We start from the raw sequence: 72,089 nt of genomic DNA, 5'->3' as shown, positions 1-72,089 counted from the left end.
AAGCACATATTACCGTGCACTGTTGGGTATGATTGATTATTCACAACCTGTGATCATTCCAAAACACCGGTTTGCACATTCCTTTCTAGGTGGAAAACCCTCTACAAAATAATTAATTAAAACAGCCCGTAGCGTGCACTCTAACTGGGCCATCTCTTTAATATTTCACTCATTTTAAATCATGCGTTCAAAAATAATTCTCCACACGTCTGTGGATGCATATTAAATAGCACATGTAAATGAACACTGCTCTCTCTCCATGCAAGATGTTACCATGCTGTCAGCAAGCTGACAAAGCACATAGGCAGAAACCAGCAACCAATGAAAGTGAAATCAAACCATCATTCATCTAAACAAACACTGACTTTTAGTGTCAGCTCACATAACTACGCATGTTAAACAGCATGTTAAAATAAATACTGCCGTCACAATTCAAGATATTAACCCTTTGGCAGCTCAAGCACAATCATTCCCCAATGACAGCAGTACATGGGAAATTCAAGAACTTATCACTCCACGTTTTCAAATAACACGTGCACATCTTCAAAACATTTTCTCCAAGCATTTGAAAGAGATCCAGCTCTCTCCTGCCTAACGCAACAATAACATGCACTGTACAAGCCATATCCACATGGCGCTATTCACAAGCCATATTTACAAGAAAGTCAACAAGTCCAAAAAATGACATGCTCCTCACAAAGAATGCATTCAAGGCGCAATTCACAAGGAACACAGCAAGTCAAAATGAAAACATGCACCTCACAAGCCATAATTATATGGCGCTATTTACAAGGCATATTTACAAGGAGCTATTTACAAGGAACTCCAGAAGTCATATTACATTGAACACATTTCACATTGCACAGCATAAGCAGACGCAGCAAGCAATTTAATGGGCAATTTAAAAGCATTTTTCACACACATTTGTACAATTGGACCATCACAAAGATAAAATTGGCTCCCTCATGTAATGTCACCATTCAAGCCTGACAGTTCAAACACCAAGATGAGAAGCATTTCTTCCACCCTGCATAAGTCAAATGCCATGATGTACTGCAATCTCCTTACACTGCAACTGTTCAAGCCCATAGGCCAATTTTCGTGCCGAGTGCAAACCATCAAGATAAAAACCAATACAGCGCACACAGGCTTCGTAAGCAGCCGACTACGCCAGATGTAACTGGCGATTAGGGCACTCCCCCACAACTTATGGGAAACTATCCAAACACATGGCCAGGGCACACAGGCTTCGTAAGCAGCCGACTACGCCAGATGTAACTGGCGATTGGGGCACTCCCCCACAACTTATGGGAAACTATCCAAACACATGGCCAGGGCACACAGGCTTCGTAAGCAGCCGACTACGCCAGATGTAACGACTGGATTTTCGGACCAGATGGGATCAGCTCCTGAGAGCCCCTCCAACCCAGCCGGAACGTAACCACCTCCCTCCTCAGGACCATCTATCCAGGCACCTGGGTACCTACCTGAGGATGGGGAACTCGCAATATACAAGCTCATATCATTAGCAACACCACTAAATCTATAGGGATTACTAGGAATACTCACTGATTACTAAGGACGTCCATGCCCTACACCACACTCATACCTCATAGTCTCGCGACCACATGGGTCCAGACTAATCTACCCTGGGGCAGTTCTGATTATCTACCATTACACACTGATCACCATCAATGCTCACTCGACACACAATCCGGCATGCCTTACACACTGAGCTGCAGCCTCAGTGCTCACTCTCTTTCTATTGTGTCCACAATCCGGCGGACCTAAATACCGTATCCCCCCGGTGCTCACTCACTTACAATCCGATCTGCAATCCGGCAGATCTACACACTGACTACCCTCAGTGCTCACTCAAGCCGCAATCTTGCGGGTATACACACTGACCACAATCAGTGCTCTCACTAACGCCACTTTCCAATGACGACCACTTTCCTATGAATACCTTTAGCTCTCTCTATGTTGGGAAGTCTCTCTCACTATCCACTAAAGGTTTGCTACTACAATAATATTATGGGATGGCCGAATTACTTAGTATATACTTTATCCCTCAGTTCCAGGGCTCCTCTCTCTCCCTAATTATTCAGTTATCACTTACCTGATCAGGGGTAGCATCTGTTCAAACAGTAATACCTGACTAGGAGACAAGGTTACCTCCACTGTGTGGGAACAAAAGATATACACACTATATGCAAGAGTTATTCCCTGATTTAAGCGCTCCTACTCCCTTTTGATCCATCAGTTGCTACACAGCATCTGGTTAGAAGAAAGGTTAGCTCTATCTTAAGAACAACACATACACACTGGTTCACTAAGAACTGGGGTATCTTTATTACAATAGAATAGAATACACATACATAAATCTGCGGGGTCTCTATAACTAACAGGAACTGTAACACACCGCTGAAAGAAAAGGGATTAAACATACAGTATAAGGACATGGTTATCTGCGGGGTCTCTGTAACTAACAGGAACTGTAACACACAAGGTTATCTATGGGGTCTCTGTAACTAACAGGAACTTTTAACACACCGCTGAAAGAAAAGGATTAGACATACAATAGCCTAGGGAATAAGGACAAGATTAAGGTGTAAGTGTAAAGTGGACTAGTTTAGACTACCTCACCTATTAGAAGGAAGATTTCTCTCTGACTCTGGTGGGATCAGGGCTCTCTCCGTCTCTCCCTCCGTCACCACAGCTCCACGCCTCTGGCTCAATTGCTCCAGCTGACAGCCTCAGCTCCTCCATCTGCTTTAATGCATTCTGATAGTCTCTCTCCAGCTTCAGCAATCATCTGCCTTCTTTCTCCATTCCAGAAAACCAATAGGACTGCACTGTATTCTGCAGCTCCAGCAGACATCCTACTCTCCACTCTTCAAGAACCAAACTGACCACTCCTCCTCTCCTGCAATTCGCTAATATGGAATCCTCTCCCCTCATGGAAATTTCCAACAGAGGGCTGCCTCCCACCGAATTCCTGTGCTAGCTCCAGAGCTCTTTGCGCAACCGCAGTGGCCAGCTGCATGTTACGTCTGGGCCCAAGAGACAAACACATTCCTCGGATAAGAACCAGTCCTGACTGGTTTTCCCCTAGCAGTCAACAGCCTTAACTATAAACATTAGCTTTCCCCTTGAAGCATCTCAGCTCTGCAGGGATAGAAAGCAAAATGGATTCTCTCTAGTTCTGGGCCTTGTAGGCCTGAGAAGGATGAAATAACCCTTTGCTCTGTCAGAGTACCTACACAAACCATACTAATGTGTAATATAAAGTCAGGACCACAGGATCCAACCTCTACTATAGGCAAAATAATGAAAGGCAAAGCCAATAGGCAATAGATGGATTAGAGTAAGGGATCTATCATCATATAAAGCAGCTATCCTCTTCTAGGTCTGGAAGAAAGGGCTTAAAAGAGCCAACACAAGCTAGGAATACATATCCTAGATGTGAGCAAGCTTAAAGTCTTTATCACTCCAAAATAGAGCCAAAAAGCCTGTCAAGACACATGTCTAGTTCCTAAAACTGAGAGAAGGGAATCTGCTTGACCCAGAAAGGATACATCAGCTAGGGCACACTGTCACAGTGAAAAGCTTAAGAAAGGCTTAGGCCAAACTTTCAAAAGAGAAAAGCTGGAAAAATATAAACATAGGAATAGAAGCATAATGCAAATGGTTAATCTAGCATTCAAACAGGTGGCCATACTACAAACCAACCATGGTAAGCTAGCTTTAAACTAACATTAAACATGGCTAGCTAACCACCGTATACCCAGTTACTTTTTATCTTATTTGCAGCCGTGGCTGGCTCTGTGTGTGTGCGGCTGGCTCTGTGTGTGTGTGCGGCTGGCTCTGTGTGTGTGTGTGTGTGCGGCTGGCTCTGTCTGTGTGTGTGCGGCTGGCTCTGTGTGTGCGGGTGGCTCTGTGTGTGTGTGTGTGCGGGTGGCTCTGTGTGTGTGTGTGCGGCTGGCTCTGTGTGTGTGTGTGCGGCTGGCTCTGTGTGTGTGTGCGGCTGGCTCTGTGTGTGTGTGCGGCTGGCTCTGTGTGTGTGTGTGTGTGCGGCTGGCTGGCTGTGTGTGTGTGTGTGTGTGTGTGTGTGCGGCTGGCTGTGTGTGTGTGTGTGCGGCTGGCTGTGTGTGTGTGTGTGCGGCTGGCTCTGTGTGTGCGGCTGGCTCTGTGTGTGTGTGTGTGCCTGTGTGTGTGTGTGTGTGTGTGTGTGTGTGTGTGTGTGTGTGTGTGGCTCTGTGTGTATGTGTGGGTGCAAATGCAATAGGTCTCACATTTGTGAGAGATTAAGCTAATGGCAATGTAAAGGACAATGCCATTTATTCATCTGTTTTCAAAACCAACACATGAATACAAATTTTGTCATTTACAATGCCAATAGCTCTAACTTTTCCAAAGGCGAAACCATTGCATTGTAAATGCTTGCTCGTTTGTGGGAGGAAAGCTACTCGAGATTAGGACCTTCCATACCTCATATTTATAAGATTGTGAATGATAGTGAGTATCTCCTCCTGGGAAATTTGAGTCTTTTCTTATTCTTTAATTCAATTAATTCTTCTAGGAGAATTATGAGTCATACTTTTCAAATGTAACTTTTTTTATTTTTTCGCCGAGAATATTCTTCATATTCAACATGTAAATCATGTATACCAGAGTAACAGGTTCTGAAACAGCAGACGCATGTTTCGCCCCCTTAGTTGGTAGTTAGCCTGGGGCTTTCTCATGGATTTAGCATTTAATTGAACATTATGATTAACATAGTTCCAGCAATCAGTTAATCTCTCTAGTCACATATTATGCAATATTTTTAGGTCGAAAATAAATTCTAATGATGGATCATTCGTGTCTCATCAGGTCCTAGGAATAATTCCCTATGATGCTGACAGAATTACTTATTTTCATTACAAATGGCCAACATCTGTCGCCTGTGGTCCAGCAGTTGAAATACCCTTAGCTCAGATCTTGAACTGTCCCCCATCCTACTGAAACAGCCAGTTATGTTACACGAGACTAGCGACCTGCGACCGTCATGGATATACATGCAGACTGCTGACAACAGCTATGGCACAGCCAGGCTCTGTATACTTTGCCGGTGGCACTCATAACAGCCAGACCCATGATTAGATATACAAAGTGGCCTCATACAATCACCTCATCTACATAATACAAGAAAACATATTGGCACTCATGAGTATTAGGTCTTCTTTCCTTGACACAGAAGCAAGTACCTCTGGATAATTTCCCTCACACTATGATTGAGGTAGTAGATATAATAACCTCTAAAGCCTATGACACACCAAAAAGGCCTGAGGAGGTTTAACGACCTGCAGGAGGGATTTCCCCTCGTAACAAATATGGCAATACAAACACGCCACCCTGAGTCGGACTAGTAACAGCGGAGTGCAAGTGGGGTCCCTTTTTTTATAACATTTTTTATTTTGAAACATGACAGCAATTAGGACGGGGGCGTGGCTAGGGCGCCGATGTAGGTGGACGCGGGACTCCGGAGCTCCTCCGTGCCCGCCTCGCACCACCACACATCCTGCACCCCGACTCACTCCTTGACCCCCCAACAGTGCCCAGGTGGACACCAGGGGCACGCAGGGAGATTTTGGAGGACCGGGGGCCCCTGTAACTGCCCCCGCCGGACTTCTATCGGTGAGCGCGGCACACGGGGACGGGAAAGCCCAAAATGGCGGCCGCCGTCCTGACGAGACGCGCCTGGTGACGGAGCCCGAGCGAAGGGGAGAAGCCCCCTGGAGCTGAGGTGGCGGGCCGCTGGTGAGAAGAGACCCTCCGGGAGCGGGCAGCGGTGAGGGGCAGAGGCTGCCACCCTCGCGGGCGGATTTGGGGGACCGGGGAAAATCGGCCTGCCTGACCCCAAAATGGCGCCGACAGAGACCCGGCGATCGCCTTAGCGGCCGGCTGGAGACCCACTGGACCCGCGTGGGGCACTGAGACAGCGTGGGGCACCTGACCTGCCCCCCTGGTGGTGATCTGAGGGGAGAGCCTGCACCACGGGGGATCTGGGGACACGCGAGTGCGGCAGGCGGCGAGAAGAGTGGGGGACGAGGTACGGGCTACCTTCCCCCACGCGCCTTTGACTTTGAAGGCGGGAAGAGGCACCTATCTGGCCTTGACGGTCGTTTGCTGGGCCGCGGTGGCCGCGTGGGGTGCTGGACCTGCGGAGAGCACCTCTCCTGCCCTCCTGGCGGTGGCAGTACCAGGGAGCCTGCGCCACAGGTGATCGGTGGCACATGCGTGAAGAGGGCGACGGGGGGAGCAGGGGACGAGTTGCTGGCGTCCCGCCCTCATTAGGCGCTGAAATAAAGGTCGGAAGAAAGCGCCTAACTGGCCGGGGACGCCCGAATACAGGGGGCCACACTGGGACTGGTGATCAGTGGCGCACACCCTGCCTGAGCCTTCCAGGTGCCCTGACCTGGGGCGCTGGTGCCCCACGACGCTGGTGGGACAGGACCTGGCCTTTGGACGATACCGCGGACCGGACCCCGCGAGGCGCAGGCCCAGAGATCGAAAGGGACGGCGGACCTGAGGAGGACGGGGAGCGGGAACATCGGCGGCCGCTGCGGAGGCATCGGACGAGCGTTGCCCGCAAGGATGGTACGTGGCAGCAGGAAGAAGGGCTTCGAGACCCTGAGGTTGGACGACCCGGGGCACCCTGACGACGACGTCCCGCCTGGGGGGGGAGCTGGGGGCTCGGCCCACCCGCGAGACCCCTCCCTGGGAGACATTATGCAGGCGATTGTGGCATCGCGGGAGGCTCTCGAGAAGCGCATAGACACCATTGGGTCGGACCTGACCCTACTGAAGGACGACCACAAGAAGCTGAAGGAGCGAGTGGCGACCTCTGAAGTCACCCTGAAAAGTCTCCCAGGGGACGTAGTGGAGCTGAAAAAGTCGCTGGCGGACATGGCACAGAAAGTACGGGTGCTGGAGCTCCGAGCGGAGGACAGTGAAGGGCGCTCTCGGCGCAATAACCTCCGCCTCGTTGGGGTCCCTGAAAACACAGAGGGGCGGGACGCGGTCACCTACCTGGAGGGCTGGCTGCGATCTGAGGTGGCCCCGGAGGGGCTCTCGCCGTTCTTTGCCATTGAACGGGCACACAGGGTCCCTGCGCGTCCCCCCAAACCGGGGGCGCCTCCGCGTCCGATTGTACTGCGCCTCCTGCACTTCAGGGACAGAGACCACATACTGCAGAAGGTGAGAGATGTCCCGGACCTGAGAATCGACAACAGCAGGGTCATGATCTTTCCGGACTTCACCAGAGATGTGCAAAAACAGCGGGCCTCCTTCCTGGCGGTCAAGCGAAAATTGAGGTCGCTACAACTGCCCTATGCTATGCTGTTCCCGGCGCGGCTGCGGGTGGTCGATAGAGAACGCACACACTTTTTTACAACGCCACAGGAGGCCTGGAGCTGGTTGGATGCGAGGGGGGAGCCGAACACGGACCCCACACCACAGACCCCCCCCAGGAGACACTCCACGGAAACGACACCACCGCGACGATCTGGCTCCCCTTCGGACTGGCAGCAGGAACGGGCCAAGGCAGTGCAGGCAGTGGTGGCCATCAGCCAGGGGGACGCCAGCCCCTCCAGCAGCGCGTCGGAGCAGTCGAAAGCCAGTGCTCCCAGCCCTGGCTCCAGCAGCGGGCACGAGCTGTCAGAGACAGACATGCCGGTGGTGACTCCCCAGACGGCGGATGGTATCCTTGGCTGAGGAGGCTCGTGGGACACTGGCCACATAAGTAAGGTATTGGGGCGTGCAGGCGGGGGGGCCACTACTGGACGCTATGCAGTGAGGTGCGAGTGCCCCCCGGGACTTCTTACTGAGACCTTGGGGACGGGGAGAGTCGGGAGACCTCTCCTGTTTGCTGTTAGGGGTGTGGGGCGGGGGCGGGGGGTTTCGGGCCTGTATGGAGCCGGCATCGCTGCCTCTCCAGCCCTATTTTGTAGTGACACGCTTTTTGATACTTGAGTTTGGATGGGGTTTCCACGTTGGTTGTCTGTCCGGGGGTGTGGGTGTTGGGGTAGTTTGACTATGCAAGTTGGGGGGGGATCGAGGGAGGGACCTAGGCGTGCCGGGGGGGTTGCTGAGAGGGCGAATGGGGCTTGGTGGACTCTGACATGGGATCCGACTTAGGCTACAAATGTCTCACATGGAACGTAAGGGGGATGCACTCGATGCATAGGCGCCATAAGATCCACTCCTATCTGGTCAGGCGGGGCATACACATAGCCTTCCTTCAGGAAACCCATCTGCTGGACAAAGAGGGGAAGGCGCTACAGAGGCGCTGGAGGGGACAGGTCTTTCACACAGGTTACTCTGCTTATGCTAGGGGGGTGGCCGTCTGGATACGGGCGGGGGTCCCCTTTCAATGCACACAACAGGTAATTGACCCGGAGGGGAGATATATAATGGTACGAGGCAAGCTGGACGGGAGGGACCTTAACCTGGGTTGCGTGTACGCCCCGAATGTGGACCAACCTGCATTCCTCTCCCTACTGTCCAATAAACTAGCCCAGTTCTTAGTGGAGCCCCTGCTACTGGGCGGCGACTTTAACAGTGTGGCTGACACCGCCATGGATAGATCCCACCCCCCCCCTTCCGAATGCACCAGCTGGTAGACTCGCACTCGCGCGCTCAGCCTGGCAACGCCAGTGGGGACTGGTCGACTCCTGGAGGGCTAACCACCCGGCGGACAGAGACTACTCATTCTTCTCCGCCCTTCACGAGTTACATGTCCGTATTGACGCCTTCCTGTGCTCACAGGACGTGCACGCGGAAGTGTGCCACAGTGAGTACCTCACGCGCTCGATCTCGGACCACAACCCGCTTCTCGTGCGGCTGCGCTGGTCGCAGATCCGCCCGAGAATACCGGCTTGGAAGCTCCGCCCTGAGGCACTGGAAGATCAGCTCTTCCGCGCCACGATCGCCTCGGGCATCGAGGAGTATTTCCAGGTGAACGCGGGCACGGCGGGTTCGGCCACAACGGAATGGGACGCTTTCAAATCCGTACTACGGGGCCAGTGCATTGCGACGTCATCGGGCGTGCGGAGAACACTACTGGCAGAAATTGAGAAGGAGGACGAGACCCTCCGGAGGATGGAGAGAGAGAGACCTGAACGGCCGGACATTCACGAGGCCCTGCTGGGGGCGCGGGAGGCGGTGGCGGCAACGGTGGAACGCCTCCGATGCTTTGATTACAAGGCCTACCTAACGCGGGCGCACTCGGACCGCGACACATCGGGGGCTCTTCTGGCCTGGTTGGCCAACCCGGCCCGCCGAAGCTCGGTCATCCTTGAGCTCAGAGACCGCGCGGGGGCGGCGAGGTTTGATCAGCAGGGGATCAACGCACTGTTTTACGACTACTATACAGAGCTCTACCGCAGCAGGGTCCTCCCTTCGGTGGAGGAGTTCCAGTCCTTTATGGAGGGTCTTGACCTGCCGGAAATGGAAGAGGCGGACGCGAAGCGGCTCGGGGACCGGATCATGGAGAGTGAGGTGCGGGTCGCCATCAAGAGCATGGCGAGGAACAAGACACCGGGCACCGATGGATTCCCTACGGAATTCTATCTCACCTACGTGGATCTCCTGGCGCCCCGGCTGACGTGGCTCTACAACGAGTCGAGGCGGCTGGGCTGTCTCCCTGCGACCACGAGGGAGGCGTTGATTGTCCCCCTACTGAAGCCGGGTAAGCAGCCATGGGACAGATCGGCGTACCGCCCCCTGTCCATGCTCAACCTGGATTACAAGATCCTGAGCAAGGTCTTGGCGACGCGTTTGCTCCCCTACATGCCCGTACTGGTGCATGCGGACCAGTCGGGTTTCATCCCGGCACGCAATACGGCGCTTAATGTGCGACGACTCCTGCACATCCTAGAGGCTGACACATACGATGGCGACGAGGCGGTGGTGTTTGCTGTCGACATGGAGAAGGCCTTCGACAGCCTGGAATGGCCTTATCTCTTCCATGTGCTACGAACGCTGGGCCTTGGCGAGGGCTTCGTCGATTGGACGAGACTGCTCTATACGAACGCGACGGCGAGAGTCAGAACAGGGAGGGTTATCTCTGAGATGTGTGGGGTGGGCAGGGGCACCCGCCAGGGATGCCCTCTTTCCCCCTTGCTGTTTGCCCTGGCTGTCGAGCCTCTCGCGGCGCGGGCCCGGCTGGGCCGGGCTTATCGGGGCCTGGACGTCTATGGCCAAATACACCACATCGCACTGTACGCTGATGACCTACTGATGTTCCTGGCGGACTCGGCGGACTCCCTGCGCGGAGCTAAGACTCTCCTGCAATCGCTGAGTACGGTATCTGGCCTCCGAGTGAACTGGGCGAAGTCCCATCTATTCCCGGCCCGCCCACGGAGAGAATGCCCGCAAATAACGGAAGGCGTGACTTGGGAAGAGAGATGCCTGCGATATCTTGGCACCTCGATCTTTCATGACAATGCTGATGTCCTTGAGGGGAATATCGGTACGGCGATCAGGCACGCTAAGGGGAGCTTCGACTTCTGGGGCACACTCCCATTGTCACTCATGGGGAGGGTGGCGCTTCTCAAGATGGTGACCCTGCCGCGGCTGCTTTACTTCTTCGGGACCCTACCGATCTGGATCCCAGCGAGCTACTTTCGACGGCTGCGGTCAATGGTCATCGGCTTTCTATGGGGGGCGGGCAGGCGTAGGGTGGCCCTTGCCACACTTCTCCGCCCTCGGGCGGACGGAGGTCTAGCTGTCCCAGACTATGAGCTCTACTACTTGGCGGCACAGCTGCAGTGGCTGACGCAGTGGGTGGCACGGGCTAGGAGAGAGGCGGACGGGTCGGGGGAGCCGGCGGGTCCGGTCCAGGTATTATCCCGGATTGTCTTGGGGCTTCCGATGGGGGACTTCCATCTCACGCAGGAGTTTGCAACGGCCAGAAAATGCTGGAACAGATACCGCCGGAGGTGCGGTGTCGCGGTCCCGTACGCACCTGAGATCCCACTTAGACTCTGCGAGACATTGCCGCACGGGGGCTCGTGGCACGGGCTGGACGGCTGGGATCAGCGGGGGCTCTCGTCCATGGGCGATCTGTATGAAAACGGGGCGATGTTGCCCTTCGACCTCCTGCAAGAGCGCTTTGAGCTGGCGGGGGGGGACTTCCTCCTGCATGCGGCTTGAACGGCGGCGATCCGCAGGCACTGGGGGGCGGGCATGTAGGAGCCGACGCTGTCGCTGGGCTGCCAGTACGTCGTGATGATGACGGGGACGGTCAGGGCGGTCACGTGCCTATCCCGACGCATGGTCTCGGAATCCACCGCTCCACTGTTGGCCTTGAAGGCAAAATGGGAGGCTGATCTGGCGACTGAGATCCCCGAGGAGGCCTGGAATGGCATACTGGAAAGGGCCCGGAATGGCACGCGCAACGCGAGATTCCAGCTGGTGCACTTTTATGTCCTACATAGGGCTTACCTAACCCCTGACAAACTACATAAGTACTTCCCGGCCCACCCGGCGTCCTGCCCGCGTTGCCCGGCGGACCCAGCAGACTTCCGGCACATGTTCTGGTCCTGTCCCGAGCTGGGACCCTTCTGGGAGGAAGTAGTGGAGGTTCTGAGGGAGGTGACGGAGAGGGTCCTGCAACTCACCATGGCACATTGCATGCTACACTGGTTCCCGCACACATCGAAGAACAAAGTCACTAGCAAGTTCCTGGACTTGGGGCTCCTCCTAGCGAAGCGGGCCATTACGTCCCAGTGGAAGGCGTCCCGGGGCCCCGTGGTTGAGCGCTGGAAGGCTGAGCTGCTTAAATGGGCTAGATGTGAGGGTGAGCTTCGCCTGCGGGCCGCACTCAGGATAGACAATGACATGGCACTGGAGAGAGCCAGGGCGTGGGAGGGGCTGGTCCTCGATCTCATGCGCCTGGACGAGGAAGAAGACTCCCCGGTGCATAGTCCGGCTCAGGCGGGGCACCCGCCCACCGAGGGGACGGCTTAGGCCCACCTTGCTGCTTCACTACCCTTGCGTTCCAATGTGATGAACTATGACTGTTCGCTGATAAATCCTGTTGCCATGTCTCGGATCTGGTCCTACGAGAGGAGATGAGAGCTCGGTTAGGTGACTCTCTGGCACGCCTGGGGGGGTGGGGGGACCGGAAGGGGGCGGGGGGTGGTCGGGGGGGCTCAGGTCGAGGGGGGCGGGGGAGTTGGGGACGAGGGTGTTACGGGGGGAGGGAGGGGGTTTTGTTAGAGGGGGGTGTACGTTGACTCCTGATTCCACTGGGCTTGAGACATGAGAGAGGGTGTGTTAGGACTGAAAAGCGGCTCTACCATCTCCCATCCAACTGGTGGCTTTAGATATACACGGATTGTCCCAGCGCAGTTTCTTTTGCCCGTGACTTTGCCGCTCGACCTCAGGGGTGTGAGCTGAATGGCTGTGTGATACAAGAGTAAGGGGACGGCGCTTCGCCTGAATATCAATGGGAATGGTTTGATTATACTGTATGACTCTCTGATTTTGCTGCAATAAAAAAATATTTACAAAAAAAAAAAAAAAAAAAAAAAAATGACAGCAATTAGGACAGAGCTGTATAGGATTATTACATCAGATATAGAAACATTATGGCGGGTCTCTCGCACTTACATTCAATTCGAAATTACTGGTACAAAGCATGACATTATGAACACGTGGGGTCCCCTTTTAAAGTACGAATTCCCTCACCCATCTGTAGGTGGCATGCTTCATCATCGGGAATCTCCTCGCACTGTGAACCTGGTCGCAGTGTGATCTACAACTCCCTCACTCTGAGGTAGGAGCTCAGGGATGTTTTGTTTGTGACGATAAGGAGGTATACTAAAATCTTCAGATGAGCTGGGCGAGGAGGGAATATGTGAAGAGAGTGACAGTGCAAATAAAACTGACTACCTGGAGTGTTAAAGATTACTTTTAATAGGGCACCCAGGGGTCAGGATTAAAAACGATGTATGTGGGCCATGGCAGGAAAATTCAACCTAATATGGTCTCAAAGTGGTCAATTGGTCGACATGTTTCAGCCTAAATGCCCTCCGTAGGGGTGCTGTGGCTTTCTTCAGTACCATGTGAGATGTGAGACAGTGTGAGTGTGTGAATCTAGCCACCAATCCAAGTGTGCTGGTGGGAAAAAGGATACAACTAACTGGTGGGGTGATGCATCAATCTTAAAGTTCTGTTGTTCAGCGTTGTCCCCATATTGTGGGGAGCGCAAATGGCTAACTCACCCGCGACGCACAACTCAAGGTGGCTTTCCAAATGTTCGTGCAGGAACCAGTGATGAGGATCTATTCAGAAAGTTTTGGAACCCACCTCAAGTGTGTGCCGAGGGTGAGCTAGCCATTTACGCTCCCAACAATACGAGGACGACGTTGAACAGGCCCTAGAACCCACTCAGTTCTGCTTGTTGCAGTACCACATGGTGGTAGTATTGTCTGTGAGAACCTATATCTGTTCTCTCTTGATTGACAGAAGGAAGGCTTTTAGTTCCAAGTGAATCACCTGCAACTCAAATAAAGGATTTGAAAGGGGTTTACACCAGAGACCTCTGATCTCTAGCATACCCAGATGACTTCCGCAGCCAGCAACAATATATCCGTCACAATTGTTAGTTCTGGGTGGGGCAGAGAGAGGGGTCTGCCACTATCACAATTGCGGACCAGAAACCACCACTTTAGATCATTTGCAGTATCCTCTGATGCCTGGAACGAATCCAAGAGGGATCTGTAGTGCTGAACCTAGCGAGACTTCAGGTCTCACTGCAGATGCCGCCTTTGCCATCTGGCATCCTCCACTAGCAGGATGTAGGACGCCAAGAATCCTCAGACCTACTCTCACTGAGACTCTTGAAACATGGGATCATCACACAAAAGCCCTGGTCTAGTTGAGGTGGGGAGGCTCAAAACAGCACGGTGTAAATGAAGGCTCCAATGAAAGGGGACCTGCATTAAGGAGGCAAGCGTGACTGGTGCATTGATGTAGAATCCCAGTAAGAGATCGGTCATAATCTGGTGTGGTCCATGACTGTTTGAGGCAAGCTCGCCTTCAGTAAACTGTCATCAACGACCACCACCGTTACTTCCAAGAACACAACCAAAGAGCACTGGTAGGGTCGAAAGGGAGCACCGAGAACCAATAGTGTTCGTGGCCTACTTGGAACAGCAGGCAGCAACTGTGGGAATGTGGGATAGTGGAATGGAAATAGGAGTCCTGCAGATCCTATGCCACCATTCAGTCGTCTGGATCCAGTGCAGACAGAACTTGGTCCAGAGTCAGAATGCTGATCTTGCCCTTCTGTGGAAGAAATTCAGTGGGTGGAGGTCTATAATAGGACGAAGTGCACTGTCTTTTGGCACTAGAAAGTAATAGGAGTAGCAACCAGTCCTTACGGCTGATGCTGGCAACCTCGCTGTAGCTTCCTTTTCCAAGAGAGCTTGAACTTCATGTAGGATAATGGACAAGTGAAGCCATTGTGATGTAGTTGACATGCTCGGAGGGGTGTAAGGAAGGGTAGAGTGCAGCCATGTTGAAGAACTCGAAGCACCCAATTGTCGCATCTATTGCTTTGCCACCTGTGGAGATAATAACTTATCTGCCTCCAACCAGGTGATAGCGTCCCACTGAGGGCAAACTAAAGGTTGATTTGCAGTGGCTGGTGGGGGGAAGGGAGGGAAAGGGTAACTGATTGGGTAGTTTGTTGTCCATGGGGACCTGGATGTTGTCGCCCCATCCTCAACCTCTGTCTCGAAAGGCTTGGAGGTCCATTGTTGCTGAGGGAAGGTCTGCTGAAAACCTTTCCAAAGCACCTTGAAAGGTGGTAGCCATACTGCTGGGGAAAGTGGAGGGCTATGCTGAGGGAGCGCGCTGTCACTTTCCTCTCTTTGAACTGCTTCAGTGCTGAATCTGCCTGTCTTCAAAGAGATGGTTGCTATCAAAGGGCATGCCCATGAGTGATTGTCGTACCTCACTTGAGAATCCTGTAGATCATATCTGGCATGGCGCAGAAGCACCACACTGGTACCGACTGCATTACATAGTCAGTCGGTAATGTTAAGCCCAACATATTTTGCTGCATCTTGGCCATCTTGAATGATTTGTTGAGGTTTGGCACAAAGGCTTTTGTCGGACTGCTGATAAAATATCGACTACCATGTACCACATTGCATTGGAATATTGCCATAGTAATCTGCTTGAATTGCCGGACCTCGGCACAATGCAGGCATATTAGAACAGGCATCTTCCAAATGCCTCTAAGTATTTCAACACTCTGTATGACAGAGTGAACAGGAATGCATTTAGGTTCAGCCTACTGATGGAAGCCTGAACTAAAAGACTATCAGGAGTTGGGTGCGGCTGGAGGAAAGGTGGGTCTCCTGGAGCTGGTCTGTGTCTCTTGGCTATTTGGCACAGATGCCTGACAGGAGGGAAAGATCCTTTCTACATCCAAGCGCCCAGGAGTGTGTCCGTGAGAGACTCATTTAAGGGTAGGAGTGGCTATGTTGAAGTCTTTCCTGGCTGCAAAACCTCTGTGAGAACACGAGGAAGTGTTTTTCCTTTTACTGAAGACAGCTGTATGTTAAGGGCTTCCGCTGCCCACACGATCAAAAGAAACAGATTTCTCTGTAGGGAACTAGGTTTAGCGTGGAGGTCAGTGCCAGGAGATGTGTCAAAACTACTGGCACCCAAGAGGTCCAAAAACAGGATTTTGTCATCATAAAATTAGGATTCATAATTCCCGTCATCATGTGGATTAGGATCTGAAAAATGAAAAATACTGTGTTAAAAGAAGCTTTCTATCTGAATCCAAGGAGGATACAACTTCTCTCTACTCTTCACTTCCCAGACTGATAGAGCTATTGAATTCTTCATCAGTCATCAATGTTCTGAGAACCAGTGTGGGTCTCTGTGCCATTTGAGGAGTCTGGGTAGGCGTCGGCCAGGAGTCGGGTGGACCCTAGATGGAGTCAGGAGGTGTCACAGAGATTCTTCTGGTATACAGTACCTTGCCTTGGGGCGACAGGATGTCTCTCTACAACATCATTACCTGGCAGCCCATATCTGGGATAGCTCACAGTACCTCACCTCAACTCCTAACCTTCCTAGGGTAGAAGGTGATTTTGGCAAACCTAGAACATGAACTTCTAGTTCCCAAGGGAACCATGGAAACAGATCATCACCTTTCGTATCTCACTCATGCATGCCCTTAGCAAACAAAGGGAAAGCACAATTAAAGTTTACAATACATTTCTTGAAAGAATATATGACATTAGAACGCGTACTTTTACAACGCAGTTTTTACAATGCGACTACCATTACAACACATATTTTTACAAAACAAGCCATTACAATGCATGTTCATAGAAATATATAGAAACTACTATTACAAGGCAAACCATCACTACGCATAATAAGTCTCCAGTGTTAAAGTATAACTAATGATACCTTTTTTTTAAGCCACCATCTGCGACGGGATGCAAGAAAAACACGGTATTGGGTGGGGAAGTATATGAATACCCATGTATAAATGTTAATACTTGTGTATTAATTTTAATACATGTGTATTAACTAAAATAGATTTTTTTCAAATTGTCTACTCTTTTTTAACCAAAATATATCTGACATTTATGTGTATATACAATACATAAAAAACACTGTACAGACCATGAAAAATGCAACAATTACATAAAACGCATACAAAGCAGAGAAAACAGGTGTCCTTTCACTATTTCCATTACAGCAGCCGAGCCATCATCTACTCAAAATGGCTGCCATTCTGAAACAGAACATTCAAACCGACATTTCACACACCACATAATAAATATACATTCTGTCCGGTTCTGATTCACACGAAAAAATAGTTTTCAAAACAGGTTTCCTTTTAAATTTTCATTTTCTTCTAAAAAATGTGTAAATGAAGCCGACCACTATTTTGTGCTCAGTGGTGCTCTGTCCTAACTTCCCTGGTGACCACAGGCAGTTTCAGTAGGTGGAGACAACTGAGACTTTGCAGTTCAAACACTGCCATATATTGACTGAAGTGTAAGTTCAAAACGAAACACCTTCATAACGAAAATAATTTAATGATATACCTAAAATATTTTTTTCATTTATTCACAGAACTTGAAAAACAGCCCCAGCACTACAAAACATATTTCCTATCAGCGGTAAGTGAATTTCAAACCACATCTGATTTTAATTTAAAACCCAAAGTCGGTAATAACAATTTAAATTGTTTTAACATTTTTGCAGAGATTGACCATACACATACAACAATCAAGTTTTGACAATACATTCCTTTGGATAATCATCTGTAAGTACACTGTAAAATGTATTTTGTACCTACAAATTAATGTTTACCTTTAAATAATTAAAAAGAAATTGTGCTGCTGCTGCTCAGTACTATAAAGCAAAATGTATATAGTAACTCTACTGGGTACTTGCCTCAGGGATGGTGCTGGGCAGTATAGGGGGTAAAAATTACTATTCTTACACCGCCTGAAACTTGCCTCAGGGAAGATGCAGGTCACTGGTAGGGGACAAAATTACTATTATAACTCCACAGTGCGCTTGACTCAGGGAAGGTGCTGGACAGTGTTGGTGGACTAAATTACTATCCTAACTCCCGGTTTTTGTCTCAGGGAAGGTTCTAGGCCTTGGTGGGAGGACAAAATTACAATCCTAACTCCGCCAGGTGTTTGTCTCAGAGAAGGTGCGGGACAGTGATGGGTGTCCAAATGACTATTCTAGCTCCACCAAGTTTTTGACTCAGGGAAAGTGCTGGACAGCAGGGGGGGGGCGGTCGAACTTTCTATTCTATCTATGCTGGAAGTTTGCCTTATGGAAGGTGTTGGACACTGGTGGGCAGGCAAAGTTCTATTCTTACTCTGCCGTGTGGTTGCCTCCAGGAAGGTGCTGGACAGTGTTGGGGCACCAACTAACTAATCTAATTCCAATGTCTGCTTACCTCAGAGAGGTTGCTGATTAATCCTGGGGGGGTCACAATTACTATTATAGCCACCGGATGCTTACCCCCAATAAAGGTGCTGGTCTGCTGTTAGTTTAAGGAAATGTAATTAATTTACAGTTAAACATACAGTAAGTATACGTTTTTCTCTCAATTATTAAAAAAACCTTCAAAAAAGCATACATGCCAAACCATCAGCTGGAATACAAAGCCTATTTAGCTGCACGTGCTCCTGAAGCAAAACACAATCTGAGGTAACATTTTTGCAAAACCTATTGGTAAAGTCAATAATAACCAAATCCTTTCTCTTCAGTATTCCAAATGCAAAAGAAACAACAATCAGTTTTTGATACTTCAGAAAATACAATTGATAAAAAAGCTTAAAGTAACAATCACTTCCAAAAACCTCAATTAATGCAAACGTTTCTTTTCATACCTACACAACAACAACCATAAACAACACTCACCTAGAAATAAACCAATAGCATCTAAAGGACAAGCAATCAGACAAAAGAACCTGATCAAGGTAAAGCTAAACATATTAAGAAACTGAAATTAGCTCTCTCTCTTTTCACAGGAGTCTGCAATAAACCATAGTACCAAATCATAGGTAGTATTTTCATAGTCAAAAAATAGATTAAACACCATATTCTTTAACACCTTGGCTGCTAGCGGTTTCCCCCCCCCGGTGCTGGATTCACAGAGTTCCCTTTATTCATGACGAGCTCAGCTCGTCATAAGCACAGCTCAACCGTGCCTCATGACGAGCTGAGCTCGTCATGAGCAGCGAAGGGGTTAAGTAGTCAACAGGCAGTTCCAGAAATATTAACCTTCTTTTGCAGGTTATAAAGATTAAAAACTTGCTAATAAAATAAACATTCACTGTTTTCTCTTTTTGTTTCTAAGCGGAAGAGAGGCTTCTCACATCATGTCCAACAGAGGCAACAGATTATTAAAGTACGGTCGCTATCTTCATTGTAGGGAGAGATTAACTGAGCCCAGGATTCATTGGAGGTGTGTGCAATATTACTCATCCCATTGCACAGGCAGAGCGGTTACTCCTGGTGACACTGTTGAAAGGACCATAGAGCATAACCACTCTGCCTCTGCATTGGAGATAGAGGTTAGAGTAAACATATTTGGCAGTTATTGACTTAAGAACGGCCTTCGACCTGGTCCCTTGTGCTAAGCTTTGGCAGGTACTGTCTGACCTAGGGATTCCCCGTCTGATTCTGGAATTTATCAAATGCTTACATGAGGGGAATTATGCCAGAATCAGGTGGGGATGCCGGGGTGACCTGACAGAAAGGGTAGTGGTAGAGAGAGGGGTACGCCAGGGTTGTGTTTTGGCAAAGCCTTTGTTCTCCCTCTTTGTCAATCGGGTGGTAGACCATTTGAGGGAGGACCCAGCCGACGCCCCAACCCTCGCAGGGGAGAAATCCCCCACGTTGCTCTTTACGTACGATATCCTCCTGATTTCAAAAAGTTCAATGGGACTCCAAAAACTACTGGCTCGGTTTAGCCAATTTTGTGATTCCAGGGGCCTATGTATTAATACATCTAAAACCAAGCTCACGGCACTGACTCCATCAAAACGATTCAGGAACACCATCAAGTTGAATGACTCCCCATTAGAATTAGTCAATGCTTTCGACTATCTGGGTGTCCGGGTCAACAACTCGATGAGGTGGAGTTATCACCTTTCAAAAATACTGCTTAACCACAAACGAGTCTCGGGGTCAATTGCAAGACACCAGCGACTTTCACATAGAAGGCCAGTAGCCCCTGCCATCAAGGTGTATGAGGGAAAAGCCCTGCCTTCGTCCCTTTACGGGGCGGAACTTTGGGGATTCGAGAACACCGTGGACCTAGTGAGATCAGAAAACATGTTCTTTAGGGATCTGGTCTTACTTCCTCCATCGACCCCATTAGTTCCGCTCCGCCATGATTTTGGGAAATACCCAATTAATGAAATAGCTAGGCTGCGCCCCCATTTATTTTGGGTGCGCCTAAGAAGGACCCCCGAATTGTCAATCTATGCTTCTGCCCAGAGCGAATTAGTACGTCTAGACACGGCTCACAAGATCACCTGGATAGTCAAATTGAAGCAGTTGGTGGGGGACATTGGACTGGCGGAGGCATGGGAAAGCCAGACTCCGCCGCCAAAACAGGCAGTAAAGAAAGCTTATTGGGAGTGGGTCATAACAGAAGCCACTACAAAATCTAAGCGGGGCACTTTGACGGAGCAATTCCGAGACCACAAGCCCACCGCTAAACTGGAGCCTTTCTCATTTTCATTAAATCCCCGAGAGATAGGGCCCTGTACCTGAAGTTGAGGCATGGAACACTCCCACTCAATGGCTTTACGGTAGGGTGGAATACTTGTGATGCGAAAGGTAGTAAGTGCCCCGCCTGTGCTTCTCCCACAGAATCTTTTCCACATTTTCTTTTTGCCTGTCCGGCGTACAAACTCCCGAGAAGAAAATGGCTCAAACCCGTATGTACCAACCTGGGAGCAAGGAACTATAAGGAGGTGCTGCGCATTTTAAAATCCGATACATCCTCCCCTAGTACAATCTGTGGGACAGCTAAATTTCTGGGCTGTGCCTGGTTAACCAGAAGTAAGCAATTGAAGGCTAATGCCGTTGAAAATCAGGATCAATAGTAAGGTCTCCCCTTGATATGTGGATTCTATGTTATATAAATTGTTTTTAATCTGTATAGATTTTATGCCATTTTTACATTTTGTTTAACTTGTTTTTATCATTACGATTGTGTTTTATCGAGCTATTGTATGACATTGAGACACCGTTCCTTTTTATCACTGGATTGTCTTACTTGATGGACATGGTCTGTTTATAGTTTTATGATATTTTTATATCGAATAAAGTCATACAACAACAGTAAACATAAATGTAATGAAAGAACTTGCATCCACCTCCAGTGAACCCTGTGGCTCAGTTTTGAGGGAAGAATCCCAAACCATCCCTATGCATGTAGCAAGTTCTATGCCAACAATCCCTAATTTCAGAAGAATTATCCAAAGGAAAAAACAAGCAAGTAACGTATAATGTATAACACCCCCTACATTTTCTGATATTAATATTCCTCATGAACTAACTGTTACAGTTACTAATGAACCCTTTCTTTTGCATGACAACAAAAAGCCTCAGAAAAGGATACTAATCTGTAGCACACCCCATAACCTTCTAAAATTGGAGACTAGTGCTATTTGAATGATGCATGGGACGTTTAAATCCACACCCCATCCATTCAGCCAAATATTCGCTATTCACTACTACATTAATAACACTGTAGTCCACTTAGTACACAGTTTACTCCCTGATAAACAAACCTCAACATACCCTGAACTTTTAACAGTGGTAAAAACTAAAACACGGTATGAAAATCCTATAAAAGTGATTATTGATTTTGAATTACCCATGATTAACACCATCACCAAATTGTATCCTGAAACCCAATTTCAAGCATGTTTTTTTCACAGGCATTTTGAAGAAAAATTCAAAAAACATTCTTAGTTGAGAATTACATATCAAATAGTAAACTTTAATTTGAGTTGAAAAAACTAACTGCCCTATGTATTGTTCCTCCTGACTGTGTGGATGAATACTACACATCAATTTCTGAATCAGAATATTTTACGACAAATGAAAACAAATTGTCTCCCCTTCTAAATTACTTTGACGCCACATGGATTGGTCATCTATGCAGGTCAGGTCATAGGAGGAATGCAAGGTTTCATGTGAATTGGTGGAACTGTTACACAACCTGCCTAGAGGGAGGAACAAAACTAATAATGCCATAGAGGGATGACACAAATCCTTCAACAAATCAATCAGAAAATCTCACCCTAACTTTTATCATTTTTGGGAAATTTTGAAGAAGGAGCAAAGTTTCCAATAAATTAAAATTGCGCAATCATTGACTGGGATGTGGAATTTGACTAAAAAGCTCCCTTTTTCCCTGGTGTCCCATCATGCACCCTATCCACCCTGACATCGACTAGGTAAGCCGATCCTCCTACTTCAAGCACAAACCCCGTTGTACCCCCTTTTGCCTGCTCTCTTTCTCGTAAAGCTGACACATGCAAAGAATAATGCCCAGCTACCATGTAACCTACGGGTTTCCGTCCCGTTTGATATTTTTCCCTTAGACAAGAACGGAGTCAGTCGGATGGTTGACTCGGAAAACCCCCCCTCCATAACTCTATCACCGAACGAGCAGCTCTCGCTCGTCAATAATTTCCTAGTTTGCGAGGACGGCCACGGGCTGGGTTAACAACCAAGGGAAAACCTAATCAAACACACGAGACAGCCACGAAGAAGAATAGTTTACTACAGCCCATTTTTCCTTTTCCCCGCTGCACACACATACCATTGTGAAACATCACCACCTTTGTGTACGAAGTAAAGAACGCACAATGCCTCGTCCTCTTTACCTTTCCGACAGAAATGACCCTGTAACAATGCCTCGATTCTCTGTCCTCAGATACTAGCAACTCTGTAACTTGTCACCACAATCACCCCGATGCAATATGTTTGTCTATGTGTAAATGCTATTCAGGTTATTCTTTAAACGAGAACAAGTATGCTATGTCTTCTGTATGCTTACATCATGAATGATTGAATCAAGTCTAAGGGAACTCCTTCTTTCTGATTGTACTCGTACTGTATATAAGTGCTGTTATGTTTCAAGCAAAGTAGACTACTCCTGAACCCGCTTGGTGAAGGAGCTCTCCCTTAACTCGAGTTCTGGAATAAAACCCTTTCAACTCGAAGACCACGGACTCGGCTCCTCATTTTATGCATTACCATTTTCTTGGGTAATTATAGAAATTCTGAACGGCGTAAATAACTAGCTTTTTTATTTACCACATTAATTGGCGCCTGAACAGGGACGCTCCCTCTTCCCTACGCGCTGGCGATGTAAGTCGGATCCTTGTCCCTTTCCATACTTTTGACGGACTTCAAGTGCACAACAGCGGGGTGTCCCCGCTAACTCCCTCGAGACGAGGAGGAGGCAGACTGCGACTGATCATCCACACGAGGCGGTGAAGAAGATAGTGGAGCGTCCCAACCCAGAGCCTGACCAGTGAGAGTGCCGAGTCCGAGGTCTTTGGAGCCCCGAATTCCTGCGCAAGCGTCAAGAGCCCGATGACCAGGTCGTCAAGTTTTGCTTCTTGGTGAGTACCACTGAGATAGTATAAAGACGGGTTCCATTTTTGGAAAACAGTAAAGACGTGTTTCATTCGTGAAACCGGTATGGTTGCACTATATTCTAGAGTATAAAGTGTTCGTTTTGTTTTTGTATATTCCAAATCCTTTTTAAATCGTAATTTGTTGAGTTTAAGAATGCCTCTGTTTTCCAAATTACGTACAATTGGCACCAAAAGGAATCTGTTAGAAAAACCAGTTAAAGTCCCGCCTAGGGACACTCCTGGATATTTCATGTACAACAAGCATGGATTGAGTGCCATATTATTTTTAGACCTTTGGGTAGACTATACCGAAAAATTAGAGATAGCGTATAGGTGGCCTGCCACAGGTACATGGGATATAGAATGCATTATGAGAGTGGAGGAAGAGTTATGGAAAAGACCCAACGCCTGACTGTAGCAAGACTGACAGGATACGAACTAACGCTCTTTCAGCCACACATAGAGATCAGACGATGCAACGTGTTGAATCCTGCTACCCTTTTGCCCTCAAGCTTAGATGACACGACACAACATGACTGTGTGGAAATGATCGACGTAGTGACAAAACCAAGACAAGACCTAACAGATGTTGCACTCCCAGATCCTGATGTAACACTCTATGTGGATGGGTCGTGCATGAGGACAAGTGCTGGAGAGTTAGTGGCAGCCTATGCAGTAACAACGGACTGTAAAGTTATAGAGATCCAAAGAATTGACATTCTGTAAGCTCAAGCAGCAGAGCTCATCACTCTGACACAGGCCTGCCTATGGGCAAAACAATTGAAAGTGAACATCTATACCGATTCCCAATATGCATTCGGTGTAGTTCACAATTTTGGAGTGTTGTGGCAGGAACGAGGTTTCCTTACCTCACATGGGGCCAAAATACAACATGGTCCCCTGATTCAAGCCCTACTAGATGCCATACACCTACCTGCAGTCATAGCTATTCTGAAATGCAAGCACATACCAAAGCTACAGACACCATATCCATAGGAAATGACTTAGCGGACCGAACTGCTAAACAGACAGCCCAGAGTCCAGTGAACACATCAGACTCTCAGGTACTAACACAGAGAGACCCCTTGAAAGATGTGCTAGACATACAGACACATGCCACCTCAGATGAAATAAAGAAATGGGCTGAACAAGGAGGGGTCCAGACAGATCAAGGTTGGATGACCAAAGACCGAACAGTGTGGTTTCTCCCTGATTCCATGGTACAAGTCATAATTGACACAGCCCATAGCCCAGCCCACCTAGGCGAAAAAGGTATGCTGGATAGTTTACGGAATATCTGGTTTAACAAACACCTGAGACCTGCAGCCAAACAAAAAGTAAAAACTTGCATGATATGTTGCCAATTTAATCCTGGTAAAGGTGTATCAGTAGAACAAGGTGGATTCCAGCCTCCTGATCATCCCTTCGAAGTCCTCCAAATGGATTATATTCAGATGGACAGATGTAGAGGGTACAAATGTGTGCTAGTGGTAGTATGTACACTGACACGATGGACTGAAGCATACCCCGTCCCAGACTATGGTGCCCAGACAACCGCTAAGCAATTAGTGAGAGAATTCTTCCCCAGATATGGGTTACCAAGGGTCATTTATTCGGACAATGGACAACCTTTCTCCTCCAAATTGATGGAGGCTGTTTCTCTACTATTGGGATATTCCTGGAGATTTCATTGTGTCCGACCCCCTCAAGCAGCCGGCCTAGTCGAGCGGCACAACCAGACCTTGAAAACAAAACTAGCCAAAATATGTGCAGAAAAAGGGATAGACTGGGTCACTGCCCTCCCGGTCGCTCTCTTTTATATGCGAATGGTGGCACATTCCCGGACGGGACTGTCCCCTTTCGAAATAACATTCGGGAGACCTCCTAACATCTGGGGTGTACCTTCTCCTAGAAAACTGACTGACATTGATTCTAATATCTTGACAGATTACCTGGCTTCCTTGTCATTCACAGGTTGCAGCAGCATTTCCAGACCTCACCACGCCTGGAGAACACGCAATCAGGCCCAGCGATTGGATATTGATCAGAAATTTCGATCGTACCAGCCCCCTGGAGAAGAGATGGACAGCTCCTAAGCTGGTCCTCCTAACTACAAGGACCGCCGTCAAAGTGGAAGGACGCAAAGGATGGCTCCACGCTAGCCACTGTCGGAAATATTTTGGACCTAAACCCACAGACACTGTGCCTTGTCCAACAGCTACCAACGCCCCGGATATAATTTCACCAATTCCAGAACTCACTCCTCAACAGAAATACCGATCGCAGCTGCGATCTCACCAAAAACAGACTAAAGACATTGCACCTGATCATAACGCACCGGTGGCTAATTAAGGCCAGGAACAAGCTCCTGGTGAAGCGGCTGCTGGGAGACGTTTTGATCTCGTGCTCAGAGACATCTTGATATTAAATCCATAGACATCATGAGGAGAAATGACGCAGTGCGTCAATGGAAAAAGACTAATTATGTAAAATTACTGCATAGCAGGTTCTCGATTTTTCTGTTTACAATGTTACTTGTTTGCTGTGTAGCAGCCTGCCTGGGATGGATCTTATGTACAGTTTTCCCTCCACATTCTTCCACACTTGTAAAGAATACCACTATGCATTCCTATGTTGATCTTCCCCCACACCTCGAGGACAGAAGAAAGGAATTTATAAATAATACATTCATTTCCACCCTCCATAAACACCAGCTCATAGTCAACAAGACCAACTGTTGGGTTTGTGGCTTGATGCCACATTCCGTACATGAGGGAATGCCCTTTTTCTCCCTCCCGTTTGGTTATTCAGGATCCGCCTATGCCTTAGCCATGATATTCTCTGCCTCCTTCAGAAACATTCCCCCGACCAAATTGAAAAACGAAAGTAATTGGAACGAGGTAAAGACCAAAATAGTAAAGGCTGTTTCTAAAATGGTGGATCTCACTGTTACCTGGGGGAGGGCCGAAGATCACGAAAATATCAGTTACTCCCAGTTCCATGACATTGCTTCCTTCAGGGAAATGTTTTCCTTCGATCAAAGACGGACAGATCAAGGAGGTTGGGTAGTACCGCAAAACGGCCGGTTTTGCATAAGGGGGGAAGGAAAAGGGGAAGTAATGGGGAACAGCGAGTGTGATAGGACATACACACTGCCCGCCCCCGATTTTCCGACCATAGTAACTGCCCCAAACACCTATTTCATTTGTGGACCCCATGCGCGCACCTGGTTGCCCCAAGGCTGGTCTGGAAAGTGCTACATCGCATTCCTATTACCACCGACTTACACAGCCCCCGCCAATTACCACCTGATTGACCCTCTGACCCAAGTTAGAAGACAACGAAGGGGGGTCATAGATGCAGAAGATACTACAGGACAAGAAGTAGGAGACTTCTTTAAAGGTTTTCTCCCTTTCTGGGGACCTATGGCAAATAGTCACCACATCCGGCAACTAACCCGTGTAGTTCAGGCCGCCATAGACGAAACAACTGGCGCCTTAAATAACATTACAGCTGAGGTCGCTGCAGACACTACAGCACCGTATAGTTTTAGATGTCCTGTTAGCCGACCGTGGTGGTGTGTGTAAGGTAATAGGGTCCAGTTGTTGTGTATTTATTCCAGACAACGCCCCATCAGTCTATTCTGCTATCTCCCGCCTCCATGTTCTATCCGACAAATTGGATATGGAAACCAGCACATGGTCCCTGACCGGCTGGTTCTGGGACCTCCTGTCCACCTGGGGGTGGAAGGCACTAACAGTCCTGGGCCTCGTTTTGGCCACTATCCTCACCTGTTGCCTCTGTGTCCAGTGTGGCCCCGCCCTTTGTGGACTGTGTGCCACTTCCTGTACTCCTCGTCCACGAAACAGAGGAAAGAAAAATGAAATGATCATGTTACAGGAACAAGTTTACGATCTGATGAATATAGAAATTGATTAAGAATTTCTGTAATAGGGTTTCTATGGGACAAGGAGGGAATGTGGAATTTAACTAAAAAGCTCCCTTTTTCCCTGGTGTCCCATCATGCACCCTATCCACCCTGACATCGACCAGGCAAGCCGATCCTCCTACTTCAAGCACAAACCCCGTTGTACCCCCTTTTGCCTGCTCTCTTTCTCGTAAAGCTGACACATGCAAAGAATAATGCCCAGCTACCATGTAACCTACGGGTTTCCGTCCCGTTCGATATTTTCCCTTAGACAAGAACGGAGTCAGTCGGATGGTTGACTCGGAAAACCCCCCCTCCCTAACTCTGTCACCGAACGAGCAGCTCTCGCTCGCCAATGATTTCCTAGTTTGCGAGGACGGCCACGGGCTGGGTTAACAACCAAGGGAAAACCTAATCAAACACAAGAGACAGCCACGAAGAAGAATAGTTTACTACAGCCCATTCTTCCTTTTCCCCGCTGCACACACATACCATTGTGAAACATCACCACTTTTGTGTACGAAGTAAAGAACGCACAATGCCTCGTCCTCTTTACCTTTCCGACAGAAATGACCCTGTAACAATGCCTCGATTCTCTGTCCTCAGATACTAGCAACTCTGTAACTTGTCACCACAATCACCCCGATGCAATATGTTTGTCTATGTGTAAATGCTATTCAGGTTATTCTTTAAACGAGAACAAGTATGCTATGTCTTCTGTATGCTTACATCAGGAATGATTGAATCAAGTCTAAGGGAACTCCTTCTTTCTGATTGTACTCGTACTGTATATAAGTGCTGTTATGTTTCAAGCAAAGTAGACTACTCCTGAACCCGCTTGGTGAAGGAGCTCTCCCTTAACTCGAGTTCTGGAATAAAACCCTTTCAACTCGAAGACCACCTACTCTGCTCCTCATTTTATGCATTACCATTTTCTTGGGTAATTATAGAAATTCCGAACGGCGTAAATAACTAGCTTTTTTATTTACCACAGGGAGACTGAACCCACGAATTTCTAAATGAACAAAAGAAATGTGCAAGCGACTATTGGGTCAAATTCAACAATTTTCGTTGATGGTGGCTTCAGACTACCTAGACAATATTGCACACATACTACATTTCTAACCTACACTAACACCTATTCAACCTTACTTGCCTGTTTCGCAATTAAATTGTATTAATTAAATTGGCATTTAAAAAGAAATGTTTACATTTAAAAAATAATTTGGGTTTCCTACCTTCTGTTGTCTTCTCTCTTTGACTCTTGGACTTTTGTAGAATTCTCGAAGAGTCTTCAGCCAAAAATCCACGAGTACGCAATACTATCATAGAAAAACGCAACGCATCAAAAAGTTAAAAATAAAAAATATAGCTTTTTTAAATGTTTCGTTTAAAAGAAATCGCTAAATTTCTTTTAAAATATTTTTTTTAAACCAAAAGTTTAAAAAAAGCAATTAACCCGACGTGGGTCTACAACCACGACCTGCATTGGGAGGAAAATGGTGGTTAAAACCTACAAAACATACTTCAAAACACAAACAAATATTTAAGTACCTCCTTCCTCTCGCCTTACAATAAACTATGACACCCACAATCTATATTTACTAATTAAAATAAGACTTACCTGAGAGCGGCTCTTCCTTGCTTCCGATCTTGACCGGGATGATCCACTGACTCTAGAAACAGACATACAACCGGGAACGCCATCTGTAAGTAAAAATGAAAAAAGGACAATGTCTCGCGTTCATTTCAATTGAAAAGCATCGGAAATCCTAAAAAGAATTAGAAAAAAATATAATATAAATTTTTGAGAAAATTATTATTTTTGTAATTTAATATATAATATAACCTATTTGTACACAGCTTATTGCAAATTTTTATAAACAGTTAAATATTTTTATTAAAGAAATAAAGTTTTAAATATTTCATTTCATGTGTCTTATTATATAAGTACTTTAATAAAATTAAAAACTGGTTTAACATTTTTAAAAATGTATCTGTCTTTTTTTACAAAATGTTACTGTACATATATGCATGTTTACATATTATTTATTGTTCTACTCTGTTATTTTATAGGTAATAAAATGTAAAACATTTATTTTGATTATTCGACAAGCCCCTATTCCAAACCCATTTCTACTCTAACATCTCTTTTTATCTGGTAAAACGTTAACCCTTATATTAAATTTTTTAAACAATTTCTAAAAATGTTATTTTAATAATCTTTAATAACAAATTAAAATGAATACCTGTGAATTACTACTGTTCCACTCCCTAAACCCCTAATTACCTAACATCCCATCTCAGATAATGAGTATCACACCTGCATAATTTTCATTTCAAACTATTTTCAATCCATTAAATAAATAAATTCAAAAATAATTAATTACCAGGTAATAATATTAACCTCTTCACTGCGGCGGCTATTCCGCCACAGTGCTAAGGGGGTGGGGCGGCCGCGCGGCGGCCGCATGCTGGTGACGGAACCGCTCCGTCACCAGCGTCGGTGGCGCTGTGCTTATGACGGAGCGGTTCCGTCATGGCCCGCCCCGCTCAATGGAACGCTCAGCGAAGGCGCAGAATTCGCGCCACGCAGGCGCTCCGTGCGGGCCATGACGGAACCGCTCCGTCATCAGCACAGCGCCACCGCAGCTGATGATGGAGCGGTTCCGTCATCAGCAGGCAACGGGTTAAGATATAGATAATAATACACTCCCCCTTCCAACACCACTATTCATCTTGCATCCCTTCCCAGAAGAAGAATAGCATAACCTTTTAAATAATAATTTTACTCTAGAATTTAATAAAAATGTTCATTAAAATCTATATTAATTAATATACAAGTATTAAAATGACTACCAAGGTATTAATACACTTCCCCACCCGAAACCCCTGTTTCCCTTGCATCCCATCCCAGAGTATGGGTGTCATATCCTCATAAATAATAATCATAGTTTTTTTTAGTTTTCTTACAATTAAAAATGTAATCATGAAAAAAGAATTCCCTAATGTTAAAACTAATACCTGGGTATTAATGCACTTCCCTACCCAAAACCCATGTTTCCCTTGCATCCCGTCCCAGAGGATGGTTTTTCAACTTATAATTATCAATCATAATTAAAAAAAATACTAATTATTAAAATATAACTCTGAAAAATTAAAAGAAAATTATAAAAACAAATACCTGGGTATTAACCCCTTCGATGCTGATGACGAGCTCAGCTCGTCATCACCCACGGGTGTCGTGTGCTGATGACGAGCTGAGCTCGTCATGGTGCCACTAAAATGGCAATTTCCAGCACAGGGGGGGGGAAAACGCCTAGCAGCCAAGTGGTTAATATACTCACACCAACCAAAACTCCTAATTCCCTTCCATCCCATCAGAATAGATGGGTTTACATCCTTATAATTAAGAATCTTAATTATTGTTAAAATCATGACAAAAATATTACAATCAACATTAATACACAAGTATTAAAATCAATACCTGTGTATCAATATACTTCTCCACCCAAATCCCCTATTTCCCTTGCATCTGGTCCCAGAGGCTGGATGTCAAAGGGGTATATTATTGATCTATGGGACTAGCAAGGGACCCCCCCATACTTGGTGTGACACAGCTATTGTGTTGGAAACCTGCAGCTGGGCCACCGTGTTATGTCTAAACCGTTAGGAGCTGTTGCTGACTGACCTGAAAACAGTACAACATAGTGTTATGTATTCTAAATGTCCTTGTACGAAATGTGCAGACGAGATCCCAAGAAGAGTCATTGAATAACAAAACATCATGCAGAGCATATTTCTAAAATAATGTCACAAAAACAAATGTGTTATGTGTGTCTGTGCAAGCAGAAGCAGCCTAAAACATCTAATATGCTAAACTAAGGGAGAGCCAAGGTGGGCCCAGAAGGGACATAACTACAGAGGCACAGTCCCCATCGGGGACGTATCTGCGGGTGGTAGACCAACTGGAGGCCTTGTGGAATCTGTGAACCCCAAATGCGCACCATAGGGAATCAGTAGGGTTCCAAAAATGCACAGCGTAGCTTCTCTAAAAGCCTGGGTCTCCTTCAGAATCACCAATGGACCTGGAAATTCAGGCTGCATCAGAACCAGATCAGGGACCGGGTATGAGATGGGGGCCCAGGACCAAGACCGTGAAGTACCCTGATGTCTTCTGATGTGTCCTGACCAGAGTGGTGGGAAGAGGGGGTGTCATGCTTTGACTTGTGTTTCTTTTTCTATTTGGACTTAACAGACAATTTTGAGAGGGGTGACAATCTCTCTCTGCTTCGGCCTGGGACTGAGAGCACATCCACTTCCTCGACTTTGAATGGATCTGGGCCTTATGCACTTTATGAAGCTGCGCGATGGAGAGTTAGACCTCACGGTTGCAGATGGCCTTTGTATTAGTCCAAGAGCAGGCGTGGCACGGATTCTAGTTACACATGGTGATCAGACTCCAGAGACACAAGTAGTAAGTGTCTGTCACCAACATCAGTTCATGACAATCCTTGCAGGATTTAAACCCTGTAGACATAGGGGAGACATGTCCAATGCACACTGGAAAAACTTTGTATAAAAGTTTTTGTCAGGTGACAGAAGGGAAGGATCAAGTTCTGGATCCACGTGAAAAGAAAGAAACTGATGTCGTCGCGCGGAGCTGGCTGTTATAATGTGGGCCCGAAACTACTTCTGGGGCGGGATGGATTAGACACAGGACCACACAACGCCATCTATCCACGTCTGAGGGAATTGATTAGAAAAATCCCCAGGTCGAGTTTGGCACAAGTAGGCATTCACAAGGTGAGGAATCTGCGGTTAGAAGTATCCATCAGAAAATATGTCCGTACTATTGGGCATGCCCACCCTACCTAGAGTGTGGAGCCTTCTTTCTGCATCCCCGTCAGCATGTATCTGACGATTATGGGGAACATTTTGTGGAGTTTGTCGGAACAGAGGAACCACTGCATCATGATTTTCAATGCTGATTCTTTGTGTAGAACTGATAGGCTATCTTTGTAAATATTCCCATCACTCTTTGGACACTTGTGCATTCAAATACCTTCTCAAATTAGTAATGTACTTCCAAGATTCATCTTTCTGAGGGAAGTTTAGCAGTCTGTAGAAGGCAGAAACCCGTTGGTGTAGTGCCTTTAAATGAGGGGAAAGGTTTTTCCCTTGTGTAAGAAGTTTTGTTGCTGTCTTTTACACACAGCAGAAGAACTAATTGACTGACTTGTTGATAGCAAACCTGAGTGACTGCCCTTTCACAGGTGCTTTTACACTATGCAAAGGATTTGATTTCTCTGTTTACAACTTTGGGTGGGGGTTGAAACCGTTCATGCCAGCAGGCACAGGTAATCTTACATTATATACCCCCTGATGCAGTGGCACCCAAGATGCTTTGATTTGCCTTCTCAGATCTACAGCCAGGTTTAGGAGACATAATCATCCCATATTTCCTCCCTGGCTTTAAACATATCAAGTCAGACTCATGGATTTTACAAATTGTTCAAGGGAGCAATGCCCTGCCATTCATTTTGCCCCCAGACCGGCCTCCCTCCAGCAGGACAGACTCTGCAGGCCATAAATCAAATGTAATGCAGGAACTCAACCTCCTTCTGGTAAAGTGTACGATTGAACGATTGCTGAACTAGGAAATGTGAGGGATGCTACTCTTGCTGCTTCCTTGTGCCTGGAGGCCAGAGGTCTCTGAGCTCACTTCCTCCAGGTGGACCCCTAATCTAGCAGCAACAAGTCTGTTAGGTTGTATGACATTACAACGCAACGTTTTACAACGCCGACCTTTATAATATGTATTTTACTATTCATGCCTTTATCACTGAAGTACGTTAAGACGCATCTCTTTCCAAAGTGTATTTTTGTTTTATAATAGAATTTTTTTTTAAGTCTTTCTTAATACATTTACGCCTTATTGGTTTAATTTACGTGATAAATAATTTTTTACAACTTTTTTAGGCTCTTTAAAATTCTTAAAGCTATTTTATATTCATGTCTTTAAGAATATATCAGTTGTATTGCCTTCCCGAGTTACACCACTATGGGGTTTTACATTTCTGGTTTCTGGATATTGTTTAAAATCTCAGGATTTGGGGTATTTAAGAACCATCCAGTTTGTTTTTTTCGTAGAACTGTTTTTATTTCAAGGAGCAGAGAGAACATTCTGCAGATCTCCTTACTTGCTTTCCTCTTACTCATCCTGCTTAAGTAGCATCTTTAGCCTTGAGAAGTGAAATTTACATTTTCTTCAACTACTTTGCTGAAACAGATGGCGAAGAGTATCTGGATGAGTTTGATCTGGGATTTAAAGCATGGCTAGAGGAATCTGCCTTGCTTCCAGAAGTCGGAGTATTCTTTAGTTCTGGTGGTGTCATCATGCCAAGTTTAGCCTTGGAAGTGCAGTGCTTGAGTTTGATGCTAGGAAACTTCTGGTTTCACTGGAGTGTTTGCTCAATTTTTTGCAACATTTTTCTCACATGTTGCATGTGATAATGAACATGCCTAATGAGTGTTTGTATTTACTCAGACGTTTTACTTGCTTCAGATTAATCCCGCAACTCTTTGCTTCCCATTTAAGTACTTTCTGGATGTGTGTGGTGATTTCCGTCTTGAGTTTAATGCACCCTTTACAGGTACCAGAACAAAGCTATGGAAACAAAATGGGTAAATCTTTTCATATGTGGCTTTACCTTTCCGTTTTTGGAAGCAGCTGCGTGTACATAGTAAGTGGCATGCCTCCCTGTGGCAGCTCTCAATTGCTACATCTTTGTAGAAACTATCATTCTTTTTAATGTTGATCTTCTGGTATAATGCATTGTCCACAACCAAGATGACGTTCACAATTACGGAGAAAGAATCAGAGGTTTACATGCTATGTTGTTTTGTAGATTTTACTCTAAACCCAGAGCATCTACCATTAAAGCCCTCTGGAATAAACTCTCCTTAAGACACTGCACATAAGCACTTTACTCTCTTCAACGTTTAGCTTCCAATGAAATCATAATGACTCTTTATATCTATCCAAGATTGGTAACAAAGATTAGGAGGTCCCAGGGGAGGGGTAGGTATTCTATCCTCGAGCCCTGAGCGATGACCAACACCTCACAACGTTCTATGCAGCTTTTTGCATCCTCCCAGTAATTTGCATTTTAAATATATTTTAATGCCTGCGGGAAGAGCTCTTGTATTGGGGGTCTTATTCTGGCTTTGCACTTTATAATTTTATTTTTCTAGAGACTTGTGCTCAATGCGAGTTAACTGTTTCTATTGATTTTTAATATTGTCATCTGCACTTTAGTCAAAGTCCCTTCGTGGCCCTTCTGCCATTTTAAATACCACAGGGTTGAGGGCCTTTGTATCGTTCCCTCAAATGAGGTGTGAGACCAAGGTTCTGGTCGTCAGAGTTCTGAAACCAAAATCATGCCAGCTACTGCCGGTCGCAATTTTCATGGAGGCCCACCTGCGGTGTGTCGGTCTATTGGCATTCCCCCCCCCCCCCAGGTTATCTTAGTTCTCGGAGGAGATTAGGTAGGTAGGAGCCCATAGCGGAATCTATGGTGAGATTTTTTGTTCTCCTTCCTTCCCTTTTGATTTAAACTTCTTTATGTAATGTTGCCCCTGGGAGACTTTACATTGGGGGATGTCTAGGCATGATAGTGCTTTTTAGGTCTCGGCCTGGCGAAAGCAGCACATGCGCTGCTCTGCCATTAGAGTCCTTTTAGAATCAATACGATTCCAGCGTGCACGCAGGGACACAAATGAGACAGAAGATGTGCACGTGGGTATTTGCCCCTTTACTGGCGGCGTGATACTCAGTGGACTTTTTTTGCAGCGCCAGTAAAGCCAGTCCCCGTGTGCACATCTTCTGTCCACCTTGTAAAGAGATGTGCACGGGCGCGCGCAAGCCAGCGTGCTGTATGGAGAACTTCTTTCACTGGCCCTCTAAGTCAGGTCTAGGGATGTGGTTAATTCCCCAGCACGTGATGCCGCAATGAGGTCACCGTCCACGGGAGCCCGCAGGCTCCATATGCTTCATGCCTGCGCTGGTATCTGCACCGGTTGAATGTGTCTCTCAGGGTCATTGCAGGACGTGAGAGACGGGAGTGCAGCCCCGTCCTTAGCTGAGCTTCGTTAGTCTGGAGTGAGCCATTGCAGGTAACCCCAACCTGCGGGTAGGGGGAAAAGGGACACACAGGGAAGCAAGGAGAGACCCCAGCTTCACCTTTAGAGACGCAGCCCCTGGTAGTGACGACGCCCGATGTTATATTGCGAGGGTATAATATCTCGCTGGGTTAATACATCCCATGCCCCCTCCCCGCACTCTATGGTGACAGGTTATAACCCTGCCTTTCACACCCGGATGACTATAAAATGAGTACCATTGCACCATGTAGCATTAAACATCTGCTATAAAGTGCCGGGAGACATACTGCTGTAAAGAAACGTTTCATAAATGCTCTTCATACCGTACTTTAACGAATACAACGTTCCATTACCACCCAATGCTAAGTATTCAAGGACACCACAATGGAAAAGCTGTCATCAAGCTTTAACAGGCACCAAACTGCCCCATGAGGCTTGGTAACACCAATAAAGAGTACCTTGCGCCATGATGCTCGCCCCCTAATTTAGATGTGAGAATCCTATTAACTTACTTCCTTGTTTGCTCGCCAACTCAGGAGGGATGTCACTAATTTGCATGTTTCTTCACACGTTCTAACAGGACCTTTCTTTTCCTCTCCTCTTTATTCCTCTATCTCTCCTTATTTTCCTCTGCCTCCTGCTCTCTCTCTCTCCCCCACCCCTATCGCTGTCAGTGTCCTTCCTCCTGTGTATGCATGTGCTCAATGCCTAAACACTTAAAAGGTCCCAAGGGCAAGACCTATTGGCTATGCCAATGCTTGTTAAGACTTGCGTTTATTTTGTTCAAGACACTTATGGATAATATTCGCATTTTAATGTTTGTTTCTCTCACTGTACTTTTATGGTCTATTTATTTGGATCAAAAAAATTAAAAATAACTAATCCTATGAACAGATTTAGTTGCAGTATCAAACCAAAACATGTGACATACTTGAATAACTATTTATTTTAAATTCTTGTTTAAGCAATAATTTTGTATAAAATACGTTGTTTACTATGTTGTGACAAGTAGATGGCTTTACAGCTATTCACACGTCTTTGCACGCAGCAGAGATTTCTAAAATACTGACATGTATTTGTGAAGTTAAATAAATACCAAAATACGGTCTAAAATATAATATTGTACTGATTAAGTTAGTCTTTTTAAAATACGTTTATTCTTTTCCTGTCACAAGTTTGCATAGGGAGTCATTTAAACTGAATACAGAACTATATTGTGGTATGGACTACAAGACACAAAAAAGACCATCAAAGTAACTTTTGCGGTATTTTCTACACGTTAAAAACAAAGGGGTCCATTAGGATGGCGGGCAGTGGCACCACAACGGAGCTGGCGGGGCAGAAAAACGCCTTTTTCCGTCCGCGAGCAGCAGTACTCACGTCCGCCATATTAATATAGCAAAACATAGGTAATTTCCTGTCCGCCGCAGAGCGCCGTGCACCGCCATCAAAGTGTGCCCGCCACCGCGGAATGATGTCCGCCCCCGCGGAATGACGTCCGCCCGCTCCACAAATTAGGATGGCCCAAACAGGCAGATGCACCGCAGAGGAGACACCACCCAACCAGAGACGGCGGAAACTCGACAGCGGAGTGCGATAGCAGAGACTAGGTCCACACTACTCGGTCACGACCGCCATGGACCCAGCTCTACATGTGTTTCTGGTGCTGTACCTGCTACACCACTATCATCTTATGGGCCGCATCGGACGCCGGCGCAGGTACGCAAATACACAAATACAACACACAACACACGGGCTGACACAGGGTCCAAAACCATAACAGACAGCCTGCTGGGGGCAACAACACATCCACAAGGGCTCCCACACATGACCCACCTGCCACCATGTCACCCCACTACATCCAGGAAACACATCGACCGCGATCCTGAACCAAAGTTCCGGTCACGTCACCGCAGCGATCAACACATGCGCACAATGCAGAAGGCAGGGCCAGTCCAAGGCATGGGTAGGGCACAAAGACCACAGGGACACACCTCCCCCAACCACACATTAACACACCCCATCAAGTCACAGGTCAGGTGCCCATCCTGTGCACCTCCATGCACAGCAACAATCAACAAGCACAGCAACAGGCAAGCACAATACACGCCCTGCACCACACAACAAACAACCAGGGAGACAGCCACTGCAGGAGTGGCTGACAAGGAACACACAACACCGGTGGCTCACACACTGAAGGCTGCCAATACTTGCCAGGACATACACACACAAACAAACACACACCCTGGGTGTAGCCATAAACAGAACACACACACAGGGATGCCTGAACAGATGCCTGCCCAAAAACCACACACAAACACTACAGGAACACACACAGAACCACATCAGAAACAGACATACCCTGTCAGCCAAACTGTGGCAAGGCAATGGGAGCACAGACACAGCAGGAGTGCACAACCTCAACACACAGGAACAAAACACACACAACATACCACAAATCACACAAGAAGTGCACCAGCACAGAACTACACTGCCACATGAAACCAACCACAGATGCACATGAAATCAAAAATGAACAAACACCACAGGACATCAGGGGATGCACATCAGGCAATGCCAAGGCCACATACACACAGCACTGTATGCACATCAAGCAGTGTGTGCACAACAAGCAGAACAGTCACACTCAGACATGACTGACACAACCCAACACACACAACACTAATCGGCACAGCAAAAATACAACAGCACACCCAGGAAGTGAAGCAATACCACAACCAACACACATACATCCAACACAACAACAACAGATGCACCACTCTGGGATACAAGAGCAGAACCATCTTGACCAGAGCACTGGGCAGCACACACAGCTGAAGTGCACATGAGCAATCATGACTCATTAATAGCACAAGAACAGCACACATAAACCATTGGTGCAATGTTCAGATTGGAACAACACTCTTGGCCCAAGAACTGCACCACAAAGCAACGTCTCACAAATGAAGTGATGAGGAGGCACACACACATGTAAACCAAGGGGACAGCTGACATCAAAGTGAACTGACTTGCTTGTCAGTAGTAGACATGGAAGGGGTGTACCATACACAAATCGAGGGAGTGCAGACCCACAATGGGTAGGCCTAAGTGGCACACATAGGGGATGGCATAACACCACACACCATGCAATCCAGGAGGAGAAAAGGCACCATGTGCATGCAATGCATGAGAAACACAACCACAATGGCAGTGTGGAGCAGCAGGGCCACTCAGTCTACACAAACACTCTCAAGACACATTGATGATCAAACAAACACAACACTGATGTGCAAGTCACACACATTGCACACACATAAGTGACCAAAACAACAAAGAGGAGGCAGACAGAACAGCACGGACACACCAACACACTGCACAGTGCACAACAGACAACTCACACATGTCCGTACAACCATATCCACAGGACACACCAATACAAACAACAGGCACATAACTCCTGGGTGACACATGTGTCTTTCACAATCCAGGGGCACACACACATCCACACCCACTACAAAATCACACCCTTCACACTGCACATCTCTTGACTACCCAAGAGCACACATCTAATGTAGGTCATGGGACCAGGACTAAGGGCCAACACAGGATGACCATACACATACACAGTTGGAACACATAAAGGAATAACACACATACATCATGACAGTGCCCAGCCTGCATGCACACCTGTGCACAGCATCACACCCTGTGCTGGCAGTGTACCCCAAACTGACATGTGAACAATGTACCCAACAACAGCAAACCACTAAAAAGAGAACTGCATGACAGGTAAAAGAGCCATCACAGATACCACTGCACAGGCAAACTACAAACAGGAAGGCCAGTGTCCAGGGCAGGTGGCACAGCAAGTACACGAGAGGCTGCACAGAGGAGAGTACAACACAGCATAGCAACAGGGCCAGTGTCCATGGCACAGGTGAGAGTACAACCCAGAAGAGCATCAGGGCCAGTGTCCATGGCACAGGTGAGAGTACAACACAGCAGAGCAACAGGGCCAGTGTCTATGGAACAGGTGAGAGTACAACACAGCAGAGCAACAGGGCCAGTGTCCAGGGAGAAGTGTAGAGTCAGGACATGAGAAGCTGCACAATGAGTGTGTTTGACTGTACCCTTCCATGGCCAGCAGCACACCCAGGTCATATTCAATGGGCAGGACTAGCACACCTGTATGAGAGACAGGTGTATGAGGGGGACTAACACTCACTCTTGGCTGTCAGGCGGACTTGGAGCTGGCTGTATGTGCGGGACAGCGGGACCACTTGACTGGGGAGAAAGAGGCCGAGGTGATGTAGGGCTATCAGTGGCTTTGCAAGCTTAAGGGCTAATTGGACCAGGTGGTTTAATGGCATGTGGAGGCGGAGTCATGCAGACCTGTGACACAGTGTGGGTGGGAGAGGTTGGAGGGGTGCCTTTCCACTTCTTGGGAATGCAAAATGGCTTTCCTGTACTGGGGTTAATGGGAACTGGTTGGGACACAACAGGCACAATACACCAACAGAGCCGCTTCAGGTGCAGACACTGGCACTCCCTCTGGTGATATGCTGGATCCTGCAGCACGCTTTGTCTGGCTACGCCTCTGGACCACCTTTCCCGTTTACCTGGTGTACACCCTACAGTGCCCTCCTTTGCCTGTTTGTCAGGGGTAGCCCCTACAGTGCCCTCCTTCTCCTACTTCACTTGGCTTGGAATTGAAGTTGATATGGCGGGGGAATGTGGCCCTAAGCCCTTCCTAGGTGTACCCTTGCCACACAACACCCCCTCAGTGGGCATAGACACTGCACACCTAGCTCTGTGTCAAGTTTTAGGGCCTGGAGAGTCCTTGGCTGGTGATGCCTCTGAGGCATTGGAGCCTGATGCCTGCTTCCTTGCTTTTTCTGCCTTGCTCTTCCCTGACGGGCTCTTGTCTTTGCATTCTGAACTGGCTCTGCTCTTCTGTGGGGATGGTGTCTGTGGGCAGGACTGCTTGGGTTGCTACTGCTGGGTGATTCTTGTTCTGTAGCGGGACTGGGAACCGGGGTCACTATCATCTGATGTGGCCACTGACTGGGGGGTGGACAAAGGCACTGGAGCAGGAATAGGAATATGTGCCTGTTGAAGGGCAGACGTTACTGTGGACGACAAAGCCTGGACTGAACGGTATAGCCCACCCACGTCAGAGTGTATGCCCTCCATGTAGGCAACCACCTGGCCTAATTTTTTGTCATGGGCACTGAAGGCATTGAGCAGGGCTGTCTGGCCCTCACAAAGCTGGCACAGGAGCTCTACAGACCCAGCACTGAGGGCAGCAGAGGGGACAGGTGCAGGCTCAGCGGTGCCAGGTGTGAATCTAACTCGTCCCCTCTTACTGACATGAACATGGGCAGCACCAGAGGAAGTGGATGGGAGGGTGGGCACTGGCCGCTGTGTGGTAGTAGATGTTGCAGAGTCAACATTCGCTGTGCATCCCCGCTGGCATCAGGTGATGTAGTACTCTGTGTCTCAGGCAGGGATTCCTCCTGCATACTCCGGTTCCCCTCAGATGCACTGGTGGGCTCTCTGTCACTGGCCTCCGGTGCAGCTGTAGTGCTACACTCACCACGACTGGTTTCCGGCTCCTGTTCCGACATGTCCACTGTTGATTCTGCATGAGAGAGAGATACAGGGTTGTGTTAGTCTCATCATCAGGACAAAGCAAACCAATCAGTGCAGTACAGGAGATGCCCAAATCTACATGGTGACCACCACACCCTGCAATCACATTACAACTACACACTACATAGGCCACAACAGTGCCTATAACTCTGAATATCTGCCATGTTGAGGCCACATAGCACAAAACCCTGCCCGTAGATGAAGTGTACCAGACATAACTTGCTCTGCACACACCTAGGGACATGATGTGGGGACACCACTTATTACCACTGACATACCTTGAGGGAACAGGAGGGGACAACACACACACCTATTAGGACATGACAGTCCACATTGGCAAGTAGGCCATACCAAAGACCATGTGGTACTCTGGGGCACATTCTTGTCTGATGTGTGTGCCTCACCGATCATGGTGCATGCAAAGTAGGCATACATGCAGTCACACTCAGATAGTGGACACTGCTGTTCACCCCATAATAGATTCCCTACACCATACCAATACTGAATGACCATGTAGATGCTAACACATCTGGCAATGGGAAAGCACAGCAGGGAGGATCACCCTTGTAAGGGCAGTTTGGGCAAATGCATGACACTGGCACCCATCCCAGCAGCCGCTCATATGACACAGCACAGCACCACCCCACGAACATCACATGTGCCACCGCTGCCACAGGCCCTGTACACATGCATCCGCTCCAAGGTGAGGTCACCCTCCCCAAATACTCACCCCTGCCTTGCTGCCGGTGCTCCTTCAGATGTGCATCCAGCTCAGGATGAGTCACTGCCAATATGCGGCCCATCAGTGGTGTCATGTTGCGCCGTGCCAAACGCCTAGTGCGTGATAGCAGCCCCAATGTCATCTCTGCCACGTTCTTAGCCAGCCGGCTGATGTCGTTCCACCTCTTGTGGCAGTGGGTGCGTCATCAGTTGGATACCCCCAGGACTCGCACCTTTGCTGCAATGGCCCTCCACGCGGCCTTACACCGGTGTACCTTGAGCTGCAGGCATGGGAGAAGAGAAGGGGAAATGATCAGTGAGACAGTTTCATGGACCAACCTCTATCAGTACAGTAGCAAGACACAGACTCATTACCAATTGTAATCTCCTTCTATCTCAAACTGGGGTACACCTCACAAGGGCACTCTGCATGGGCCAAACAGATGTAATTCCATGCATTTATGAGGGTGTACAGGGTCCCTGATAATCTCACACACATGCAGGATGACTGCACTGAACCCCCTCAGTGGCTTGGCACATCTCCAGCCCTATGCACATCTGGCCACTACATACATCACATATCTGTCTGTGTGTAGAATCACTGTGTGCATGACTGGGCAACATTCAATGAGCATGGCCTGTGAACATATGTGTATGTAATGTGTGTGGCATCGGGATACATGGACTCACCAACAAAATAGCCATCTACACAAGTGTGGTTGTGTGCAATTATCCAGGGCTGCGATGGTGCATATCTTTATTTCAGTGTGAATGAACAAGAGTAAGGACACAGTAAGTACAGTGATGTCATCTCGTCTTGGTGGGTGGGCACTGGGCATAGTCTCTGGGTTCACGCTGAGTCGGACAACAGGGGCACACAGAGACAATCACCCAAGCAATTACTGTCCTGGCACCTGCATGTCCAACATCCTGTGGCTCTGTATGGCTGACAATGTAACACACTCCACTAAGACATACAACTGCAGGCAGGGTAAACCGTGACTTTGGGACACACACACTCCCTCACCCTGGAGACAGCATGTTCGTCAGTGTATGACACACCCCCACACCCTCAGGCATATACTGCAGCAGTACAACTACATCTCTGACCCCCCTGCCATACTCCTCCCTTTATGATGACTTACCACAACATTGGGTGCCCCATACAGCCTTAGGTACTGTGCCAGCACCTCGTCCACAAGGACCTCCAGCTCCTCGCTTATAAATGGACTGGCACGGATCTTCTCTGTCCTTGCCATCCCTGTGGACATGGAACACCTGTGGTGGAAGTGGGTGGTGAGGGGTCCCAGGCAGCAGGCTCTGGAGGCAGGAGCAGGAGAAGGTCCCAGGGAGCACGCTCTGGAGGCAGCAGCAGGAGAGGGTCCAAGGCAGCACGCTCTGGAGGCAGCAGCAGGAGAGGGTCCAAGGCAGCACGCTCTGGAGGCAGCAGCAGGAGAGGGTCCAAGGCAGCACGCTCTGTGAGCAGTGTAAATGTGAGGCTCACTCCCACAGATTTATAGCCCCCTGGGATCGTTTTTTAGGTGCGAGGCTGCAACAATTGGTTGTCCAGGTCTGCCTTTTTCAAACCCATCCAATGACTGCCTCCGCAGTGGTGGAGCACGCCTTCCGCGATTTTCAAAACTGCATCCTGCCACCACAATCATCGCTCCCTCTTTCTGTAGGCAATGCCCCATGGTGGTGTCACACCGCCGTGGCGGTAGCTACTACGATTTGGGTGGTGTAGCATGGCCACCGCCATCTACCCATGTCTCCATGCCAATGACTATCACACTTGTGAAGGGGGTGGGGCTGGTGTCACACCGCCGAGGCAAGGCGGTAGCTACCACGATTTGGGTGGCGGAGCATGCCCATCGCCATATACCCATGACCCCATGCCAAAGACTACCACACTTGTGAAGAGGGTGGTGCTGGTGTCACACCGCCAGGGCCAGGCGGTAGCTACCGCGATTTGGGTGGCGGAGCATGCCCACCGCCATCTACCCATGTCTCCATGCCAATGACTACCGCACTTGTGAAGGGGTGGTGCTGGTGTCACACCGCCGGGGCAGGCGGTAGCTACCTCAATTTGGGTCACATGCAATGGCAATGTCCATCGTGAACACTTCTACAGTACACAGCAGAGACATGGTTAAGGGCACATCATCGTGCACACAATGCCATTATTCCATCAAATCCACAGGTGGATGCACGTGCCATTGTTGTCTATGTGTGACGTACATTGGTCTGTGCTCCCTGCCATGTCAATTATGCATTTGATGGTTCATGATGCGTGACAGTGTTGTAGTGGACTAAACAATGTGTAACAAATCAATTGTGTCATTGCTGACCTTGGCAAGGCTTGTCTCACTGTATGGTGTTGTTACTTACTTGTGCTTTCATATCTGATCATGCACACAAATGACAGTTCGCCGCCTACTGTGATCATTGTGTTGTGGATGAGTGCCAAGTGTACATGATGCATTGAGGTGTGACAGGTACAGCAGATGAATATGAGACAGTCATGTTAATTTTACACACATTGGCTGGATGGTTCGCAATGTGAAATGTGGGGTTCATTATGTGTGCATTCACATTGGCCTATGTGTTGTTTGCGGCACTTGGTAAATGGAGAGGTGTGCCCTCTGTGTGTCTTAAATGTACACCCATGTAACCTGGAGTGGCACGCATTTTACAGGGAAGTCTTTCTTTTTCCGTCACATCCTTGACGGGATGTGCTGTGGGCATCTTATAAAGGTTGTCAATGACATGTGTCCATGTTCTTCTCAACTAGGAGGAGGCCTAATCTCCTACGTCACTTGACACTGCTGGAGGACATGGAGGATGTTGCGATCTTTCGAAAATTCTGCCTCGACAGACCCACCCTGAAGACCCTTTGTGATCTGTTGGGGCCCCACCTGCAACCTCGTCGCCACTACCCAACTGCTTTCACACCAATGTACAAAGTGATGGCAGCCCTCCATTTTTTTGCAACTGGTTCCATCCAGGAGACTGTGGGCAGTGCTGCAGGGATGTCGCAACCCATGTTCAGCCTGGTGCTGAGGGATGTACTTGCAGCCATGAAGATCTATAAGGATAGATACATACATTTCCCCAGGGGAGCAGAATTGGCCGTTGTGAAGGGAGACTTCTATCCGCTTGGGAACATCCCCAATGTTGTTGGTGCCATCGATTGCACCCATGTTGGTCTGGTGCCACCACAGGCGAGTGAGCACATTTTTAGGAATTGAAAACATTATCACTTGATCAATGTGCAGGTGTTGTGCCTTGCGGACATGACCATGTTACATGTGTGTGCCAGATTTTCTGGCTCAGCCCATGACTCCTACATCCTGAGGAACAGCATTGTGCCCAGGCTGATGACTAATCTGCTTCCCGAACATGCTTGGATTGTGGGTGAGTATGCCTAGTGATATGGCGTGCTATGTGTGTGACCTGCTGCCCTCTGCCTCTGCAACATTGCAATGTGTGTTTGTCATTCACAGGTGACTGCATATCCCAGCCGTCCACACATTACAAAAAACTTAGAGGTGATCCTACCATGAGAATACGGAAAGAGATTCTATCACTAACGACGGTAGGCCTGGAGGGGCTGTGGTTAAGTGCTAAAGAATTCGACTATATGAATAAAAAGGATTTTACGATACCAGCGTTCTATACGCTTCCTAAAATTCATAAAGACAGCCAATGCCCTCCCGGTAGACCCATTGTGGCAGGATGCCAGTCCATACGCCAACCATTAGCGGAATATGTTGACTATTTTTTTAAACCTTTCGTTCCTTTGACTAGAGCATACACACAAGACAGCAGAGATGTGATCACAAAACTTGAAGGCCAACCATTTGATCCAACCAGTGACATCTTGGTGACCATGGATATTAATAGCCTGTATACTAACATCCCACAAGAGGATGCACTTTCTATAATCAGTGATATTTTGGAAACACGTACACGACCACATCAGGTCCCTACTGATTTTATAGTTCAATGTGCCAAAATTGCTCTAAATGAAAATTATTTCATTTTTGGTGTGGACTTTTATGGCCAACTCAAAGGCGTGGCAATGGGCGCAATTTTCGCGCCTAACTTAGCAAATCTCTATGTGGCAACCTTTGAGGATAGGGTAATATACAACAACAATCCCTATTCTGATAATCTACGCCATTACTTACGTTACATTGATGACGTTTGCTTAATTTGGAATGGCACAACAGAGACTGCATTAAAAGAGTTCCACGAGGGGTTGAATATACAGGATAGTAATTTACACAATTCACACTCGAGAGTGACATATCCCTGATTAATTTCCTTGACCTATCCATCTATAGTGATAATAGCATCTTAGCTATGAAGCGAGGAACACCCTCCTAAAATATGATAGCCACCATCCGCGTAGCCTACGCGATAATCTCCCATTTGGGCAGTTTCTGCGTCTTCGATGCAACTGCACCAAGAAAACTGATTATTTTCGCGAGGCCAAGGTGCTACAACTGAAACTTGTGATGAGGTCTTATCCTCGCAGACTGGTGAAACAGGCCATGAAACGTGCCTGGTATTATAATCGGGAGGCTTTGTTGACAAAAAAAGAAGAGTTTGGTACGTCTGAGACATGCACAAAGCCTCTTACCTGTGTCACTACGTTTGGTTCTGTATCCCATCAAATCAGGACTATCATAAAAAACAACTGGCATCTAATTAGTAAAGTCGAACCTCATCTTGAGCAACCTCGTTTTGCATTCAAAAGAGGTAGAAATCTAAGAGACTTTCTGGTGAGGGCTTATAATGAACCATCGCCCTCCACTATACAGTCACAGTGGAGGTTACCACCTGTGATTGGGCATTTCCCTTGTGGCTCTTGTGCAGCATGTGCAACTACTAAGACACTGAAAAGCTGTACTGTGAATGGCAAGGACATCAAACTGTATTACCACTCTAATTGTAACACTAAGAACGTTATTTATTGCATACAATGTCCCTGCATGTTGTCATACATTGGTAAAACTACACAGGCAGTTAAGAAATGGGTGTTACAACATCAGTCCAGAATAAGATGTAATGTTACAACTGCCCCAATGGTAGAACATTATCAGCAGAAATTATACATGCCTAACGAAATGCAGTGGTTTGTAATTGATGTCATTAAAGGTACCAAGCGTTGTCAGAATGTTGATTGCCTGCTTACCCTAAGGGAGAATAAGTGGATCTGGACTTGTGACACTGTGGATAGGGGCTTGAATTCTCTTATCGAATGGCAGACTGTGGCCACCTTGTGAGTTAATAAGTTCTGGTTTGTTTATCCTGTTATGTGACAAGAATTGTTTAACTACTTTTGTATAGAGGAGGGGTATGTAGTGTGGTAATACGGCCTCTTTAGATATTCTATTTACAGATATATGTGGACGGGGTTCCGTTCCAAGATGGCCGCTTTGACGTTAGTTTTGTGGTTTAAGGTTTCCTATTATAGGCTATGCCAGGTTTGACCTTAATACCCCTTTACCATGGTCCTCTATAGAATTACTGGCTTTCGTGACTTTCCGATTATAGGCTGTGCAAGGTGTGACCGTTATATCCCTTTACTATGGTCTGCTATAGTATTACTGGTTTTCATGACTTCAAACTATACTAAGATGGCGCCCCGCGACGTGTGATGTCATGACGCCTTCAGCGTATACACACAGAAGTGGCCTGATGCTTGGTTCGGACGCTGATGCGGATCGGATAGTAACGGCGGTGCTCCCCTCACGCCATTGAGTAAGTGTGGTTTTATGTCTGCACTATCGAACTAGAGAATTCAGGGAATATGTTTATTAGAGCTTGCATTAGACCTACGTTATCAGTACTGATGGAGGTTTTTGATTTGTAGGTGACGTGATTATTCCTGATAAACGCTCGAACTTTCACTTGGTGCACTAAACGATATTGGTGGAGATTTTTACATCATCTATAAGTAGGTGCTATGACACGTTTTGTTACTTTACAGCTCATAGTGAGGTAAGCTGGTTTTGGCTTGGCATTTATGTTGGTTTCTCTCTTCAGACAGTAGGTTATTGCAGTGCAAAACCTTATGACTTCCGGTTGGAGGTCCTGGGTAAGCTTTTTTGCTGCCCAGATTTTGTGATTTTAACGCAGTGTGCTCACGGTTGGTGGCACGTTTGTGCTGGTGTCCTTTGGTGCTGGTGGATATCCTAAGTGTCACATTTGAGGTGTGTGTCACAATTTCAGTTTCATTTTCCTTTGGAATAGGTAGACGATACTGTTTTGGCAAGGTTATTATATTATATTTATATATGTATTTGTTTTTAGATTAATATGTGCAGCGCATGGTCCTGAAGATGGTCCTATGGATTGTTATAACCAACTAAGGACCGAAACGTCGACGCTTGACAAAGTTTTGCTCATTTTTGTATCATCATTTGATTGCTAAATGACTGTATTATGATAAGTACCTTTTTGTACATGGTATTTATTTTTCCATGTGTATAGCAAAAGTTGCCATATACTACTGAGAATCATTTCTGTTAACATAGTAGTATTTTTGTTGCCATATTTTACACTTGTGCATGAAAAAAGAAGAAAAAAAGAATATTTTGAATAATAAAAAACAGTTTAAATCTGTTTTTCCTTGCTTTTGTTTAATAATTGACCACTTTGGTGGCAACATTGAAATTTATTGAATATTGATTGAATAATTCCTACAGGGACATTTGTGTAAATTGTTACTGATAATACCCAGTCCCTTTGGGAATATTGGGTGGCTCTGTTTTGTGTAAACAAATGTTGTTCTGTTGTGTCTCAAAATTATACAGGCCTACATACTTTAAATCTTTTGGATACATCATGGACATTTTGAACACTGTAAATATTGCACTAAAGACAAAGCTTCACCACCTGAAGTGTGTAAGGTATTTTATTTACAAAGTTAACATGTGAGTGGTGCGGGCATATTTACATGAAGGTGGTGATGGAGCAGGGAGTTGACAGTCATGGCAAATGAGATGTAAGAGTAGACACCACATCAATGTGGTGACCCAGTCCAACAGACAGGTACCATTGACAAGACAGTGTGGGGAAGGACAGTCCAAACAGTCAATGCAGTGGGGAAGAGGGTTGCCATCAGGGCTGACTCTGTGACTGGCATGTGGGTGCTGCTTTGCCTCCAGAGACTCCCAGGCTCTTCTTTGGACACCCCCTTGATCGCTTTGGCGGGGAGCCTGCTGCATGGCCAGTGGGGTCTGAGGACTCACCCCTCTCTGTGGCCGCAGGGGAGGATGGTGCACTGTCATCCTGCAGCACAACAGAGGGGGGCAGAGGTGTTGTTTGGGACCCAGGCCTGTCCCTCAGTAACGCCACTTGCTGGGCCATGAGGTCTACCATTTGTCCAATGCGTGTGCCGATGGACCTCATCATCAGGATGAGTTCACGTAATAGTTCGTCAGACAGGCCACTTTGTCCCTGGACCTGTTCATATGCCCCGATGACTCTGGTGAAGTGGTCCAGGGATGGTGTGCCAACCTCCTGAGGTCTGGGGGTGACCCTGGCCCTCCCACCTGCCCTGCTGCCACGGACCTGTTGTCTCGCCACTGTGGGTCCCGCACACTCTCCCTGTCGTCCACATGTTGCTGTGGCCTGGTCAGCCCCAGGGACAGGGAGGGTGCTGCAGGTGGTGGTGGTGAAGGTGGCAGCGGTAGAGGCGCAGGCCGTGACTGCAGGGGTCTGCTGTGCTGTTGTTGTTGCAACAGACGTGGTGGGGAGGATGGGGGCCTGGGACCTGTTGGTCCCTGGCACACCAGATGGGCCGGCCTGGAGCTCATCGTCCAAACTATCCTAGGAGTCAACATCCAAGAGTTCATGTACCCGGGGTGGAGACTGGCTCTGCTGGTCGTTGTTGTCCTACGCAGTGAGTTCTTCATCACCTGTTGATTAGATGGGGAATGGTCAGTGTTGGGCACTGTGCAAGTTTTCTGTTAGCTGCATGTCATCCACTGTCTGTACACAACACAATTGAGAGATCTTCACTATTATTATTAAGGGCAATACTCTGCCTCATTACATGGTGCAGAGGTACATCAATTACTCGTACATGTTAGGTATTGATGCATTGCATGCAATTGGTGCTGTGTGTAGTGATGCAGGTCTCCCACCCACAAACAGCTAGCCCAGTGAAGATGGCTACCTACCTGCAAGTTTGTTTGGTGAACAATGCAATGGCTTCCTAGTGCTCCTGGGAGGGGAAGGGCTCTATCCTGCTGGGGTGTGGGACAGAGGGCATAGTGCAGGCCTCCCTCCCCCATAAAGGCATCCCAGGGAAGATGGCTAACTACCTGTAAGTTTGATGAGGGTAATGCAATGGCTGCAACATGCTTGTGGGTGGGAGGGAGGGCTCCATCCTGCTGGGGTGTGGGATAGAGGGCATGGTGGGAGTAGAAGTGCAGGCCTCCCTCCCACATTCAAGCCTCCCAAGCAAGATGGCTACCTACCTGTAAGTTTGTTTGGTGAACAATGCAATGGCTTCCAAGTGCTCCTGGGAGGGAGATGGCTCTATCCTGCTGGGGTGTGGGACCGAGGGCATGGTGGGAGTAGTAGTGCAGGCCTCCCTCCCACATACAAGCCTCCCAAGCAAGATGGATACCTACCTGTACGTTTTTGTGGTGTACTGCAATGGCTTCCAAGTGCTCCTGGGAGGGAGGGAGTGCTCCATGCTGCTGGGGTATGGGACAGGGCGCATGGTGGGAGTAGTGGTACAGGCCTCCCTCCCCCATATAGGCCTCCCAGGGAAGATGGCAACCTACCTGTAAGTTTGATGAGGGTGATGCAATAGCTGCCACATGCTTGTGGGTGGGAGGGAGGGCTCCATCCTGCTGGGGTGTGGGTCAGAGGGCATGGTGGGAGTAGTAGAGTAAGCCTCCCTTCCACACCAAGCCTCCTAAGCACGATAGCTACATACCGGTAAGTTTGTTTGGTGAACAATGCAATGGCTTCCAAGTGCTCCTGGGAGAGGGAGGGCTCTATCCTGCTGGGGTGTGGGACAGAGGGCATGGTGGGAGTAGTAGTGCAGGCCTCCCTCCCACATACAAGCCTCCTGAGCAAGATGGCTACCTACCTGTAAGTTTGTTTGGTGTTCTGCAATGGCTTCCAGGTGCTCCTGGGAGGGAGGGAGGGCTCCATGCTGCTGGGGTGTGGGACAGGGCGCATGGTGGGAGTAGTGGTACAGGCCTCACTCCCACATACAGACCTCCCAAGCAAGATGGCTACCTACCTGTAAGGTGAGGGTGGACAATGTAATGGCTTCCAAGTGCTCCTGGGAGGGGAATGGCTCTATCCTTCTGGGGTGTGGGACAGAGGGCATGGTGGGAGTAAGAGTACAGGCCTCCCTCCCCCATACAGACCTCCCAGGGAAGATGGATACCTACCTGTAAGTTCGATGAGGGTGATGCAATGGCTGCCACATGCTTGTGGGTGGGGGAGGGCTCTATCCTGCTGGGGTGTGGGACAGAGGGCATGGTGGGAGTAGTAGTACAGGCCTCCCTCCCACATACAGGCCTCCCAAGCAAGATGGCTATGGGAGATGGTGGACAATGCATTGGCTTCCAACAGCTTGTGGGTGGGTGAGTGTTCTTTTCTGCTGGGGTGTGGGCCAGGGAGTATGGTGGTGTAGTGGTACAGGCTGCCTGTACTCATGCTCCCATGGTAATATTGGTGGCTATGTTTAGAGTAAATGAGAGTGAGTGAGGGTTGGATCTGTGAGACAGGTTTTTGGTGGGTGTGTGGTGGGATTTGTCTTGGGTGGTGTGGGTTTTTGTTTGTGCAAGACAGTACATATGGGTGTGTTGGTTAACATTTGTTTGTATTTACCAGCCTCCACCCCCCCGGATACTCCAGTGAGACCCTCAGGATGCAGTATGGCAAGCACCTTCTCCTCCCATGGTGTGAATGTTTTCTGTGGGATGGGCGGGCCACTGCCAGTCCGGTTAGCCAGCTCCCAGTTCTTGCTCTTCCTCTCTTTGACAACCCTCTTCAGATAATGCCACTGCTTCATGATCTCCTTCAAGGATCGTGGGGTGGTCCCTTCTGCATTGACCCTTTGAACTATCCTTTCCCACATTTGTGTCCTTGTGGCTAATGGTGTCTGTTGGACCAAGCAACCAAACAGTTGTGGTTCCACTCTCACTATCTCATTTACCATGACTGTCAACTCACTCTCTGTGAATTTGGGCATTTTCTGTGATGCCATGGTGTGTGGTGTTTGAAGTGTTTGTGGGTGCAGGGGTGTAGGTGGTGGGTGTGGTGTTTTTGTGTGAGGTGTGTTATGTGCTGGGGGATTGTTGGTGCTGGTGTGATGGTGGTGGTGGTGGGTGTTCTGTGTTGTCTTACCTCTCCTGTCAGGTCTGGTGTGTGCCCTCCACTTCTGGAGTGTTGCAAAGGATTGTAGTCAGTGAAGGGACTGGTTTTATACTCAGCTGTGTTATAATGGGGTATTGCCGTCAGGTGTGTTGTGGTAGTTGTCCTGGAATTTGTATGCTTTTGTTTGGCATTTAGAGATTTCTTTCATTTGGAAGTGTTTTGTGTATTTGGGGGGCATGGCTACATTTTTTGTGTGCACTGTTTGCCGTTGTTGTGGTGTTTTTGCATTGTCCGCCATGTTTTATGAGGATTGTCCGCAGCGGTGGCCATGCGGCAGCTCTCCCTCTGGCTCTCCCATTCACTGCAGTGTGCGACTGCGGCGGTCAGAAACAACGGTTCATACCGCGGGACCATCGGGGATATACTAATTTCCTGTGCGGTGGGTTGTAGCTTTTCCGCTGCGTTTCCGACCGCCGCGGTCAATTTTTGGACGTCACCGCCTGCGTCGGTCTTTTTTGGTGGTTGTTCCTAATCTGACCGCCAGTTTATCTGCGGTCCCCGCAGGCGGTTGTTATCCGCCTCCATGGTGGTCAGGTGGTTTCCCGCCCGCCCGCCATCCTAATGGGGCCCAAAGTTATTTAAGTCAAAATATACTTCGTAGAGCATTAGAAATGGAATAAAGAGATACAATTGAAGAATTCATTCTTCCATTTTTTTGTTAGGCATTTAACCCAAAGAAAAAGAAAACCTTTCAAAATGCCCTTAGAAACGTGTTCCAGAAATACCACTAAGAAATATATCTACCTAACCACACAGGTAAATATATTTATTAAAAATATTGCAATATTTTAATATAAATAAAACCATCTCTTCCTTCCCATATAAGTGAAAACCCATAAATAAAAAATATTGTTTCCTCTAACAGCACTAATTAGTGTTTTAAATCCATCTGTAGGGTGCTACATTATCAATTAAAAAACAAGTATAAAGTCACCAGAAGGAGATTGCCTTCCTGCATTAAAATTGAGGCATGGTCTGCTGAGTCCGCCTTGTTGGGGTATAGCCCCTTTGAACATTTTTCTATTTTCTGGATTTGGTGAAGCGCAGCAGCTGCCCCAGCAATGGGGTGTCCCGGCGCTAAGAAACAGGCACACAGACTGAGGATAGAGGGGGAGGGGGGGAAGGGGAATCTAGGGAGCGGGGAAGAGGTGAGTCTTAATTGCTTTACGGAAGGCTGGGAGGGAATCTATGGAACGAATGCTAAGGGGGAGATCATTCCACAATTTGGGGCCAAGGACGCTAAAGGAGCGGCCTCCAGTTCGGCAAAGGTTTACATTTGTAAACCTCAATTGTCTGATGTGATTGTTTTCCAGCTTGGAAGGAAATATTGGATTCTGTCTCATATTAGCTGGCTGCAGGTCTCAGAAAGCGAATCAAAAATGCTCGGTTCACCTCACCAGGAGAGGATGAAGTACAAGATTGCTGCCCCTGCTGGTGAGAGTGGTTTCAACCCCCACCGCGTCCAATGCCATGAAAAGTCTGAATCAGTTTCTGCTGCGGCTGAGAGGATTGGCTGTATGTTAAGCCATTTCTGTAGCCACTAAACTTCTGTATTGTTGGGGGAACAGGTGGCTGATGATAATAACCCAGCAACAGTGCTGTGGTGCGACTTTCGTTATATCGCTCTAGTGCCAAATCAGTCTTCCCCCCCAAAGAGCCTGGAGCAACCAACAGGCATTCCCATAGGTTATGCCTGGATTTCCTTGGAGAATCCAGTTGCTCGCATTCAACATGACATCAAAGCACCATGTTGGTACCTGTAAGAAACTGGACTATTATTTGGGTGGCTGACTAACAACCTCAAGGAACAGTCACAACCCTGGTCAGGGTGACCCATGAAAATCACTCAATTAACCTGAGCACAACCACCTGCTAGCTATGGCACAAAGCAGACAATCATAACTTGCAAATCAGTAATAAAGTCAAAATTCAAAACGATAAAAATAACACACCATATCAGAAACAGAGTAAAATTTCATAAACAAAATGACAAATATCTAACAAGGAGAGCTGAAGGTATGAATTTTTTAAATTTTAAGTAGTAAAAGCACCAAGATTCACAAAGTGCCAATGATATTCAATGGTCGTGGTAGATAAAGACCTTGGCACAAATTGAGGCTGGTTGCAAAGGAGGGTGGGACCAATTCACCAACCAGGCTCATCCTGCTAAAAGCAGTAAGGCGACACTCCTCCGCCTGTACAGAGGAGCCGCCACTGTACGATATTTTTCTCCTCGATATTTTTTATACAATATTTTGGTTCAAGATATATCCGTTTCCCTTATTCTGTCTAAATACCAGGGTTTATTGTTTTCTGACCACCACCTCGCAGAGAAGACGCAACGATATAGAGTCCCTAGGGAATGAACCGGCGAGACTGCTTCATGAATTGTTACTTTCTCCATACAGGCCGCTTTAGCTTTATATTGCTGCATGATAATGTTACCGATCAACCTTTACAGGGAAGTGGCTTGCCAAGGACTGGTACCTGTTTACACACTGTGCCACTGAACTCACATTACGACTTTGTTGTGGCAAAGTAGTGCCTGTAATTTCAGAAGCTTGGATTAAAAGCACCACCAAGTGGCTTCTTGTCGGTATTACAGGTATTTAATAAAAGTGCAAGCAAGACCTGCTACACTTGCCAATGCATGTTTTATCTAGACAGGATCAGCAAAATTCTTTTTTGGGAGGAGAGGCCATAGAGTCTGGTTGAGTGGTACTGGAACAACAGTTCAGAAAGATGATATGTGGTTTTGCAATCCATACGTTCCTGCTTTCCCATGGAAGGCGACAACTTACAGACTACCTAAAGATGCATCGGCTACACCTCCTCTTCGTGAGCTGCACTGGCTAAAGGTGGAGAAACGCATTCAATTCAAGGCATTATGGGGCAGATTTACAAGACCCCTGAGCCTCTTTTACGCCGCCGTTGCGTCACTTTTTTGACGCAGCGGTGGCGCAAAAGATGCGCCATGGTGCGGGGTATTTACAACATGACGCATCTCCCAGATGCGTCACGTTGTAAAGCCCTGCGCCAGAAGGAGGCGTTCCATCGCAGGGGGAGGCGTTCCGGCGCAGGAACGCCTCCCAAAAGTGACTGAATGAAATCTACAAGATTTCACTCAGTCACTTTTGGGCCCATGCTGCGTCAAAACCCTGCGGTACAAAGGGGGGGGGGTAGCAGGCGTAAGGATTGATGCAGCATTGTGGAGATAGGGCCCCCCAAAGCATTGCTGGAGCTGCGTCACGCTTGCGACGCAACTCTAGCAATGCGTTGCTTTTACGGCACAGATGCGTCACGCATCTGTGCCGTTTTTGCCCCATGGAGCGCCGCATTGTAAATGCGGCGCATGTAGGGTGGCGAAGCTGCGGCGCACAATAACTGGCGCATCCCTGCTGATATGCAGGGATGCGCCAGTTATTGTAAATCTGCCCCGTAATGTTTTTAAAGCAAGGTCATCTACTGCTCCCCTCCATATCACTAACTTGATGTCTGCGAATCAGCCTGCTGGCTGCCTGCGCTCTAGTATCCTACCCCTGTGCACTGCTCCCAGATTTAAACAGTCTCACATTAGAGGGCGCTCCTTTGGGCATTTAGGCCCTAAACTCTGGAATACTCTTCCAGGACACTTAAGATCCTGCACTTCATTTCCCACTTTTCGCAGACAGTTGAAAACTTGGCTGTTCTGATTTACCTGTCCCCGAGCCTCCTTATCTGTTGCTAAAGCGCCGGGAAACCCCGTGTTTTTAGGTGGCTGTTGCGCTATACAAGCTTTATAAAAAACAGAAAAATAACTTTACAAGGCTACACTAGAAGCAGGTTTGTACAAAGTATCGTAAAATGGCTGTGGGCATCATTGGTACACATGTGGTAATGGACGCTGAGCATGGGTTCAAGAAAAGCTATGTAGGTACTGAAGAGGACAGAAGATGGGGGCGAAATCCATGACAGATGTCGCAGGACACTCCAGTGGTTTTGGAGAAGTGGGAAATTAATTTCACCCGACGAGTGTAATTTGATAAGAAGGACCTTAATCACAAATGTACTAGCCCTGAATTCTACTATGGCCTACTTTAGTAAAGGTCATGGATAAATCAAGGAGAGCAAAGGCACAGTCCCAGCCCTAGTCGCCAGAGGGAAGCTTTTCCCCCCCCAATTCTTTATAAGGGGGATTTTTTACCACTTTGTGGTCTGAAACTAGACATGAACACTTTGTGCGAGGTGGACAAAGAGCGCGGACGTCAGCATCATTTTGAGATTCTTTGTCTGAGAGGATTGTGGAGTTTGCTAGGACCTCTGCATCAGCAGCTGATTTCTTCAGTAGCTGGAGAGCAATTCCATGCTTTTGTTTCTGGAAGAGAAATCATGTTGGAAATGCATTGATATCATCATCATTATCATCAATAAAGCTTTATTCGACAGTTTGTCATAAAAGCATAATCCATTACATAAAACACCCAATAAAACAGATAAAAATGAGTAGTATCTCTCAATTATAAAACATCTGTATAATAAGTTATAAAAACAGCAGGACTAAAATCAGTAATCACTCATGAAATTCCAGCTCATAAAGGCAATAGAAATGGAACAATACAATGTTATTCATTTAGGAGCCATGATCATATATAAATTCATATATACAAGCGTTTTTATAAGATTTAGGAATATATACACAATATACATTGATCATGATGCCACGATTGCTTTAGCTCTTATAATCCATGTCCAGCCTAAATACTTGGCTACGGCGATGTTAAGTGGCAACTACGTTTCGGTGCGAATCAATCTTAAAGCCTCATCACATTTCCTTGTCCCCAGCGCTCGGCAAATGGAGGCCAGCAATATTTCGCATTTCCTGCACTGATGTTTGCAGACGACAACCTGCTACTCTCAAAAACACCTATGGGGATGCAGCGGGTGTTAGATCAATTTACCAAATTCTGTAGGGACAGGAATCTGGTAATAAACATAGATAAAACTAAGTACATGGTGTTTAATGGCATTACAACTAATTGCCCTTGTCCAACTATGGATGGACGAGCCCTGGAAAGGGTTAACCATTTTACCTATCTAGGACTGACACTAAACGATAGAATGAGTTGGGAAACCCAAATGACTAAGGCTAATCTGACCCTCTCTCAGTCTATGGGGGGTATCCTTAAAGTGCAGAAATCTTGTGTTCAAAAGCTGGTCAGTGTACCGCTGGAAATATACAAGGTACAAACCAGATCTTCTACCCTTTATGGGGCAGAACTCTGGGGCCATTGTCCAGCGACCGAGATTAGTATAACAGAGAACAAATTCCTTAGACAACTGCTCTCCTTACCCACTAACACCCCCCTAGTCCCACTAAGGCTGGATACAAATCTGAGGCCAATTGCAGAAGTAATTGCCTCACGCCCGCTTCTTTACTGGCGTAGACTGTGGAGTGTCCCGGAGCTTGAGTGTTATAGAGAAGAACTAAAAATAGTCATGGCTCGCCCGGGTGTGCGGAGGATAAAGTGGTTATCTTTTATAAGGGGGCATGCGTCCAAGATCGGCATGGAGAATCTCTGGTCTAATCCGGAGGACACATGCAAATCTATCTCAAAGAGAACCCTGGCTGAGTCTATAAAACATCATAACCTTGAAGAGGTCTTTCGAACAGCCAGGCCATCTAGTCTCACCGACAGTTTCTTGCACTTTAAGAGTGTTTACAGTTTTGAGAAAGAGTTAGATGCTATAGAACCTGTCTTAGCAAAAAAATTGTTTCTACAATTCAGATATGGTACATTACCCCTCTATTCCTATTCTGATAAATGGAATTTGGGTTTAGCTCGTCCTTGTCCAGGTTGTGATGACCCGAATGAATCTCTAATCCATGTAATTTTGTTTTGTCCTGCTTATTCTGTCAGCAGGAAAAAATGGATTATACAGTTATGTGTTAATCTAGGACTGAGGAACTATATAGACTATTTTAGAATTTTAAAAACTGATACTGATGCATTGATAGTTACTGCTATTTCCAAATTCTTGTTCTCGATGTGGTTAACTAGACGAAGACTGATCCATGTGTAGTAACCCGCTTATTGTGGGTGGATGGCTCTGTCTTAGTAATAATTAGTTTTTTATCTGTTTTAAAGGAAATTTCTTAGTTTTTGTATCCTATTGTTATGTCTTTATTGTCATATTATAACCGCACGCTAACCGATTACTGTAAATATGCTAATTGAGATCTACAATGCATTGGATGAGTTGTAAATGTATTGCTTTTTTTTAACTGTTATGTACTTTTATGGTTCATTAACAAACCGAAATAAAGTTGACTTGATGATGATAAAACATCTGTATAATAAGTTATAAAAACACCAGGACTAAAATCAGTAATCACTCATGAAATCCCAGCTCATAAAGGCAATAGAAATGGAACAATACAATGTTATTCATTTAGGAGCCATGATCATATATAAATTCATATATACAAGCGTTTTTATAAGATTTAGGAATATATACACAATATACATTGATCATGATGCCACGATTGCTTTAGCTCTTATAATCCATGTCCAGCCTAAATACTTGGCTACGGCGATGTTAAGTGGCAACTACGTTTCGGTGCGAATCAATCTTAAAGCCTCATCACATTTCCTTGTCCCCAGCGCTCGGCAAATGGAGGCCAGCCATATTCGCCTTGGAACTGTATAGGCGGGGCAGGCAAAAAGCAAGTGAGACAAAGTCTCAGGGCTTTGATTAGAAATGGGGCAAAGAGTATCCATTGATGCCTCCCACCTTGCAGAAAACAATTTAAGTGGAAGCTTGCCTACTCTTAATTAAAACAGGAGCTTTCTATCTTGTTGCTTTATAATAGCGTCCTAGTAAGGTTCTAGTTTTTGGACTGGTTTAGCCATGAGGAATTGACCCGTCAGTGTCAAAGGGTCACTATTCCTAAATATATTTGCATCAACCCATCCCCAATACATTTCCTTCATTTGCTCTCTGGACGGGAACCGGCATTCTCAGGGTTCTCCCACAAGACCAATATTTAACAAAAGCGATCTAACCTGCTGTAACCAAAAATTCTTTTTAAAATGATCACAGTGTATCAGATCTTTAGCGCAGCCCAAACTTTGTCGCCCTACTCGCACAGTACCATCTGGTCCTTGGTATACCCAGGAGTTACGAGACTATAAGGTGATATGTAAAAAAACTTGAGCATGTATGGCGTGCAGATTATCTACAGGCAGACAAAATCAAACTTAAAGACAGCCAAAAAATATATAAAGACATGGTTAAGAAGGCCAAAAGTATGTACTTTGCTGCCCGCATCGAGGGAGCCAAAAACTCAACTAGACAACTCTTTGATACAGTTGCCAGTCTGGTTACCCCTAAATCAGTTATCATCCCCCCAAGTTTTGAACTTTGCGAGACTCTCGCTAAATTCTTCTTAAACAAAGTGGAACTGATTTTCTCAGAGTTAGAACATCAAGTGGAGTCATCTCTCCTAGAAGGAACACACAAGACCACTCTGATGAATCCACATGCGGCGAAACTCTCTGAGTTCTGTCCGGTGAACACGGAAGAGATAAAAAAGCTGCTTCTGGCAACGAAATCAGGCTCGCCTCAAGATTTCTGCCCAGCCTCTGTGGCACAATTGGTAGCCACTCCCATTTCATGCGTTCTGACGGAGCTATTTAATGGGATGTTTGACCTCGGAGAATACCCAACATGCTGGAAACGAGTGTCAATTGCTCCTCTGCTTAAAAAACCAACTCTCGACATCTCAGACCCTAATAGTTATCGGCCTGTAGCCAGGCTACCACTACCGGCCAAACTCATTGAGAAAGTCATGAATGCACAGCTATGTGACTTTCTCAGGTCCTCTCAATGCCTGGACATAGCCCAACATGGGTTTAGGGAAGGCCACAGCACCGAGACTGCCCTTATCAAGTCTACGGAAGAGATTAGGAGGGTGATGGATGCAGGAGGACGTGCAGCTCTGGTACTCCTCGATCTCTCCGCGGCCTTCGACACGGTCCACCGTATATTGGTGGACCGTTTAGAAGGCTGCGGAATCCAAGGAACAGCCTTGAGGATGCTGAAATCCTTCCTAGCTGACAGGGTACAGGTGGTGGCCTTGGGAGAATTTGAATCTATTCCTTTCAAACTCCCAGGGGGTGTCCCTCAGGGCTCCTCCCTAAGCCCCACATTATTTAATATTTACGTCTCCTCCCTCGCCACGATGATTCGGTCATTTGGTTTCGAATTAGCATCTTACGCAGATGATACACAAATTGTGGTATCTCTGCTTCCGTGAAGAGAAGAAGGAATAGCGGCGAGGTTTCAGGACTGTATGACAGCAGTGAGCTCATGGATGGCTGGCAATTGCCTTAAGCTGAATTCCTCAAAAACTGAGGTGTTGCTTTTCGGCACCGATGTAAGTTTTTGGAGCCCCACATGGTGGCCCAATGACATGGGAGACCCACCCATTCCGGCAATGAAAGTAAAGAACTTAGGTGTTCTTATTGACAGTCAACTATCCTTCAAGCCACAAGTCAATGCCTTAACATCTTCCATCCATTGGATCATGAAAACCATCAGGAAAATTGTCCCTTTTTTATCAGACAGTAGCAGGAAAACGGTGGTGACAGCACTTGTGCTGTCCCGCCTTGATTACTGCAACAGTCTTTTTTGCAAGCCCAGCAAGGGATTCTTAACAAACTGCAAATGTTGCAAAATGCAGCTGTCCGACTAATCATTGGCCTGCCTAAGTTTGCCTCGGTCTCACAGGAATTGAAGAAATTGCACTGGCTCCCGATACGCAAACGCATAATGTTTAAAGCATTATGTATGGTGTTCAAAGCAGTGAATGGAATTGGTCCATCCTTTCTGCAACAACATTTCCAACCGTACACACCAGGTAGACAGCTGAGATCAGCAAACAAAGGATTAGTCAAGACTCATCGGATCAGTAAAGCACGATGGGGAGGACGCAGTTTTATATCCGGAGCCACTTCCATCTGGAATAAATTGCCCCTGGTCTTGAAACAAAGTACCAACCTGATGACGTTCATGAAAAACATTAAGACTTGGATTTTTGACCTTTAAAATCAATGACCATCTTATGGGAGAAACCATATCATTTCAGCGCCAGGACACCGCCCGGTAACAGTGCGCTTTAAAAATGGTACAAATAAATAAATAAATAAATAAAGCCCTCCGCATAATATGCCAGTTCAGGGGTCGGACAGATTCTCCGCCAGTACAACAGGGGGTGTAATCTAGCACCATCCGCTAATGCCTTCCTTCCTAGATCATGGAGCAGGGGCTATACCAGGGTACTTTGTGGGAGGGTCACAATTTTTCTAAAGAAACTATTATCCGCTACAACCAGTTTAGATAGATTATTGAAACCCTAAAGTTCCGCCCCATATAGGACTGCACTGACAGCTTTCATGTTATAGATGCTCAGAGGAGGACTCACTGGCTTGGTAAAAGATGCATTAAATTCAGATAATATGGTAACCGCTAGCTGGCAATGTTTTAATGTAGCCATGTCCAGATGCTTACCCCAAATCATGTTATCCTAAATAATTACACCTAGGTATGTGAAATCTTTCACCTTCTCCAGGGGGCGGTTATTCAATAGCATTACTGCTCCTGAGGATCTTTGTGGGTTGAATGTCATATATTTCGTTTTTGAGACATTTATCTCAAGACCCAGCGTGTGACAAAAAATTCTTCGAAAAGTATTAGTGATCGCTGTAAACCACTCAGAGTTTTTGCTATTAATAGGGTATCATGTGCGAACATAAGAATTGGAATTCTTATGCCCGCCAATTTATGTGCATCCATTGGGGTATCCTTCAAGAATTTTGCAACGCCATTTCTAAAAATAGAAAACAAGGCTGGGGCCATAACGCTGCCTTGTCTCACCCCCCTGCCCACTCAAAATGCGGGAGCAACCTGGTGCTGGCTTCTCTAACTAATCTTCGCATAGGTGTCCTCGTGGAGTCTAGAGATAGTAAGTCCTGGGGCATCTTTAAATCAGACAAGACTCTCCACAATCTACTTCGAGAAATGAGGTCAAATGCTGCCCTTAGATCTACAAATAAATAACAAAAGAGAAATGCCAGCACTGATACTCAATTTGAAACAAATATTTAAAACCAAAGTACAGACAACAGTTCAATACTCAGAAATGCTATTAAATAGCTGTTTATTCAAACATGTTTTGATAGGGCACGATTTTAAATTAGTCCTCAAGTTCAAACATTATTATGTAACAACAATGAACATCAGGACACGAAAAGTGGAAATAAAACCTCATCCGTACTATCACTCGTTACTCATCAAGCATATCACACTCAAACCGCTTACATTCAAACATTCAAGCTGGGTACCTCACACAATCTGGAGGGTCAATAAACCAGTTGGTGAAGTAATGGGTCTGCTACAAAATCTAAAGCATTCTGTAATGTTCTAAATGATACACTATTGATAATTCAGTTAAATCAAAAGATTTTCATCATAATCCACAACATTAAGTGAATAAACACAAATCAAGGTGCAAAACTAATAAGCACCAAGGTGCATTCAGCAGACCCAAAGGATAGTATGGATGAGGTTTTATTTCCACTTTTCGTGCCCTGATGTTCATTGTTGTTACATAATAGTGTTTGAACTTGAGCACTAATTTAAAATTGTGCATTATCAAAACATTTTTGAATAAACAGCTATTTAATAGCATTTCTGAGTATTGAACTGTGGTCTGTACTTTGGTTTTAAATATTTGTTCCAAATTGAGTATCAGTACTGGCATTTCTCTTTTGTTATTTAGTTGATTAGGCTCAGCCTTACTGATTAGAGCCAACCCCATTTGTTACTAACATAGATCTACAAAGGCAGCAAACAAGCTACATTTTTCCAAGACCACCGTTTTCCAATAAAGGAGAGTGAAGCGAAATGTCTGATCAATCGTGCTTATGCCCGAACGAAAGCATGCTTGAAAGGGAGATAGAATGTCCTGCTCAATATGCCAATCCTGGATTTTATCTAATACAAGACGACCCATGATCTTTTGAGTAGAGTCGATTAGACTTAAAGGTCTGTAGTTCCCCGAATTGGACTTATCCCCCTTTTTAGGTTTTGCCTCGCCAAAGATGCGCTCTGCGCATCTTTTCGGCGCAGGCGAAAACCTGATGATAACTGTAGTGTGGCTTGGTTCGGCCCTCGTCGTTGATTGGCTGGCTCCGTAAACGGAGCCTTGCCATTGGACGAGGGGCCTGTCCGTCAATGCCGGACCAGACACGGGGGCGTTCCCGACATTCTTTGGCTTTTGCCGACGTCACGGGACGCCGGGAACGCCCCCGTGTCTGGTCCGGCATTGCCGGCACTACTGCGTCTCTTCTCCCCGTTTCCCGCCCCGTGACTGGCCGGCCGGCCAATCCTAGCGCGGCCGGCCGGAAGTGCCCGCCCCCCGCAGCCCGGGGAAGAAGGAGAGGAAGACGGAAAGCACTATGGCGGCGCCCGCGGGGAGACCGGAGAAGTGCCTCTCCAACCTGCCGCTCTGTCTGGGCTGCCCAGCCTGTCGCTGCTCGATCTAAAAGTTATCTTTTTAAATCCATTTTTATTTTTTAATTACAGCACCCATGTTGCTTGTAGGAATTTTTGGATTTTGCCTCTTGCACTCATCCTGCTAAACGTCCCCCTGCGATATCTCTTGTGGGCCACTTTGCTTGTATACTCACCTTCTTTCCTGCTCATATATGCAATCTCTGGTAATTCGTTGCTTTGAGTGGTGCATCTTGCGTGGCTGGGCAGACGTGGGACTGGCGCTCCAGTTGGTGGCCATCCCAGTATGCAAGTTTCCCTAATCCACGCGCGGTCAGCAGTTCTAATTTGGATTTTTCTCTTCACACGGTCTTCCATTTAGTTCTGTTAATACTATTACAAGTGCAAGAAGCACAAATCGTGAAAAAAACTGGGCTGAATCTTACACTAAATATTGGGATTGAAAATGTGCTAATAACCCTGTGAGGGTGGGGTTCAAAACTGTTGTGAGGCATTGTGCATGCATTCTGCTACCGCCGTGCCATTGTATACTGTTGGTGGTAACGCTGCTGCCACTGCTCACAGAATGTACATTTACTTTGTTTCCTTAACCCATGTGCTTTTGAAGTATCCTAGGGATGTTTCCAGCGAACCTGCACGCAGAGCAGACCCCTTTATGTTTCAGGCCTTTAGTGATGTTCTCGATTGCATTTTTACTCTTCTAATGAACATATTTGATGATTTTTTTTAATTCGGCAGTTTCACTTCTCAAATAATAAGCTGCCCTCTTACAAAAAAAATGGTCTCGGTCTCTATAATGTGTGTACATCGGAGTACTGTGCAGATGGGGGGGGGGGCTGCTGTGAGCCGCATATTGTTGAAACCTCTGCTCTGTTGTGCTCTGTAGGAGAATGAGAAGTCGCCAAGTCAGAACAGGAAAGCGAAGGATGCCACCTCGGACAACGGCAAAGGTAGGTGCCCTCCCCCACCCCTCGCATGTGTTTTGTTCCCACCATCTGTGCGGGGCTTTGTGGGGCGTGATGGATGTGACCTGTAGACAAGTGGGGGCAAGAAGCCTGTCCCCTCCCCCTCCTGCCCTCGGCCAGGCAGATGCTCAGACTCTCTCCTGTTGTTTCCGAGCAGATGGGCTGGCATACTCTGCCCTGCTGAAGAACGAGCTGCTGGGGGCGGGCATCGAGAAGGTGCAGGACCCGCAGACCGAGGACCGGCGGCTGCAGCCCTCCACGCCCGAGAAGAGGAGCCTCTTCACGGTAAGCCACAGCGCCCCCTGCTGTCCCCCCTCACACACCCGCTGGGACGGGGTGATGACCTCTGTGAAGGTCACAGCCAGGCCTGGGCGGTGTGCTGTGGGCGGGCCTGGTCTCAGCGGCGTGAATACCAGCTACATGTGGAGGTGCAACAGGAGCCCACACATGCTCTCTGTGCAGCACTTAGTGTGTTCTACCATATTTGTTTGTATCCCCGTGGGTTGCTGTGCCTGCTGCAGGGGTCTGTGTGCAACCAGCTCAGTGTTTAGACTCATGGATAGCTTGACTCCTTCCGAGAGTATGCCGAGTTTTAATACATTTACAAACAATAGTCAGTATCCTCACTCCAATCACATGCTCTATTTCAATACACACAACGTGTATATGTATAAGCTGGATTCTTACACCTATAAGCTTGTTGGTTGCTGGCTTGTACTACCATTTCTCATTCGTAAACACGAGGAATTTTTTGTTGCTCGTTGCGGTTTTCTATAAGCCATCCCATAAAATGTGAGTTGCTCCTTGCTGATCACAGCCCCACGAGCCGCTCTCACCTTGCGTTTTCCTTCCTTGCAGTATTCCCTCAGTTCAAAGCGCTCCAGCCCAGATGACGGAAACGAAGTGTCTCCATACTCCTTGTCGCCCATCAGCAACAAAAGGTCAGTCCTGGCGCGGGCGGGGTGGCATAAAGAGTGCATTATATGAAGCGCAAATGTGCAGCGAATGAAGCTCTGCTCCATCTCCACCAGTTGTAAGAACCATGCTATAGTATAGGCCTTGATTATTCAAATGTTTCTTCAGACCTGTAGGGGGGAAATAAATGCCCTGCATGATGGTGCCCTCCATGTACCACCTTCGCCCCTTCCATGACCACTTTGTGGCGTCCATCAAAGTTAAAATAGAGCCCTTTCCTTATCGGGTGACAAATTAATTAAACAAAAAAAAGATTACATATTTTTACACTGGTGTAATACTAGAAGCAGACAGCGATGCAGCAGCATCAGTGGAAACCCTCTAATACTCTTTATCGCATCTTACGCCCACTAATAAGGGCCATGTTCCCAAGAAAACTATTACTGGCTGTTTGACTCGTTGAAAAGACTGAAGGGTCACATCACAGGTCTGAAAAGATTAAACCAGCTTTGTTCCTACCCATTGACTTGATGAGTCTCACTTCTTGCCTAGTGCTACTTTTAGCTGACTTGGGTATCCATGGAAATACAACTTGTATAGGCAACTTCAAGATAAACCTGATAACCACAATCTTGCTCTGTATAGTTATTTTAAGGCTAGTTAAATGGTTTACATAGCACCTCTCTTTTTGGATCAGCAAATTGGTTTAGAAGTTAAGGGATGCAAACTACTTTCTCGGACCCTGTTGCTTGCTTGTGACCCTGTTGCTTGCTTGTGACCCTGTTGCTTGCTTGTGACCCTGTTTTCGTGCCTCTGTTGCCTGCTTGTGACCCTGTTTTCGTGCCTCTGTTGCCTGCTTGTGACCCTGTTTTCGTGCCTCTGTTGCCTGCTTGTGACCCTGTTTTTGTGCCTCTGTTGCCTGCTTGTGACCCTGTTTTCGTGCCTCTGTTGCCTGCTTGTGACCCTGTTTACGTGCCTCTGTTGCCTGCTTGTGGCCCTGTTTACGTGCCTCTGTTGCCTGCTTGTGGCCCTCTTTACGTGCCTCTGTTGCCTGCTTGGGACCCTGTTTTCGTGCCTCTGTTGCCTGCTTGGGACCCTGTTTTTGTGCCGCTGTTGCCTGCTTGGGACCCTGTTTTCGTGCCGCTGTTGCCTGCTTGGGACCCTGTTTTCGTGCCTCTGTTGCCTGCTTGTGGCCCTCTTTACGTGCCCCTGTTGCTTGCTTGGGACCCTGTTGCTTGCTTGTGACCCTGTTGCTTGCTTGTGACCCTGTTTTCGTGCCTCTGTTGCCTGCTTGGGACCCTCTTTTCGTGCCACTGTTGCCTGCTTGGGACCCTGTTTTCGTGCCTCTGTTGCCTGCTTGGGACCCTGTTTTCGTGCCTCTGTTGCCTGCTTGGGACCCTGTTGCTTGCTTGTGACCCTGTTGCTTGCTTGTGACCCTGTTTTCGTGCCTCTGTTGCCTGCGGGGGGGCTCGCAGCGAGCCCACAGTGTGTGGGGTGGGGCTCGCAGTGTGTGGGGGGCTCTGTGTGGGTGTGTGTGTGGGGGGGCTCTGTGTGGGTGTGTGTGGGGGGCTTTGTGTGGCTGTGTGTGGGGGGGCTCTGTGTGGGTGTGTGTGTGGGGGGGGGGTTTGTGTGTGTTGGGGGGCTCTCTGTGGGTGTTGGTGTGTGTCATTTGCAAGAGATAAAGCTAGTGGCATTGTAAATGACAATGCCATTTATTTATGTTAAAAAAAAAAACATAAATAAAAATAATGTCAAGAGCAATGCCAATCGCTCTAACTTTAACAAAGGCAAAACCATTGCATTGTAAATGCTTGTTAAATATTGGGATGATCACAGCACCTTTCCAGGACTCAGGAATCGGCGCACCCTTGGCATTTTCGTTCATTGCGACAAGAATGTTTGAAAGTACTTGGCATTACCCTCGCTGTACTGAAAATACACTAACACTGTACTGTATGTATATATAAACATCTGTTTAATAAAAATTGTGAAATAAAAAAAAAAAGTAAAATGTAGCGGCTTCATGTAGTTCTATCATGGAGAAAAATATCAGCTGGGATGCCATCAGGGCCTGCCGCTTTGCCTCCCTGCAGGGTGCCCAATGCAATATCCACATCCGCTTTACTAAAGGCAGAACCGTCATAGTAGACACATGGGGGATCGGATTGTTCCTCCTCATCATTACTGCACTCAAATTGTGATTGAAAGTGCTTTACCCATTGGTCTTGGCTTACATAATTGATTGGTTCTGCATGGGTCCTGCCTCTACCCCATTTTACTACATCCTAGAATAATTTCTGTTTTTTTATTTTCACAGGCGCTTTTAAGTTCCTGCCACCTCTTTTCATCCCAGGATTTCTTTGCCACTTCCTGGGCTTTCTTATATTTCTGCCTAGCAGACCGTACCGAGGGCATGTCGTTTGTTATCTGTTGAGCTATGGAGTTTTTATCTACAAGGGGGGAAGAGGGGGACATATCTTTACTGAGAATTTGGGTAGATGTTTCACTAGATAAGATATCCTCGCATTCACTTATCAGTGAGTCTATCCTATCCAGGGTGCAATTATTTGCCCTTTGCTTCAGCTTTGGCGATTTCCTCACCCTTTTTCCCTTACATTCTCTACCACTCTGGCCCCCTCCCACAGCTCCACCGGTCCCATCCATGGTTTTTCTTTTCCCCATACTCGAACTCAGCCCTTACAAAGGTAGTATAACAGTCTTAGTTTCTCAATCAGTCAAATATGGGCGGGAGACCGGTAAAACAGGATGAGACTCCTTCCTTGAACTAGACAAGAAAAATAATTGAATGCTACAATACAGTTTCAAGTCTTAGGGAATTACAGAAGAACTCACCCAACTCGGGGGATATAGTACCGACAATGTTCCCACTGCCTTCCAGATGTCGGGTTGCAGAACCAACAGCCCTGGCCCAGCCCAGCTTCCTCTGGGCGATGATGGGCAGCAGGCGCACAGGTGACGCTGTGTCCCTGCGACGGTGGGAGGGGGCTGCTGGGGGTTGTAGTCCCTACCCCTTGCAGCAGTAAAGATGGTCTCTGTGGCCGTTGCCCTCACGGCGGTACAAGTGACCCAAGAGCCGTTTCCCTCACGGCAGGCAGCAGAATGCTGGTAAGCACATTGATAAACTTTATGACAATTGGCATGATGTCCTATTAGCAAAATGAAAAAGTTATTTACCTTAGCTAACAATAGCTCTAGTGGATACTGGATATTTCCATCAATTACTCCACCCAGGGTGTAGTCCCAGGTGCTAGACTGGCTCTGGAAACATTTTCTCTTAAAAAGAATCTTCAGGACCAAGAGGTAGTGCCAGATGACTCTAGTCGCTGGTCTGTCGACACAGAAAATGACACGCCTGGCTCATATCAGGTGTTATCTAACACACTGGTGTCAGGTACTTACTTTCTTCCCCACCAATCGTGATGTTCAGAGGAAACGGTAAAGCTTAATGGCAGCAGACAATACAACAACAGAAGTAACACGTTGGATACCATGGAAACATAATATGAACTGGATTGTCTCAGGAGGTAGGATTGTGAGGAATGAGTAGGAAGATACAGTATCCAAGAAATACTGTTACATAACTAACCTTTTCTTTTGATGAATTCTTCACCTTATGAAGGAGTCCAAAAGCAGGACCCATCGGGAGATGTGACTGGGTAGTTCTGGTTAACCAATGAAATCATTCCACAAATCATTCAGCAAATATCCCTTAATCTGCCCCGAGTCACCTCGTATTAATACTTTGCCAAGGTTTGCAATGGAGATAAAGTGGCTGCATGGCCCATTTCTAGCACTGGGATACCGCAGGTAAGGGCAATAGAAGCTACCATGGCTTTCGCAGAGCTCCATGGCAGAACATTTGCTGGTTGTTGGAGAAATTTAGTCGATAAAGCAGATTCACAGTGTTATTTTTTATGTTGTAATATTTTGATTTCTGTTTATTTGGTTGTATATGCGTCCTAATATTTTTTCTCTTGCTTTTTAGGAATGCATTGTTCTATTTTGTTGCTTGTATGTTGTACTTTATTGTTTTATATGATTGTTTTATCCTCAACCGCATTCCGTATAGTAGACATGGAATACATTTTAGATAGACAGCCTCGTACAAAGGAAAAACTATTTATTGAATGAAATGCATTTCTTGTTTTATCTGTAGTGTGCAATTTTGTGGACCTCCGTAGGAGTTCCAAATCATAATCAACTTGACTTGGTTAATATGGCGAACCAGGGAAAAGTCATTCAGAAACTTTACCTCCTGATCAAAGAGGAGAGCATCTCCCAAGAGCTTCTTCTCCTCCAAGATCTGGGAGACGAACTCTGGTGTGTTGAGAAAAGTTCAGTTTGCAAAAAGCCCTGGTTCTTCACGTTTTCCCACTCATGTGAAGCATGATGGAGTCCATATCTGCCTCTAGATTCTCATTCTCCAGTCGATGGGACACAATTGAAAGGATATGGCTCTCAAAGGACAAGTTGCATTTCTGAATCGTAAGAAGGCCAAAAAAAGAAACGCCTCCTATCTTTATATTAAATACACATAGCAGCAGTATTTGCTGGCCTTTAAGAACTGCCTCTCGGAAGATGGAAAAAGCTTATGATGCCTAAAGAAAATGATTCTGAGCTCTAGGAGACTCATAAGACGGTCTCTGACCTGAGCTGGTTACAATCATTGAGTCCGATTGTATTTCTATATAGTGCTTACAACCCCTATGTGGGGCACAGAATAGCTTGCCTACATGGCTGGAAGTGGGTTGTCTTTGCTTTGATCCTTTGTGGGAAGTGTTTTCCTCTTGTGTGAGATGATCACCAAGGTGTTGGTACAGTGTTTTGGGACGCAGTGGTTATCAGCGTGATGGATGAAGAAGTGTAAGGAAGAGGCACTCAGTTTATTGGTTTCAGTAAGCTGGTAGCTTTGAACCACTCTGCAGGTCCCTTTAATAATTTATTGATGATCGCAATCCTATATGCAGGTTACAGCATTCGGTTGTGCATTCAGAGATATTTTGTTTAAAGTTTATGATTCGGAGCAGGCATAGGTTGGAGGGAGATTTGGTGAAGACATCTGCAACAAAGGACTTTGTAAATATCATCCCATATCTAATTGTCATTTTGAGCTGTCAAGAAGCAGTCATTGTATGTAGTTTACCAGGACCTACAATGGTGGACTACATTAAAGTCCTCTGTTGTCCAGCAGCATACGTGAGATCTTTTCAGCTATTCCACACCTATAGAGTTGGTAATGGGTGGTTCATGGCTGTGGATTGGCACAGTACTAGGTGAGCAACATGACCTGTAACAGTTTTATCTGATGAATGTAATAGTGTCAATCAGTATAATGTAATAATTTAGTAGCCTGTACGAGCCACAATCGACTGCCAGACTACCAAGTTTTATGAAATCAATTAAGTGTGGGCCAGGAGCGTTTATAGATTGTATTGTTAGTGCATTTATATGGTGATTATTACTCCTGACGAAGCACTGAAGCACTTTACGACCAGGGTGATGCCCTGATGATTCAATTACTTCCAAAGGAACTGAGCCTCCTGGCACAGGACCCACGACACAGTCTTGTTTGTTGCAGTATCACATGACAGCAGCGTGGTCTGTAAGAAGCTGCACCGTTTCGCCCTTGTTTGATGGGAGGAATTCTTAAAGTGCCAAGAATAATGCCTGTAACGCCAACAGGTTGAAGTGTAAACACCAAACTCCGAAATGTCCTCCTCGGCCCCACAATGATGTATCTGCCACATCTGTTAGGTCTGGGTGTAGTAGGAAGAGGGTATCCCAATGGCCCAATTGCGCTCTAGTCACCACCACTACAGGTCTTTTGCAGTCTTCTGTGGCACCTGGCTTTAATCCGAATGGTTCACATGGTGCCCACTGAGACTTCAGAGCCTGTGTATGCCACCAGGCGTGGTCCACCAGCAGGATGCAGAAGGCCAAGAAGAGTCAGAGCCCTCACACACAGCCAGGTCAAGGATTGAAATATCGGGATCATGGCCTGAATGCCCTGGACTCATTGAAATGAAGGAAAGGCATAAAATGCACTGTGTCCAAGATGGTTCGAAAGGAGAGGAGCTGTTGTGAAGGAGTCAGATCTGACTTAAGCACCTCAATGGAAAGACCCAACAATGTCAAGCGTTATACCGTTGTCTGGGGGTGGTTTATGACTGTTTGTGGTGAGCCCGCCGTTAGCAGCCAGTCATTGAGATAGAGGAAGACTGGTATTCTCAACCTCCAAAGATGGGCAGCAACCACCACCATCACTTTCGTGAACACCCTAGGTACGCGGATGAGGCTGAAGGAGAGCACTGAGGATTAAAAGTGCTTGTTGCCTATGTGAAACTACAAGTATCATCTGTGGGACTGCACGATGGAGATGTGGAAGTAGGCATCTTGGATATACCGTGTCAATAGCCAGCCTTTTGGATCCAGTGCAGAAAAAAACTTTGGCCAGGGTAAATCTTTTCAACTTGTCCTTCGGGAGGAAGAAGTTCAGGGGGCGAAGACAGAGGACAGGGCAGA

The 72,089-nt window shown here is 46.9% G+C and overlaps 1 long non-coding RNA gene and 1 pseudogene across 1 annotated transcript; one reads left to right on the top strand and one right to left on the bottom strand.

The window, feature by feature from the left end:
* Positions 1 to 33,322: 33,322 nt before the first annotated feature.
* On the bottom strand, positions 33,323 to 44,094 carry LOC147747738 (ribonuclease MRP subunit p24-like; annotated as a pseudogene).
* Positions 44,095 to 64,538: 20,444 nt separating this feature from the next.
* Positions 64,539 to 65,846, top strand: LOC147747737 (uncharacterized). The gene is made up of 3 exons (XR_015299688.1): positions 64,539 to 64,616; positions 64,789 to 64,916; positions 65,490 to 65,846. It is a non-coding gene; the product is annotated as an uncharacterized LOC147747737 (long non-coding RNA).
* Positions 65,847 to 72,089: the final 6,243 nt, after the last annotated feature.

Source organism: Lissotriton vulgaris, chromosome 1_1 (assembly GCF_964263255.1).
Source record: "Lissotriton vulgaris chromosome 1_1, aLisVul1.2, whole genome shotgun sequence".
In the NCBI taxonomy this organism is placed as follows: domain Eukaryota; kingdom Metazoa; phylum Chordata; class Amphibia; order Caudata; family Salamandridae; genus Lissotriton; species Lissotriton vulgaris.
Note: the sequence above shows the minus strand (reverse complement) of the source record. Positions and strands in the feature narration are given on the sequence as shown.